General features: G+C 38.7%; 2 protein-coding genes, 1 long non-coding RNA gene and 7 other non-coding genes across 13 annotated transcripts; 6 read left to right on the top strand and 4 right to left on the bottom strand.

The window, feature by feature from the left end:
- Positions 1-21,348: 21,348 nt before the first annotated feature.
- On the bottom strand, positions 21,349-21,470 carry TRNAL-CAA (transfer RNA leucine (anticodon CAA)). Its single transcript has 2 exons — positions 21,433-21,470; positions 21,349-21,394 (listed from the first exon to the last, which is right to left on the bottom strand). It is a non-coding gene; the product is annotated as a tRNA-Leu (tRNA).
- Positions 21,471-22,832: 1,362 nt separating this feature from the next.
- LOC149667259 (uncharacterized) lies at positions 22,833-23,937 on the bottom strand. Its single transcript, XM_089841382.1, has 2 exons — positions 23,347-23,937; positions 22,833-23,252 (listed from the first exon to the last, which is right to left on the bottom strand). The coding sequence occupies exons 1-2, from the start codon at positions 23,935-23,937 to the stop codon at positions 22,833-22,835; spliced, it is 1,011 nt and encodes a 336-aa protein (XP_089697508.1).
- A 13,465-nt stretch (positions 23,938-37,402) lies between these two features.
- LOC149667260 (uncharacterized) lies at positions 37,403-38,221 on the bottom strand. The gene has a single exon (XM_089841383.1). The coding sequence runs from the start codon at positions 38,219-38,221 to the stop codon at positions 37,403-37,405; it is 819 nt and encodes a 272-aa protein (XP_089697509.1).
- A 1,004-nt stretch (positions 38,222-39,225) lies between these two features.
- On the top strand, positions 39,226-39,347 carry TRNAL-CAA (transfer RNA leucine (anticodon CAA)). Its single transcript has 2 exons — positions 39,226-39,263; positions 39,302-39,347. It is a non-coding gene; the product is annotated as a tRNA-Leu (tRNA).
- Positions 39,348-39,413: 66 nt separating this feature from the next.
- TRNAL-CAA (transfer RNA leucine (anticodon CAA)) lies at positions 39,414-39,536 on the top strand. Its single transcript has 2 exons — positions 39,414-39,451; positions 39,491-39,536. It is a non-coding gene; the product is annotated as a tRNA-Leu (tRNA).
- Positions 39,537-41,080: 1,544 nt separating this feature from the next.
- LOC149667263 (uncharacterized) lies at positions 41,081-42,639 on the bottom strand. Of its 4 annotated transcripts, none has more exons than XR_016368165.1 (5): positions 42,392-42,639; positions 42,068-42,264; positions 41,948-41,986; positions 41,338-41,429; positions 41,081-41,269 (listed from the first exon to the last, which is right to left on the bottom strand). It is a non-coding gene; the product is annotated as an uncharacterized LOC149667263 (long non-coding RNA). The 4 variants fall into 4 exon arrangements; XR_016368164.1 differs by having other exon boundaries at positions 42,068-42,317; positions 42,392-42,628; XR_016368167.1 differs by having other exon boundaries at positions 41,338-41,456; positions 42,068-42,317; positions 42,392-42,622.
- Positions 42,640-44,260: 1,621 nt separating this feature from the next.
- Positions 44,261-44,383, top strand: TRNAL-CAA (transfer RNA leucine (anticodon CAA)). The gene is made up of 2 exons: positions 44,261-44,298; positions 44,338-44,383. It is a non-coding gene; the product is annotated as a tRNA-Leu (tRNA).
- Positions 44,384-46,890: 2,507 nt separating this feature from the next.
- On the top strand, positions 46,891-47,012 carry TRNAL-CAA (transfer RNA leucine (anticodon CAA)). The gene is made up of 2 exons: positions 46,891-46,928; positions 46,967-47,012. It is a non-coding gene; the product is annotated as a tRNA-Leu (tRNA).
- A 630-nt stretch (positions 47,013-47,642) lies between these two features.
- On the top strand, positions 47,643-47,764 carry TRNAL-CAA (transfer RNA leucine (anticodon CAA)). Its single transcript has 2 exons — positions 47,643-47,680; positions 47,719-47,764. It is a non-coding gene; the product is annotated as a tRNA-Leu (tRNA).
- Positions 47,765-47,830: 66 nt separating this feature from the next.
- Positions 47,831-47,953, top strand: TRNAL-CAA (transfer RNA leucine (anticodon CAA)). Its single transcript has 2 exons — positions 47,831-47,868; positions 47,908-47,953. It is a non-coding gene; the product is annotated as a tRNA-Leu (tRNA).
- The last annotated feature ends 24,136 nt before the right edge of the window (positions 47,954-72,089 follow it).

Below are 72,089 nucleotides of genomic sequence, written 5' to 3' on the forward strand. Positions count from 1 at the left end.
GGTGGATGGAAATGGTCTATTCGCGTTACTGGAGCTTGGTCTACGGTTAACTTCACCCGTATTAAGTTTGTTAATACCAGGTCCAGTGTGTTACCAGAGACATTTTTGTTCCTATTAAGTTGATACATATTTAAGCTTAACGCAAAGTGCAGAACTGCTTCCGCTTTTGGCTTCACTCCTGAATTGCATTTAGTCGATATAAACATGTCCCAGTCAATTCCAGGGACGTTAAAGTCCCCAACTACTGTAACATCGCTTCCCTCTCCATGTAGTTTATTATGTAATTCATTGAAGTATGCAACATATTCATCTTTATGTACATGGGGAGCAAAATAGTGGTTGCCAACAATTATTTTTTGGCTATTTCCTTTGACCACTTCTATCCAAACACACTCATTTCTGAGTTCTAGGTCCTTTCTACGAGTCGCTGTTATATTCTTTTTGACTAAGATCATGCTTCCACCACCTCTTATATCAGAGTCAGTCGTATTTTGGCGGTCCGCTCTATATACGTTCATATCTAGCGGTGCAAAATCATCGTCAAAGTGTGTATGGTTAAGTAGCGTTTCGGTGAAGCATACCAAGTCTTCATCTGAGTTACAGAGATTGGCTTTAATCTCATCTAGCCTGGTACGTATTCCCCTAACATTTTGGTAGCTAAGTGTCCAGTTTGTGTCCATAGTTTTATTCGAAGCGTTCATGGTATATTCCTTCTGTGCCACTTAGATTGGTTGTCGTTCTTAGTATGTTCTCTGGCTTTGTGCATTAGATTCACTAGACTCTTGATGTTCATTTTCAGTGTCGTCACTCTCCGGCATTGGTACAATTTTTTCTTGTTCAAATTGGTCTTGCGCCAGTTGGTTATTCCATGGTCTAAGATTCTCTCCCTCCGGGTCGATTTGATTATTATACAAATTTCCTCGAAAGGTTTTTACCTTAATATTGCTAGGCCAAGTAGATGGATCTAGGAGTTTGGTAAATTCGCCGTGTGATGATGATACGTAAAAGGAAGCAAACTTGTTGTGTTGGGATTTCAGCCGTAGACATTTGAGCGTTTTTAATTCGTGACGCTCGACCAGCCAGTCTTTAAGATCCGAACTTGATACACCTGTTTCAAAATGCGTTACAAATACAGCTTTCTTGCGTAATATCGTAACCTTCTCCATGTCAACGGCTTGAAAGGGCGCAAGGGTTAAGTTCCCAAAAATCACGCTAGTTTTTTTATGGTTTTTCATCTCAATTTTTCGTTTCGGAGATTGATTTTCCTTGTTGCTCGTCCCTTGTTTAGCCCGATTCTTTAAAAGTGCTTGCCTGTACGTTCTCTGGGATTCCGTCGTAGAGCTTCCGGTTTCATCAGTCCGATTTATAACTTTTTCAATTTTGCTATCAATCGTGCTCATATGTCCTGTAACAATTGAATAGTTGGTTTTTAATTCTTTCAGCTCGTCTTTTATATCAATCACATTCATTGAGATGGCAGGTAGGTGGTTGTTTTCCACTTCCTTGTGCTGCTTGTCTTTAATATGCGAGATGTCTTGCTTCATATCGCTGATAAATTGCACAGGACCATTATCAAGCGTGGATCGCAAGTTTTTGAGTTCTGTTCGTAAACCTACGTTCTGTGTCTTTATATCTTCCAACTCTAAGCACGCTTGGTCGACTTTCTCCTTCAGATCCGTAACATTGTTGTCATACAATCCTCCATTGTGTAAAGTCACTATGTCTTGCTCGATACGGACTACATTGTCCAGGACTTTACCCATCTGGTCAGACAGCGATAAGAGCTCTCTACTCAATAATAATAATAATAATAAACTAAATAAACTAATAATAATAATAATAATAATAAACTAAATAAACTAATAATAATAATAATAATAAACTAAATAAACTAATAATAATAATAATAATAAACTAAATAAACTAATAATAATAATAATAATAAACTAAATAAACTAATAATAAACTAAATACTTTGTTCCACGTATTATTATGATCAATATGATATTGAGTCTTACAGAAACTTTGTGAATTTATGACAAATAACTTAAATTACAACAAAATACACTGAAATACACTAAAACTACAATAAAAACACACCAAAACACAGTAAAACACAATAAAACCAAACCAAAACACAGTAAAACACACTAAAAGTACAATAAAAGTACAATAAAACACTCTAAAACTACACTATACCACGTAAAAATACACTAAGGTACAATAAAACTACAATAAAACACAGTAAAACACAATAAAATACACTAAAAGTACAATAAAAGTACAATAAAATACAGTAAAACACAATAAAATACACTAAAAGTACAATAAAAGTACAATAAAACACTCTAAAACTACACTATACCACGTAAAAATACATTAAGGTACAATAAAACTACAATAAAACACTCTAAAACTACACTAAGGTATAATAAAACTACAATAAAGCACAGTAAAACACAATAAAATACACTAAAAGTACAATAAAACACTCTAAAACTACACTATACCACAATAAAATACACTAAGGTACAATAAAACTACAATAAAAAACAGTAAAACACAATAAAAGTACAATAAAACACTCTAAAACTACACTATACCACAATAAAACTACAATAAAACACACCAAAGCACAGTAAAACATGTTTACACTAGACCGCCAAGAAGAAAAAACACTGAATTTTTGAAAGTTATTTATTTGTCTTAGTTTTCCCAGTTTCCCAGGTTTGTACGAACCCTGAATTCAACCGCGTTTAGATAGGCAGTTCAGCGTTATTATGAAAAATGCAGAAATAATATCCTCATAAAAAGTTCACCACAATGTTTATTGGTAACGTTTATTTTCTGTTTTTCTTTACAATTAATTGACAAGAGATATTTCATTAAGAAATACAATGAAGAGCTATTGTTGTTATTTATTTGTCTTTGATATTTTTTTTTTGTTAGTAAATATATTACCTTTATCTTCTTTAAGGTTGTTTGATAGGTCCAAAGTATGAAAAGGTACATTTGGATTACTTATCAAAACCAATGCAAGTTTATGGGCAAAATCCCTATTTTAAAATACAAATCTTTACATTAAATCACGTAATTAAAAGAATAACTTGTACGAATATACACCATTTAACTCCTATATTATCTAAATAGAGTTCCTCAATGGAGACAGTTTTTTCATAACAGCCAAAATCTGTTCCAAAGCTTCCGGGACGAATTTCATATTAGAAGCTCGGAATTTTGTAAACCAATTTTTTTTCCTTAATGTTTTGTGTTAAAAATATCAATTTTGTGCTAAACACTTTAAATTATTAAGTATGGTTCTAATTAGAAAATATATTACCATTATCTTCTATTAGGTTATTTGATAGGTCCAAAGTATGAAAAGGTACATTTGTATTACTTTTCAAAACCAATGCATGTTTATGAGCAAAATCACTATTTTAAAATACAAATCTTTACATCAATTTAACTCCTATATTACCTAAATAGAGTTCCTCAATGGAGACAGTTTTTTCATAACAACCAAAATCTGTTCCAAAGCTTCCGGGACCATTGTTTTTATACACAATGTAAGGTAGATTTGATTTTCTTTCTACTTACTCTTTAAAACTAACCTGATAAATTACTTCTTTTTTGTAAGTTTTATATTTTTCATGTAAATGGAAGCTTCGAGATCAGTAGCACCTCCTGGAGGAGTCTGGATATTTTTCCTTTAGTTCGGTTTTGAACTGTCGAAATAAGATACGGTTCTTTTCTTGATCGGTATCCTTTTCTTTATGGAATGCGTTGACCGTTTTCAGGCCCTTATGGATGACAAAAGCGTTATTTAAAACTGAAAATTTGTATCCTACAACGTGTAATTCGCAAACCTACAAAGATATCAATCAATGGGTTAGTTATCGATGGTTTCTTCTTTCTACACACGGTGGTATCTTGGTCTTACTTGACTTTTAAATTAAAGTCATATTGTCTAAACCTTACATCATGATAAGGTGCTGAATTTCTGCTGAAGAAGAAAGGTTCCCAAGGATCTCTCCACAAGACTTCAAAAATGACAGCTAACTTATTAGTCATTGGTTCTCTATACCAGGCTTCGTAGTCAATATGTTTCTGACATTTCCAACAAAGCGCGATGTAAAAGAGGTGGGCGTCCATCATTTCCAAACGTTGTCCGTTTTATCCTTGGGTATTTGGGCTATTTCTTTCATTTCGAATGCGGGTACAACGTAAACAGTTTTATCATCTTTTGGAGATTCGAGAAAGAGCCTATTTTCTCAGGTATACTCCAGGAACATTTCGTGGTTTTTATAGTTGGGCATCATATCGACGTCTAAGACTAATACAAATTCTGTGGTGGAATTTCTTCTCGCCACCTTACGTAATAACGTTATAACTTGGAGGTAGGTTAGGTTTAGACACGTTAGGACGATTCCTTGCGTTTGGTGTTGGCCCGTAAACGGGGTAGCCTCTGCCTCTACCGTTGGCTTTAGTACGATACTAATAGAAAAATTAGACGTGAATTGTTTTGAATACGAATGATTTGAAAGGAGAGTATTTACACACGCTTACTTTTCTGTGATTGTATTTTGAAACTAAGTACTGGTATTTGATTCCGTTTGAGCTGTCAAATCTTTGTTCCTTTTGTAAGTATAACTCTACACCCGTATCAGTCCTTTTCCAGTAAGACATTACCGACCCAAACCTCTACTGTATCCGCTACGTTACGAACCTGACACATTTTCATTTAGCAATGATAAAACTTTACCGCCACCCCTTAATATACGTTACGCGATACAACAACTCTTCGAATGACGTCACAATTGTTGGATTATTATAGGCAGAATTTAGCCAAGGCTTACAAATAGACGCTAACACACCAGTAACACTTTGATTTTCAGAGGCTAATTACGCTTTCTACTATTACGTCTAAGATGAATTTCTTAAATATTAATTACGCTTTTACGTGTACCTTTTAATTACCATTAAAACAATACCATAATCAAAATAAACTCCTTGAAAAAAGGTTGAAATTTTGAGTCAAACTAAAAATTACAATGGATTGCGCAACTTCCAGCAGAGACCTATCATTAACCCTTGGCAATGTACTAAAGCTTCCATTCATCTCTTATCAATGACGTCACAGATACAGTTGTAGATTTTCCAGCCAATGGCGTCACAGATACAGTTGTAGAAGAGACAGGACTGCCAGATTCCCGCGCAATGTTTTCCCGCGAGGGGGCGCGCTGCCGCCAGGGGGCGCGCGCGAGTTTTCCAGGGGGCGCGCGCGAGTTTTCCAGGGGGCGCGCGGGAGTTTCCCAAGGGGGCGTGGCAGAGGGCATTGACACTGTGACCTTGACATTCTACACCTACACTCTACACCTACATTCTATACCTACATTCTACACCTACGGAGGTACGAAGTGCGGCTCTATACTACTGTTAACAACGTGTTTTAACATTTTCGGCCAAAAGAAGCGCTGTTTTACTCGCTCCCAGCTACGGCGAAAGCCTAAGTGGCCCGAGGCGGCGTCGTCGTGTAGTGCCTTTAAAATCAGGGAACGGATTTCTTTGGGAGCGACCATTACTAGCTTGAACCCTTCGTCAGTTTTTACTTGGCGATGGAGGAGATCTCCCATCAACTTGTAGGGCTTAGCTGCTTTCGCGACGATCTTCGTATTGTGTCCCCCAGGATTTTCTAAGTATTGGATAATAGGTCCGAAGAAAGGTTCTTCTCTTTGAAGTTTAGCGATATCGAAGGCTCGAAGTTGGTTCATTGTGTTGGCTTGATTGACGGCAGCTATTAGGAGGGGTATCTCTTCTTGGGGGGCCCCACTAAATGGGGCTCGCGATAGAGCATCGGCGTCCTTGTGTATCCTTCCATTTTTATGGGTTATAACGGAGTCAAATTCTTGTAATTGAAGCGCCCACCTGGCCAATCTTCCATTAGGGTTACGAACGGATTTCAACCAGCATAAGGCGTGGTGATCCGTGACAACTTTGAAGGGTCGGCCATAAAGGTACGGTCGGAATTTTTGCGTACCATATACTATTGCCAAGCATTCCCGTTCGGTGGGACTGTAATTTTGCTCTGGTTTATTTAAAAGACGACTAGCGTAGCCGATGACATGCTCCTTCCCCAGACGGCGTTGTTTAAGGATTGCTCCAATCCCATAGGCGGAAGCGTCGGTGTGGAGTTCGAACTGATCTTCAAAAATCGGATGAGCCAAGATAGGTGATGATGTTAGTTTTTCCCGAAGTGTGTTGAATGCTGTTTCCACCTCGGAGGTCCATTCAAATGGCGCATTTTTAATGGTGAGGTCCGACAGGGGCTTGGCTATGGACGAAAAGCCTTTTATAAACCTTCGGTAATAGCCGGCGAGGCCCAAAAAGCGTTGGACTGCCTTGACGTTTTCTGGACGTGGGTAATGAGCCACGGCATCTATCAAATGAGGGTCGGGGTAGACCCCGTCGCCGTCAATAACATGGCCAAGGTATTTAATGCGAGTTTGGGCAAAAGAGCATTTTTCCGGCTTTATTTTCAAGCCAGTTTCTTCGAGGCGCTTTAAGACTGCCTCTAGATGTATGAGGTGTTCGTCGAAGGAGCGGGAAAAAATTATGATGTCGTCGAGATATGCAAGCGCGACTTGCCACATCAGGGGCCGAAGAACCTTGTGCATTAGGCGCTGGAAGGTGCCAGGGGAATTACATAGGCCCATGCCTAGGACATTAAACTCGTACTGGCCGTCGGGTGTAACAAAGGCTGTTTTTTCCTTATCTTCCTCGTGGAGTTCGACTTGGAAATATCCTTGTGCTAAGTCTAGGGTAGTAAAAAGAGATGAACCCGATAGGCGGTCCAAGGTGTCGTCTATTCTGGGAATCGGATGCACGTCCTTTTTTGTGACGGCGTTTAGTTTGCGCCAGTCTACGCAGAAACGTAGGGTTCCGTCTTTTTTCTTGACCATGATTACCGGCGCGGCCCAAGGCGAGCAGGGTTCTCGGATGATATTGCCCTCGAGCATTTTGTCGACGTCTTTCTTAATGGTCTCCCTTTCGGCGTATGATTTGCGATAAGGTTGACACCTAACCGGTGCTGCTGTTCCTGTGTTAATGCGATGCGGTACGAGTGATGTGCGACCAAGGTCAGTGCTGTGTCTTGAAAATATCTTTGGATATTTGCGTAGCATAGTTTTTAATGCGTTTGTTTCTTGATGGGTTAGTTGGGTTCCGATATGGAGGTCATCGAGTAGGGTCTCGCTTGATGAGATATCCTTTTCCAGATAGTTGAGGTCAGTGACACGGTATCCATTTCCCACCAGGGTATCGGCTTTTAAACTTTTCGTCTGCTTGGTGGGGTTTGCTACCCGTAAGAATCCTTGGCCTTTGTGAAATTCTGTGAGAGTTTTGCAAGGAAGCAGACCGTGTTGCTGAACTACTCTATCGGCCCCCTCGATGAGAAGGGTGGCTTCGTTTTCGGAACACGTGACTCTCAAGATGGCCTCTGATGTAGGTGGAATGGAGAGATCATTTAGAACACGAATTTTAATTGGTTCGTCAGAGTCCGATGGGTGATCAAAGGTGAGGGTCTCGTTTTCAATGGATACTAGTGATGACCCAAAGTCAATCACGGCCCGGTTCGTGGAACAGAAGTCCAATCCAAGTAGTAAGTCGTACGAAAAATCATTAATAACAAAAGCATCGATGATGTGCTTCTTTTTCCCGAGTTGAATGCAGGTATTGACTTTTCCGACAGGTTTTATGCCGTCACCGTTAGCAACTCTGAAGACTATGTTTTCGGCTGGCGTTATTCTTAAGTCTAGCCCCCTGGCGGTTTGTTGACTGATAATGTTTTTGATGCTCCCGGTATCTAAAACAACGTTTAGTTGGTTATCGGATCCATCTATACAGCCTTTGATCTGTACTAATTTTTGTTCGGACTGGAGAAGAAGGGGTTGCTCTAAAGGTGTGGCCGGAGGGGTCCGGTTTTGTTTGCGTTGGAAGGGAGGGGGGTGCTCTATAGGCGATGACGGTGAGGTATGGTTTTGTTTGCGTTGGAAGAGAAGGGGGTGCTCTATGGGGCGATGACGGTGGGGTATCCCCTATCTCCACCGTCGGTTGTCGTTTCCCGAATTTCGTGAATTGCTGTTAAATTGGTCTCGATTGTTATTGAATCTTTGCTCGGCCGGTCTATGTGGAGAATCAGATCGTCGCGTAGTCGGGTAGGGGGAGGTAGGTCGTCCCTGGGGGAAGTAAGGAGAAGGACTGCGACCTCTAGATGGTGTTGAATCCCTCCTTGAGGGCTCTCTGTTATTGTTCAGGTAGGGTGATGGACTTCGTCGTCTAAAGTTTGAGGGACCGTCCCTAAAACCACGTTGTGAGTTCCTAGAGGCATCTGGAGTGTTTTGTTCATGTACTGGGCGAGAAGGAAGATGGGTACGGCAGTAGGAGGTTAGATTGTTGGTACGAGTGCATAGGGAACATCGATTGCTATGATGTATGTGACCTAAGTCGGACCGGAGGTGGCGATTTTCTTCCCTCATTCGGCGGTTATCCTCTCGTATTTCGCTGTTTTCCTCTTTGAGGAGACGATTTTCGTCTTTTAAGCTCCGTAGTTCCTTTTTTAGTTTGGAGAGTTCCTCGTCCTCGGGGCCTTGATAGAGGCAGGGTGTAGTAGCTGCGGGTGTAGCTGGGACGGAGTTACCGGCCAAAGCCGTTGCCAAAACATCCATGATGCGGCTTTCGGAGAAAGTGAAGGTTGACTCCGTGGTAGAAAGGAGTTGGATGTTCGATAGGAAATCTTTTGTAGTGCTAGGGTTCATAAGAACGATTTTTTGCTTTGGTCCCATTGAACCGAATTTCCATTCGACAGAAGGGGGTTTTTTTTGGGGTCCCATTCGACCGAACGTAGCCAAAGGTGCGGTTTTATTATAGTCCCATTGGACCGAAATTCTATTGAACTGGAAGAAGACATACTGTGTGGTTTTGCATTAAATATATTTTTAATTTCACAACTTATTATTGTTAAAAAAATGTGAGTTGAAAATGTATTACTGTACTTATTTTAACTACGTTTTAATTACGGCGAACCTCACCTACCCTAGCCTAACCTAACCTAACCTAACCTAACCAAACCTAACCTAACCTAACCTAACCAAACGTAACCTAACCTAATCTAACCTAACCTAACCTAACCAAACCTAACCTAACCTAACCTAACCTAACCTAACCAAACGTAACCTAACCTAACCAAACGTAACCTAACCTAACCTAACCTAACCTAACCTAACCTAACCTAACCTAACCTAACCAACCTAACCTAACCTAACCTAACCTAACCAAACGTAACCTAACCTAACCCAACCCAACCTTGTTTGGAGGTAAAAAGATTATTTATATGAGTATTAAAAGCCCGCCTCTTACCACGAACAATTTATTAGCAATAATAGAAATATTTTGGAAAAGATGTCAGATAATTAATTGGAGAATATTTTGGAAAAGGTGGCAGCTAATTAATAGGAGAATATTTTGGAAAAGGTGGCAGCTATTTAATAGGAAAATCTTTTGGAAAAGGTGGCAGCTAATTAATAAGAGAATATTTTTGAAAAGGTGGTAGCTAATTAAAAGGAGAATATTTTGGAAAATGTGGCAGCTAATTAGTAGGAGAATGTTTTGGAAAAGGTTGCAGCTAATTAATAGGAGAATATTTTGGAAAAGGTGGCAGCTAATTAATAGGAGAATGTTTTGGAAAAGGTGGTAGCTAATTAAAAGGAGAATATTTTGGAGAAGGTGGTAGCTATTTAAAGGAGAATATTTTGGAAAATGTGGTAGCTAATTAGTAAGAGAATGTTTTGGAAAAGGTTGCAGCTAATTAATAGGAGAATATTTTGAAAAAGGTGGCAGCTAATTAATAGGAAAATCTTTTGGAAAAGGTGGCAGCTAATTAATAGGAGAATGTTTTGGAAAAGGTGGTAGCTATTTAAAGGGATAATATTTTGGAAAAGGTGGCAGCTAATTAAAAGGAGCATATTTTGGAAAAGGTGTCAACGAATTATTGGAACCAAACCAAACCAAACCTAAACTAACCTAACTTAACCTAACCTAACCTAACCTAACCTAACCTAACCTAACCTAACCTAACCTAACCCTAACCTAACCTAACCTAACCTAACCCAACCCACCCGAAACCAAAATATTAAAATTTTAATTTAAAATTTAAAGACATTGATGGAACTACCATTAAGACTGTACTTCATTTTAAGCACAATTTGTTTATTAATTCTATATATCTCTTGCCTTGAAAGGAATGAAAGTGAGCGTTTAAATTATTATCACGAAACATTTACTTTTAACATTATTAACATACCTTTCGAAGACTCGAACCAACAACCTATCGCTTTGCAGTCCAACATCGTATCCACTACACCACCGAATCGCTGACGGCTACAGTGTTTCAAGTTATATTCATGTATTTTTTAGGGGCATATTCGGACGATTGGGATTTCGGTCCATCGGGAATATAGCCATTGGGCTGGAAATCTAAAATCATTGCGGGATATTCGGTCGAATGGGATTTCGGTCCGTTGGGAATTCGGTTGAAAGGAACGATACCGATTTTTTCCCGTAGCTGCGGTAGTAGGCCCCTGAATAAATGATGAACTTTTTCTACTTCAGGCATTGAGGGGTTGACGCGGGAGCATAAGTCCGTGACGTTTCGGAAATAAGTTACCGGTGATTCACCGGGTTGTTGCTTGCGGGATAGTAATTCATTGAAAGTGGCTATTGAATTTCGGCCAAATTCTGATATCAGTTAGCCAGTCGCACACGTCCTGGGAGTCTGGGTTGAATCGAGGAGCGTCTCGCGCTATATTAACGGTTTGAATCGCAGCGGCTACTGCAGCGGCGATTTGGTCGGGAGTAGCGGCCATATTTGTTTGGAAGCAAGTGGTTCGGTTTCTCGGTGCAGAAATACCTCGTCGGGTGACAGGAAGAAGACTCGAAAACTCGGGTTCTAGATTTTTATTTCGGCGGGAAAATCTTTTTTCCGACGTCTCGGCAGTTCTGGCGGAGCTTGGCCCGTATGGTTCGTCGACGGGATCGGCTAAATCAGCTGCGTTATAGTCGAACGGAAATCGAGGGGGAGAAATACTTTCTTCGTTTGAGCCGTAGATTTCGGTATCGGAAGACTCTGGGTCACTCATACGCAGTAGATCTATTGGATGTACGGACAAATCGTGCCCCGCGCCTCGACCACTTTGTCGCGTCAGTATTTGCACGGATAAGTCGGAATAGGCTTATTCTTAAGTGAGACGACAGTTGTATGGTACGTTTAAATATTCTTTATTCGGAATATGAACAAGGGGTCGCCGGAACCTAAGTCAGGGTTGCGGGGACGTTCTCTCGGATAGGGGCTGGACAACAAGGGTCTTATCCCTCTATCTGAGAGCGGAGAACTTAGACGAACTAGTAGGGGCTGGACACCAATGGTCTTATCCCTCTACTGTCGCCGAAGCGAATCTCTCGAATGCCCGAGCGAGGGGTCCTTTTATACTAGAGTGGCATGGGTGGCCCATAAACCAGGAGAGCTGGCCGGTTCGCACGGGCTTTCATGATCTTATCTTGGCTCCGTGGCCAATCTATACCTGACAATATTACACTGTCATTATGATCTAAACTAAAAAACAACACTAACATTCGTCTGGTAAGCAATAAGAGTGACATTTTATCTCATTAGAGTTATAGGCCTTCTAAATGCAGGTTCAAGTATTTATCGGGCCTGTTGGTTTAATACTCGAAACAATTTCAGGAAATCTATTATCTAGTTTCGAGCCTAGTACTAGTCTCGATACTCGATTATGTACTCGAATCTTCTCGAGTACTCGCATAGCACTATATAATAATGATCTTACGACCATCTTGTGACCAACGAAGCTCAAAATTAAATCACTACTTTATAACTTTGGCTCATAGAGGGCCAGACAACGTGCACTGAAGTTAAAGCTAAAAAAGGAGTACTTTTCTCTTGCCCTATCAGGGAAAACTATATATTAGTCCTAGCCCTTAGATCGTTAACATATTGCTCTGCAATTGAATGCACGTCATTTTTCGAGCGGTTTTGAAGTTGTTCTTTTGTCGAGCACTAGCTGATGTAAATCGACAAATGAAACATGCAACATTTTTTCAGAGAGCTACGACAGCGCCCTAGAGCAGTAAATGCAATTTGCTACAAGTTTTATGAACAAGTAGAAGAATAGGCAATAGGCTGACAATGCCAAATAGCTTAATAAATTGTATACGATCGTGCTCATTTTTAATTTAAAAATTGTAAAAGCCATCAGTTTAAGACAAAACATTATTTAGTTTGTCCATTTATGAGCCCATAGAGAATAATGAAAGAACAGTTGCTTATTGGCGTACAATGTATTTTACCAAAACAACACACTACGAAATTGGCAATTTGGCATAAAAAATCAAGTCCCTTTAAAATATATTTTTGTTGCTGCAACGTAAAAACGTACCTCTAGGGTGAATGCCCCAAATATGTCAGAACTAACATCTGATATATATGGATATGCTATTAACGTTGTAAAATAGTCGTATTGCATGGGTAGCGATGTAACGTTCAAATCCTCTTCTACGAGGTGTGTAACGTAAGTCCGATCCTAAAGGAAAAACTTTATATGCTTGGATTTAGGTTTATTTCTAATCAAACTTTTCTTACACCGTAAAATAGATGATGTTTAAATTCGTCAAACCTACAAAAACACTTTTAATTAGCTAATGAGAACAACTTCTTATTAGTAAAATTTTAAATCGAAATACGAGTGCGATGTAATAGATTAGGCTATTCTCACGGGGTAGGGGGTATAAAAATTAGCTCAAAATATTTTTGGAGACAGTAACAGAAAATTCACAACTTAAGGAAACCTCGCTCGGTAAGCCCTTTTAGACACTTTTAACCGAAAAACTTCACTATGGGAACAACCACATTTGAATTGTGTTTATTTTATATACATCTTTACTTCTTCGAGTGAAATATATCACGGAGAGGTTTTGATACGGCTGTACCTGTCGGGCTATATGTATGTGTGTTGTGGTGTGGCTGTTGGTACACTCAGGGGACCGCGTTTGCAGTTTGCAAGTCGAAGCAACCGTGTTTGCCATCTTTAGACTCGCATCTCAGTTCACAGAAATTTATAAAAATGTACTTCACTACGTTTGCCATTCCAATTAGTCCAATCCAGTTTTAATGGTCACTATTCCTTCAACTACCTTGCCGTTTTCTCATTCCACATAGACATTAGTCTGTAATTAATGGTTTCTAACACTTCCATCGTCTAGTTTTTGTCTCTGTCTATTCCACACATACTTCAGTCTGTACTTATTATCTTGTAACACCACCATGACCTGGGCGTATTCTTCATATACCCTACTTTGACGGAAATAAGTCACATTGACATCTACTCCATTAATATAGTTAGAGTTAAGATGACGTGACGATGAGCGAGGGTTACGAGAAACCTCTAGCCTCAAAAAGAAGGGGTTTCCAATAAAAGGTTCTCGCAATTGCTCTGTTTTTGCCTTCAGCTATGATTCGAAACCATTATATACTACCTAATTGTGTATAACGAAATAACACTGATACTTTGCACAAAAGTAGAGATCAGCTTCGGAGTGGTTCCAAAATTTTAAGTGTTCTCATTGATTCACTAAAAATAGCATGTCTATACTCACATCGAATGTGTTTTCAGATGATCAAAAATCATACGGTCATCCATTTCTCTTGACTTTAGAAAATACAAAACACCAAAAATAAATCAAAATTGACACTTGATATGCAATAATCTTGCTATATCCCCCAATTGAACCGAATTTCCTTGAGTTAATTTCCAATAGCTTCTCGCTTTAAGGGCGTTACGTATCACCAATAGCACGCATTAGTAATAGATTTCAATTGTTTTCACATAGAGTGTTTTTTTAGTTTATCTTTCAGCCCTGCCTACATGCAATCAATTCTTGAATTACCTCTGTTTATTTTGTCCCCTTGATAAAACGATAACATTTGGCGAATGGTTAATTATGTAGTGTTATATCACAGAAAATGAGACTGTCGGTAAATTATTCCACAACACTCGTGTTAACGCCCTAGAATTCAAAGAGTCAATGAAATGTTTGACAAATATGCCAAAAAAATACCATAAATATTTTACTTTTTCGTTCAGCTTCGTATGCTTTCGGGAATGAAAAATATTGTATATGGATAGATGACAGACCGAGAATGAGCTTCATCTACCCGTGATATGTTTCAGTGCGCTATGGTGAAAGCCGAGGGTCAGAAAAATAGCAGCATTCAGTTAATATTTTTATTCAATTATGTCGCGTGACGGAAAACGTTCCTTTGTCCGTTTTTATGCCTTTCAATTAAGACCAAAAATCTAGAAATAAGCTTTTCTGGTTGAACGTTGTTCAATTAAGAACTCTGAGTCCAGCTTTATTCAAGGCAATCGCGTGAGTCATTCCAGGGAACCTTTCCCAAAAGTTTTTATTTCAATTATAACGCCATAAAGAGAAATTTCGAAAGAAGTTTACTTAGTCAAGCGAGTATCGAGCCGGTTTTTATAAGCGAGAAAAGCGCGTGTGCCAAAATAGCTTATCGAGTCCTAAATCAATGCTTCAAGACGTCGAATTATCTGGCGTTGTTCTTGGGCTAAATTAATTTTTAATGTCAATATTAAAAGTAATTTACCATCATATTGGGTCTGGGCATTTTCTAGGTCCATATAATATGTAGACATCCCAAGAAATCATCTAATCTGACACCAGAAATGAGTAATCCAGACGTAAATCGAAATTTCAAATAAAATAGAAATAAGGCAAAACATCATATGAAAGAAGGGGTACGCAGCCCGTACTAAAATTTTAAGCTGTAATTCATCTGCATACGCGCTTTTTTATCACTACCACGCTCTAATATGTATACATTAAGGCTACATTTTCTGCAGCTCGAAAAACGCGAAAATTTCACAGCAATTCCAGAACTGCAAATTGTCTGCCGTTTCTACATTTTCTGTTTATTAACTGTTAATTGTCTGTACTGCCAGAAATATGCGGCGCGATTCTGCAAACGCGATGCAAAAGTAGAAATAAGAGCTGCTAGTTTAAAACTGCAACTTGACCACATTTAAAGACATGTTACAGGCCTGCAAATGTGATGGAAAAGTAGAAATCCAGCTGCCAATTTAAAACTGTAATTTGACCATATTTATAGACATGTTACAGGTCTGAAAAAGTGATGGAAAAGTAGAAATCCAGCTGCCAATTTAAAACTGTAATTTGACCATATTAATAGACATGTTACAGGTCTGCAAAGCTTATGGAAAAGTTGAAATCTATCTTAAAATTTAAAACTGTAACTCTTCCACATTTATAGATATATTGCAGGTATTCAATTCAATGTGGTCAAATTGCAGTTTTAAATTAGTAGCTCGATTTCTACTGTTTCATCACTCTTTCAGACCTGTAACTTGTCTATAAATGTGGTCAAATTGCAGTTTTAAATTAGCAGCTGGATTTCTACTTTTCTATCACTTTTGCAGACCTGTAACATGTCAATAAATATGGTCAAATTTGAGTTCTAAATTAGCAGTTGCATTTCTACTTTTCCATCACTTTTGCAGACCTGTAACATGTCTATAAATGTAAACGAATATGTTCTTTAGTGTTAGGTTATTAAGGTTGGTGGGCAAGTGCGGAGAGTCACGTAACGTTTACAATGTGGAAAGATTTGGATCTGACTGCGTGTTTCACGACGGCTCTGATGGCCCATACAATGCAAGCACGGATGACTGAAAAATTTTATATCATAACTCGTTTAGAATGAAGTGATTTATGTATTAATTCCGCAGAAAAGAATATAAAATGTTATTGTACAGTACTGAGAAATTTTTCTTTTTAAGGAATCTTTACCCTAACCCATGGTTATGGTTATGTCTATATAATATTTTTCCAGTCCATGAAGGGACTACCTACTAAAAGCAAACACATGGTACAAAAGTTGTTCCTTTTTCTTATAGACCAAGAGCCAGTAGCCTGGATCTTACCTCATAATGTACAAAAGGTCTGACCATTGGAATGAGTTCAGTTTTCATGCTCATTAATAGGTTTGGCCGTCTTACGCGTCACAGCTGGGGCATTTGAGGGGCGCGGGGTCATGTTTGACCCTAATGAGGTATGATTTCTTACCTCATGAGGTACATGAATAAAGAAGGTGGCAAATGATAGAACTGGAAATGGCGATTCCAAATATATGAAATCTGACGTCATCAAAGGGGGCCATCAATAAATCAGACGGGGTTAAAATGGTCGAATGAGTCATGAATTGTTACCTCATGAGGTACATGTATGAATCCGGTGTTGTTTGATAGATGTGGTCGTGCTAAATAACAGAATATAAAATCTGACTGGAAAATACGCGGCTTAGGTTTAATCTGACGGCCTGATTCTTGCGTCAGACTATGACAACTTCGTGCCTCATAAAGCTAGATTCCCACTCGACCGAAAACATCCGGCGCAAATCACGCAGCATACGGTAGAAATTTTACCTTACGCCGTCGTCCGGCTGTAGACTGTTCACACTACGACTAAATTTTGAGTTTGGCGGTAGATACTTTTGGGTCACGTGACAGATTAGAGTGGTTTCCATAACATTTAATTCGCACTCTGAATTGGTATCTCTGTCCCATTGCCGCTTAGATCTTACAAGAAAGTATATTTTCTAACCACCTCAATAAAGACATCCTTACCTCTATATACTTCCATTAGGTACATTTTTCTTTATTCGTGGCATGTTTCCGACCAAAAAGAAATACATTGCGGCTATCAATCTATCTAGCGTATGCGTGCACTCTTGAAATTTATGACGTAGTCAGTGGTATAACTTCATTGGTTCAGACACCGGCGTAACGCCGATCACGACCGAAAAATAGAACACAACTTGCGCCCGGCCGAGCGGAGATTCCGACGGGCTCGGCGTAAAGATTTTCCGGTCGAACCCCTTTCTGCTGGGTCTCCGTCGTGCTTTCCGTCGAGTGCGAGTCTAGCTTAAATGTAGCTGGTGATATATTGTAAAACCAGCCCCACTGATGTCAAGTAAATTAGACTTAACTTGTTTGGGCGAGTTGCCTCTGTTTCTATCGAGGTAATGTGGTGAAATATTTTTGACTGTGATAAATGAGATGAACTTAAATCGGCATCATTTAATAATAGAGCTATTTCAATTCGGGGGTAAGGATAGTTTTTGAGGCGGGGTTTCACCAGTCCCCGCCTAGGTGCCTTATTGTGCGCGATATTTAGCTTAGAGTTCTACAGTGGCCCGCACGGAGGGAGGGTGAAAACTGGCTCCCTTTATTTGCAGGCCCAACTGTGACGTTTCCCCCTTCAACTAATATAACTCTATGCTGGCACATTTTATTTCAAACTCATTCATTGAAACCTTCTAATGTTAAATTATTATCTAATGCAAATAAAGACACAAAAATGTCACATTTTAAACGTCATCTGGTTCATCATCCGGATCAGTCTGATAATCAATGTATACAGTTTCATCGTCATAGTCACCCTCCCTCCGTGTCGGCCACTGAAAAACTCTATGCTAAATTTCGCGCACAAAATGACACCTAGGCGGGGACTGGCGAAACCCCGCCTCAAAAACTCTCCTTACCCCGAATTGAAATAGCTCTATTATTAAATGATGCAAATTTAAGTTCATCTCATTTATCAGAGTCAAAAATATTTCACCACATTACCTCGATAGAAACAGAGGCAACTCGCTCAAACAAGTTAAGTTTAATTCACTTGACATCAGTGGGGCTGGTTTTACATAATATCACCTGCTACATATAAGCTAGACTCGCACTCGACGGAAAACACGACGGAGACTCAGCAGAAAGGGGTTCGACCAAAAAATCTTAACGCCGAGCCCGTCGGAATCTCCGCTCGGCCGGGCGCAAGTTGTGTTCTATTTTTCGGTCGTGTTCGGTGTTACGCCGGTGTCTCAACCAATGAAATTATCCCACTGACTACGTCATAAATTTGAAGAGTGCACGCATACGCTAGATAGATTGATAGAGGTCATGTATTTTTTTGGTCGGAAACATGCCACGAAGAAAGAAAATTGTATCTAATGGAAGTATATAGAGGTAAGATGTTAATAAGGAAGTCTTTATTGAGGAGGTTAGAAAATATACTTTCTTGTACGATCTAAGCGACAATGGGACAGAGATACCAATTCAGAGTGCGAAATAAATGTTATGGAAACCACTCTAATCTGTCACGTGACCCAAAAATATCTACCGCCAAACTTAAAATTCAGTCGTAGTGTGAACAGTCTACAGCCGGACGACGGCGTAAGGTAAAATTTCTACCGTATGCTGCGTGATTTGTGCCGGTTTTTTTTCGGTCGAGTGGGAATCTAGCAATATGAGGCACGAAGCTTTCATGGCCCGACGCAAGAATCAGGCCGTCAGATTAAACCTAAGCCGCGTATTTTCCAGTCAGATTTTATATTCTATTACTTACCAGATCTAGCAAACAATACCGGATTCATACATGTACCTCATGAGGTAAGAATTCATACCTCATTCGACCATTTTATCCCCCGTCTGATTTATTGATGATCCCCTTTGATGACGTCAGATTTCATATATTTGTAATCCCAATTTCCAGCTCTATCATTTGCCACCTTTTTCATTCATGTACCTCATGAGGTAAGAAATCATACCTCATTAGGGTCTAACATGGCCACGCCCCCCTCAAATGACCCAGCTGTGATGCGTATGACGGCCAGATCTTTTAATGAGCATCAAAACTAAACTCATTCCAATAGTCAGACCTTTTGTACTTTATGAGGTAAGATCCAGGCCACTGGCTCATGGTCTACTCGGGACAATTCTCGGTTCCCCGGTAAAGATTCTTGACGCCGATGGAAAATCTCTTGATGTCATCGGGAAAGGCTCTTTGTCGAGATCATGACCTGGTCAGGGTATCCAGGGAGCACGGCCAAAGGTAACAACGAAGCCGGGTATTTAGAGAGGATTCACCCTTTTGTAAATCAAAATTTCACCCAACTAGCTCCGAGAACCTCGCCCTTTTTTAATCCTGCGTACCCAAACCAAAGGGACGCAAAAATCCAGATAAATAGTTAGATTTTGTACTTCTTAGTAACTTGGAATACCAATCCAAGAGTGTAAATAAAGTTTTCGTTATTAATTTCTTTTAAGTGAGGTTTCTCCTGAAGTTTTCATTTCGTACACGGAAGTTTTGTTACAGTTTTAGACTTGTTTCAGTCCGAGTCTAAAGACTTAATCGCTCTCCCCAAAGAACCATAGAGGAAGATTAAAAGCAAATCAGCAGCTGAGTAATCGCAAATTTGAAATACGGGCAGCTCTTTCTTCATGGTGACCGTCAACCCGGGAATTAACGCTATAGATAAGTAAATTAAACTTTAAACTTTCGTGTGCTTAATTACATAAATAAATACAATGCCTAACGAGAGTGCATCTAATAACGCGTCGGCGTCCAACACCAATAACGCACAGGTGCCGGTAACGCAAACGAGTGCACTTACCGGGGGAGCAACGAGTACCCAGACGACCGCGCATAATAAAAACGCGTTAAAACTAGCTAAAGCAAACAGAAAAAGTGCTAGAAATGCCGTGACGAGAAAACAAACCCAAATAAAAACTTTAATTAGCGATCTCAACACTTGTGTGGATGATTTAGAGGACGCCCTGTCCAGTTTAGCCAAAAAAGGAGAGGATCTCATCAAAATTGACACGCGCGTCGAAGCGCTGATTGAGGACGACATAGAGATGGAAAATGAAATTGACGAGGCAATTCTACGAAGGGAGGAAATATCCGAACTGAGAAGAAAAACACAGAGGATAATCCAGAGGATACAAAAGGCCGGCCAAGGCACCACGACGTCCAACTGTTCGTCGTCAACAATTTACAACGTTTCGGCCTTAAACCCTCTCGCTCCCGCGCCGGTCACGCCATCACCTTTAACCGCAGGGCTACCTTCGACGCAAAACCCGGCGCCAAATCAGCCGCTACCCTCCACGCAAAACCCGGCGCCAAATCAGCCGCTACCCTCCACGCAAAACCCGGCGCCAAATCAGCCGCTACCCTCCACGCAAAACCCGGCGCCAAATCAGCCGCTACCCTCGACGCATAACGCGGCTTCCAACAATCAACAATCACCTTCAGGAACTTTAATAAATCACCAAGTTCCCGGCAACCCGCCCAGTCAACAAATCATGGCACCGCAACCGCAAAAAATCACCGCGGGAAGCTTATCAAGCAAATTCGCAATACGGGCAGCTCTTTCTTCAAAGCGTGTTTCGTGCTTTTCATGCTTCTCATTTCGACTTTGTTGACAGCGGATTACCAAATGAGCAATTGATTGGTTTAGCGGTGTCAAAATTAAGCGGTGCTATGAAAATGGTCTATGGGGTCAATCGGCAGTTGGAAGTGGACCTGCTATAAATTTCCATTAAACTACGCATCGGTTCCACGAGCAATACAGTTATTTTCATAAAACTTATCGTGTCAGAAGTGGGATTAAACACACGCCCTCAAACGAGGAAAGAATACACAGATTCACATCGTGAACAAATGAAACTAAGAAACCTTGTGTCTGTCGCCTTAGACCGCTCGGCCATCCCGACGTGGTTTTGTGTAATTTGGACGTTTTAAAATTACATCTCATCCAGTTATATTCATAAAACTTATCGTGTCAGAAGTAGGATTCAAACACACGCTCTCAAACAAGGACAAGAATACACAGACTCACATCGTGAACGAAGGAAGCTAAGCCCTTTGAGTCTGGAGCCTTAGACCGCTCGGCCATCCCGACGTGGTTTTATGTAATTTGGACGTTTTAAAATTACATCTCATCCAGTTATTTTCATAAAACATATCGTGTCAGAAGTGGGATTCGAACCCACGCCCTCATACGAGGACCAGAATACACAGATTCACATCGTGAACGAAGGAAGCTAAGCCCCTTGAGTCTGGCGCCTTAGACCGCTCGGCCATCGTGACGTGGTTTTGTATAATTTGGACGTTTTAAAATTACATCTCATCCAGTTATTTTCATAAAACTTATCGTGTCAGAAGTGGGATTAAACACACGCCTTCAAACGAGGAAAGAATACACAGATTCACATCATGAACAAATGAACTAAGAAACCTTGTGTCTGTCGCCTTAGACCGCTCGGCCATCCTGACGTGGTTTTGTGTAATTTGGACGTTTTAAAATTACATCTCATCCAGTTATTTTCATAAAACATATCGTGTCAGAAGTGGGATTCGAACCCACGCCCTCATACGAGGACCAGAATACACAGATTCACATCGTGAACGAAGGAAGCTAAGCCCCTTGAGTCTGTCGCCTTAGACCGCTCGGCCATCCTGACGTGGTTCTTTGTAATTTGGACGTTTTAAAATTACATCTCATCCAGTTATTTTCATAAAACTTATCGTGTCAGAAGTGGGATTCGAACACACGCTCTCAAACGAGGACAAGAATACACAGATTCACATCGTGAACGAAGGAAGCTAAGCCCCTTGAGTCTGTCGCCTTAGACCGCTCGGCCATCCTGACGTGGTTCTTTGTAATTTGGACGTTTTAAAATTACATCTCATCCAGTTATTTTCATAAAACTTATCGTGTCAGAAGTGGGATTCGAACACACGCCTTCAATCGAGGAAAGAATACACTCTAAGAAAAAAGCGTTCAATGGGTATTCAAACTTGAACGCAATTGTTCATTCTTGAACAGTTTGGAAATATTAGACGTTCAATCGTGAAAGGTGTGCTGGATTATCCACGATGACATTGAAGGTGTTCAATCTTGTCAGTTTGCCTAATACGTTATGAGGTTTATTTAAAAAAGCTTCATTAAAAATAAAATAATATCCGATAATATCTCAACAATTTACTGTAACATGCTTATTTATCCTAAATTATATATAAATTGGTCTTTACAAACATCATTTTACAATAATATCAAATTAAATATCCCGGATTATTGCCTATTTCACCTTTCCCTTATATATACATAAAACTTGAAATCGTTTGAGAGTTTAATTCTTTGCTTCGCCATTACTATCGGAGAAAAATGGCCATGTTCACATTCGTTAAGTGCAGTCCTCGGAGGCTATTTATCACTTTTCGTAAACCGCCAAAGGTGCGGGAGTTCCATCTAATCGAATTTCAACATTTTGATGCCAGTCAAATTCGAATTCGGTCCATTAGAAAGGAAACAAATATCGGAGGTTCGCTAAACTATTCAAAACTGCCACCATAATTATGCCTATTTGTCACTAAAGCCATTCAAAACTGCCATTGTAAGCTTTCCAAATTGTCATTTCTACCATTGAAAATTGACACATTATGTGTGCCAAATTGTCAACTATACTGTTCAATTTTGCATCTTTAAGAAGAAATCTACCACACACAGTGTTCAACAATGAGCATGAAAGTGCTCAACCTAGCACACTTTTTTGGTGTTCAATTTTGGTACCTGTAATTACTGTTCAAAATGGAACGCAAAAGTGTGCTCCCAGTGTGTTGAGGCTTTGCACAATTATTTGTTCAGATTGGAACAAATATTTCTTAGAGTGTACACAGATTCACATCATGAACAAATGAAACTAAGAAACCTTGTGTCTGTCGCCTTAGACCGCTCGGCCATCCTGACGTGGTTTTGTGTAATTTGCACTTTTTTTTGGGAAAGTATTTTGTCGATGAATCGGATGGTAAAGTGATATAGAAACTCATTGTAAGTCAATTTCCTGCACCCAACTGTCAAATTGAGGTCCGTATCCACTCCAACGCACCAGCAATTCTACGGTATTATCAGCTTTCTTTCTCTTTTTTAACACTTTTTCAATTTTTAACGCGCAAGTCTCGAGACCTTTTCCCACCTTTTGTACTTCCTCTTTGTAAAAAACTCCCAAAATGGGTTCCGAATTTAACGCCTCCAGTTTATATACCGGTGGCTGTCTCGGTATTTGCTTCATTACTCGAAATAATTCTTCCGAAAAATTAGGGACGTATCTTTTCTCAAAAAGCCCTTTGTTTTTGCTTATTCTGACAATGTCTCCGATTTCAAAATCGTACTTCACAGGAGGACTAAAGTCAATATCTCCGTATAAATTCTTCCAAATGATTTTGGAATTTTGAGGTGTTTTTTTCTATAGGTTTACATTTAATTGAACGATCGTAACTGTTATTATAAGAACTAACTAATTTGGGAAGTACATCGACGTACGTATAAGTATTTTATGCAATAAAGTATCGATACATCCTTGATTTAAACGATCTGATAAATCGCTCGACAATGCTGGCTTTCACTTCCGAGTTTGTCGCGAAAAACTCAATTCCTCGTGATTTTAACTCAGCTTGAACGGCTTTACACACAAACTCATTCCCATGGTCACTCTGTATTCGTCTTGGTTTCCTTTCACCATCCAGTATCTTTTTCAACGCCTTTACTATAGTATCTCCTTTCCTATCTTTCACCGGTTCAACGAAAGCGTATTTACTAAAAATATCTATACAAGCAAGTATATATCGATGCCCTTTGTTTTGTTTGGAAAGTTTCTGGAGGTCAATGAGGTCGGCTTGCCATTGATCGTCTATACCGTACGCTATCGTCTTATTTCGATTATATCGCCACCTGGTATTTTTATGTAGAGTATAGGTATCTTTCTTCTGTAAAAATCCCTTGACGTTTTTTGTCGTCACTTTGAGACCCTTCTCTTTAGCCGAACGATACAATCCGCGAATACCAACGTACCCACCAGAGTCAGATACGTCGTAATAAATATTTTCTAGCTTATCCATAAATGGTACTATTTCCGGATGTGCGTGTCGCATAGTACAATATTAAGAAATTGAAAACTTCGATTATTACGAAACATAATATTATTAAGACGCCGGTTAATATTTTTGGATTTTTTGAAAAGGATTCAAATAATCTGGACACGATACCTTCCGCTACAACTTCTGTACAACCATCCAATTTTGAGATTTGAAACGGAAATAAACGCTCATAACTCGTCATAAACGTTTTATTTGTAATTACAATCAAATTGTCACCCATTGATTAAGTTTGGGTGGTGTCACGTTAAACAATAATGATTTCAATACACGCGCTCTAGTAGGGTTTTTGATAAATTTTTTCGGTCCATTGTTATTTTGCAATATTTCGTAGAAGCTTTTGTAACCCGTTGGGTCGGTATTTGATATGGGTTTTCTAACCGCATCGTAAATTAAATCGACTACGTTAGATCCGGGCACGACCCTTCCCCCAATTTCCATTTCTCCAAGTTCGTTCCACGAGATATACCGCAATGTCCAAGTATACAACGATATCGCGTCAGTAAGCATGCTCGGCGGGATAGACGTTGCAATTTCTTCGTACCAGGTTTTTTTAACCGATGTCTGTTGGTTTTCAACTGGTTTCCTATTAGATGCAATGTGTCGCTGCAAAGTTTGATTATATAAAGTTAATTTCTCCGATTCGCAAATACGAGGGTTGTCGAAAATAGTTTTCATTTCTTTATCCAAGGATGGTATGTCCGATTCAAGAGCGACGTCTTCGGTGGTAGTATTCTTCATTCGACGTTAAGCGTCCTCGGACACCAAAATCATTTTCCGAGCCATATATTTATTTATGGCACGAATTATGGCAGAGCCTGCAACTGAACTAACGATTGAGAGTAACGGTGCTACAAAGTTTATGCAACACATTACGGTGTTTCTTCTATTGTATCTTTTGCCCGTCTGTTAGTTGAATGTTACCGCGTAGTACATTTACACAACATTCGACTAAGGCTAATATAGCGTCACGATTCGATAGTTTGATGATAGCCTTCCTCTGTTTCGCGTTACAAGTGCTCAAAAATTTTAAAAAATTCAAGTTTTTACACACCCGTTTTGATGTTGATATAGTCATTTTATTTCGGTACAAAAATAGCGGCTTCTTCCCCTGGTATTATTCCCGTTCGCAGTCGATATTCATCTGCAGTGTTTGGCTTCAGATCGATGAATAAATAACCGTATGGTTTCGCCACGGCTTGACGAAATGCATCGACAACAAACTTGTTATTAGAAGGGAAATTTGTTTAGCGATATTTAAGACACTGGAGACGTCTCTAGCCGAACGAAAAATTACGAGGTATTGGGAATTTAAATTGAGGGTCCTAATTTCTTTCCCGTGATAAAACAAATTTTGCATTAAAATGAGTACCGAAGTGTTACGGTGATGGGAACCTCGAATAAATAAGTTAGTGACGTCTTTGTTATTAGCTATTTCGCATAATAGATCGTCGAGGATTATAAAATTTCTAACCTCGGGATTCAAATTGCTCGGGTCTAATAAACCCTCGTGAAACTCAACGTTAGGATTATTTTCCAACACGGAATTAAATAATTTCTCTTGGTGCTCAGTATAACACCAAACTATTCTTTGGGGAGGTGGATAAATGCAGGACGCATTATGCTTAATTATTTTCGCAATGAAATGTGACTTGCCACACTGCGTGGGATCTGAGACAAGCACAGTGAATGGATGCTTCATAATTATAAATGCTTCATGATTATAAATGAGCTACGATATAGAGAATTGAGACTTTAATACCAATTATTTATTGTTAAATTTAAAAATCTTCAGTTTTATTCAACATCTTTTTAGCGTTACATACAATGAAAGACATAAACGCATCGCGAATATCCTCATTTAAAAGGGTGTCAATTTTATAGGTAATATCGGAATAACTTATAGTATCCATCGCGTCTACAAAATACGTGTCTAAACGGGTGTTCCAATCAATCATCAGACAATCGTGTTGTTTTTGTGAGGGATGATCAATTTTACAACCATTGCATTGCTTATCCACGTATTCAGTAATATGGTCCAGTACGTCTCGTTTGATATTTTTGAAGACCCGTTTCACTTCGTTGTGATACGCTATGACTTCGTCGTATTTGTCCATCAAGGTCTTCCAAGGGTATTGCGATATGGTAAAACCCCTTTTGGTTAGGTACTGCTTTCCATAATTCGTCCCAGTTCCGAGGATGATTTCTCTCACGTCCACTATTCTCCGATTTTGGAAAATGCTCAGCTGGACTCTTCTTGTTTCCGATCCTTCGAAGAAAAACGAAGAATTTTCAATGGAATCGCTTTCCAAGAAGGAAGATATTTGATCGTTCTTGTCCCGAAGTTGTTTGAAATGACTTTCTGTTAAAGCGATGCCCACACTTCCATCCAAAGTTCCGATAAAAATGTTACAATCTGGAGTAACCGTTACCCCTTTGGTGGTAGAAATAGGGAAAGTCTTGAGAGGATTCCTATAAGTTTCGAAAATATCTTGTAAATACTGTAAAATATCAAGGTATAGACTACCATACTTACATCATATTATTATGTAAATTCTGAGGTGTAAGAGACTCGCAGAAGGTAATTCAGAATGATGTTTAAAATGTAAAAATTCAGCTTTATATAGTAAATTTTCCTCGAAAATTTTGTTGAACTTTGTACCTTTCTCTCTGAAAGATATTCCTCTTTTGCTTCATTATATAGACGTACTCTACTGTACCCTATATCTTCTTTGAAAACTGTACCTTAATAATACTATAATCCATATACCTATGGTAATATTCCATAGGGTATATCCATCATCCATGGCTCATGTTTCTTCTATCACCCTGTACCCAACTTTCCCCATCTCTTATATCCAACCGCACGCGATTTGTTCAAAGACCGTCAAAATTTAGCTTAATTTTCTTCTCTCCTATACTCCAATTTATCTAATTAAAAAAAACACCACCGCCGCAGACAACTGTCTCGTATGGGTGAAAGGCACGCGTAATTCCAAACCTCGAGTTCTCTCATCGTAACGAAACTAGAGCTCGCTCTCCCCTTGCCTTCCAAGAGAGACGATTCAGACAAATCGAGTCGAAATTATACACTCAATGTTATTACTAACCCGTCTCGCTCTTTTCTCATTTTACCGTGAAACTTACGTACTCTCCGCGCCGTCCAAGGTGCACAAAACAGCCGCTTCGGAAACATTCGAGACCGTCCAAATTTCATACCCAATACCGTGAAACTTACGTACTCTCCGTGCCGCCCAAGGTGCACTAAAAAGCCGCATCGGAAAAATTCGAGACCGTCGAATTTTCATACCCAATGTTAATTTTCCCATAGGGTATCATACCCCATGTTATCTCTATGGCAATCCCGTTCTCTCATTTATATACTACTATTGCGTATTTCAAAAATTACCTTAGACTTGAAGACTTACAGCCTCACTGTCATTACATCGAACCAATATCCTGCGCGAAATTTCTAAGCCTTCTATCTCAACCGTTACAAACGGCTGGAGGAAGGCTAAAACCCTTTCAATACTTTGAGGAGTATTGTCATGAATGATCGGCGAATGGATCGCATGAATTACTATGTGAATTTTAGGTATACTTTTTGCACTTGTGAAAAGGGACAATTTTAATTTTTATATTGTTCTCATACTCAAAAGGCACAGAGGATTCCTTGAAAACTAACATAGTTTAATTTTATCCTATGCCAGCAAGAGAATTGCTCTTACGTTATATCTCATTGTTTTAATGTTTAAATATTTTAATTCGGGTAAAATTTAACAAAAGACCCAAGCGATTATCCCTGTCCCTTTGCCGGACGCGTACACGATTTGGAGAGAGACAGGCTCGGATAGAAACCAGAGTCCTGCACGGGCCGGGCTTTCCACATTTGAAAATTGTATCAGGCCGGGCCGGGCCGGGTCGGGATTATCAAATTTTGGAAAGGAAGGGGCCGAATCGGGTCGAACTTGATTCTCGTTTAATCCAAAATTCAAATGAAAGATAATTATGCCAGATCCATCTTGCATCAAAAGGTGGGGTGTAAGGGCTCCATTCAGTCCAACCAATAGGGTTGAAAGCAGGATGGCTATTGAACCTATCTCTTATCTCCTGCCTTTCCCTCTGTACTTACTGTAAAATAAGTACAGAGGGATTTACAAGAAAGGCTGGCGCCAGGGATGGAGAATTTTAAGTCACTTTCAATGCACTAACAAAGCTGAACACTCTGCCCTTTTTTTATTTTGCTAATGGAATAGTGGAAAATTTCAAAATTTTCAGTATTCACTTTCAGCAAAGAGCTTGAGTTGTAAAGTGGTTGGTAAATAGGTTTTCTTAAAATTTACTGCTTTAATTTTTTATCTTCTATGATGAATTTAAATGAAGTTAATTCGTGGGATGCCACTAATGTATGTAACTGTAAGTCGTTATGCCTATCCAAAAAATGTACATGCAAAAAGGTTAGTAAGATTTGTTCAGAACTCTGTGGCTGCGGCGTCGCTGGGGGAAACAGCTAAGTTGTTTAAATAAGTCCAGATCTAAGGAACCTCGGTGATCCCGCTGTACTGAACCTGAGATGGCTGACATTGTCTTGGAGGATGAAGATGAACCCCAATACTGTCCATCCGAATTAGAAATTTCTTCAGAAGATGATGGCATTGACGACGTTAGTTTAAATTGGGTTATTATGCATAGCAAATGTGTAAGTAAAAACTTAGTAATATCTTGTGTTTTTAGGTTGATTAAAATGATGAGCTTCCTAGGCAAAAATTTAAAATTACAGTAGTTGTATGAATTTTATGTATTGGATAATGGTAGTGGAGTTTTTCTTCCTTATTTATATACATCCTTGTTACTAGAAAAATGCCTTGGATAGTCAAAAGCCCAGCATCGCTAAACGTGGGCGAAGGCTTTTCATAAAATGGCTCAAAACGAAGAGGGTATGGCACAAACAGTGGCCCAAGTTGATGAAAAGCTGAAGGTACTGAATATATCTAACATGATTTTCTTTCACTTTTACTCAAAATGAAGCCCATTATTTGAATTTAATGATGGCGTAATCTCGCGTATAGAGGGGATATAAAGGGAAAGGAAATGCTACTAGCTGTATAAATGAAAGTTTAGCGCCATTGGCGACGCCTGTGAGAAAACACTAGCTTTATGGAGAGAGGTTTGCTTCAGAGAAATGTTTCAAGGGGGCAGATGAGCTTGTCAAAAATGACCTACTTTAGTAACCAAAATATTCTGTGAAGAGTAGGTTATAATATTACACAATTCTTTTGGGAAATTATCAACGGTCTGTATAGACGCACACTGGAGGAGTTTGCCCTTCAATTATCAAAGATTGTGCCAGAATCCACTTCAATTTTAAATAAGAGTAATGCAATGTTATTATTTCTAAAAGACAATCAACTAAAGCCCAATTTTTAAGTTTTTACGTGAATTTTTTATAGTCCTTAATCCAGAAGAATCTGAAGATTTATATGGAAATACCAAAGACTCTGGCGAATCGATGGCCTGCCAAGTAGCTTGTGCACCCAAGCCAATTAATGGCCTTGCTGTTCGAGATGGCGGCAAAAGAAGGAGGTCGGAGAGAACATCTGTCCGAGTGAAGGCCCCAACTAAATCGGATAAACCAACTGAAGACAGGAGGTGTGTTTGTGGGAATTTCCGCAATATGCCGCTGGCGGAAGAAAATGTTCGTTGGGGCCATGTAGCAAATTGTATTTCATACAGTTTTCAGTTCCAAATGCTGTGTTTGGAACCGATTGTTATAATTTTAATGATGCGCCTAAGCTACCAGTATTATCGCCATCGTAATGGGGAATGACAATTAACGGTTTGAGGCGTATTTCAACTTCGCTTTAGTATGGCTATTTGGGAGTTGGCAATAGGCGCGTGCTACCATATTGCTGCGTTACACGTATACGGACAGAATTCCTTTCTGTAGATGGCCTCTGCCAAGGGTTTTTGAATGGAGTACTATTTGACGTGGGATTCTTAGTCAAACTCGTTCATTAAACTTTAGACATTGCTTTGAATCCTTGTTTTATTTGTGGCACCTCTAGTAGGGGTTAACCTTCTTGACTTTTCTTGACCAGCAGCCGTATTTTGCTGAAAAAGTATGCTCCTCCCCCAGACTTAAGCTTGCTGATTGGTCGGTCAGGATCGAACTTAGGGCTGTTGGTTGGATATTCTGCTGATGACGCCATTTTGACCTAGGGGTGGGGATTGGATGTCCATATGGGCAGGACCTGAACATTCTGCTTTAGTTCAGTTCTTTAAGTAATCGAAACTATATTTTGGTGGAAGGCCAGTTAACACAACTTGAAAGCGTATTGAACTATTAAAGGTCAGTACAAGACACCTTTGACCTTTCAGTGTACCGTGTCATCTAGCGCCGAAACCCCTAATCAAACTTGAACAAATTCACGAATTTTCATTTCGATCGTTTTTACTGCACGAAATAAGGTAGTGTAATAATGATGATTGTAATCGTTTTGTTTTCCCTTGTCATGTTTGTAATTTGTCAAATACAAAAATAAATGAAATTGTTAAATAGGAAATTAATGAAACTGTTAATTTATCAAGGTTGATACATTTTACTCCATCTTACACGATGGCAGTTACATGTTCATTCATTCTAGTTTTGCTAATATTCGTTTCTAATTAGTAAGCCATATAGCTTAAGAAATGCCACCGAAACTGAGGAAGGGTCCATATTCTGATGACGAGATGGAATGTCTTGTCTCCCAACTTGAGGCAGTGCCCTCGTTACTAAATAATCAGTACGGGAAATCCCAAGAGGAGAGGCGCAAAATGTGGCAAACGATTGCTGATCGTGTGAACCACATCAGTGGTCAACAGCGCACTGGCGAAGAAATTGGAAAGAAGTGGGCTGCTTAAAAGAGTTACTTAAAAAATAAAGTGGCTACAATAGCCTCGGAAACGAAAAAGACTGGGGGAGGAAGCAATCGTGCCAGCGAGCTCAAACCCATTGAGTCTCGTTTGGCTGCATTGATTCCTAGGGCCTCCATTTCTGGGATAGCCGGAGGCTACGAACTTTCAGATGTACCCTCTCTTCCAGGACCTTCGTCAGCGCCACAATTTTGAACCTCCGGTAGTGACAAAATTGCGTACACTAATGCAGAATATGCAGGTATGCATCTTATGTATGGACTTGCGCGGGGTAATTCTATGGAGGCACGGAGACAATATCAGTAACAACTTTCGCAACGTGGCGTACCGGATAGACAAATATTCGAGGCTGTTGATCGGCGCTTGAGGGACACGGGTCAACTACAACTACGAAATGATCGGGAACGAGATCTTCAAGAAGGCATCGAGGACATCGAAGAAGACGTTCTTACCTTGTTCGAGGATGACCCATCAACTAGTACCAGACATGTTGGACGACGGTTAGGCGTCAATCACGTCTTAGTATGGAGAATTCTAAAAGGGCATCAGTTTCACCCTATCACATTCAGAAGGTGCAAGCTCTTAACCCTGAAGATTATCCTAGACGCCTAGACTTTTGCCGGTGGTTTGTGGCTAGAGTTGAAGATCATCTGATCCCACGCGCTCTTTTGAGGCATCTTTCTACAGTGATGGTATTATGAACTATCTTAACGACCATGAATGGCGTCAGATAAACCGACATGCAACAACTGTTAGGAGTCACCAAGTTCAGTTTAGTTTATATGTGTGGTGCGGAATTGTCGGCTCACATTTATTAGGGCCTCATTTTCTAACACCCAGACTAAATGGCGAGGCATATCTTGAGACTTTACTGCAACTACTTGAGGACATACTGTTAGCATTGCTACGTGACATGTGGTTTATGCACGACGGGGCACCCCCAAACTTCAGCCGTATGGTTCGAGAACATCTAGACGCTACATTTCCTTTGAGGTGGATTAGACGACGAGGACCAGTTGCGTGGCCGGCAAGATCTCCCGAGTTGAATACATGTGATTTATACCTTTGGGGTCATCTCAAGGACTTGGTGTACAAGAGTGAAGTCCGTGATGTGGACGACTTGCGACAACGAATACTTGAAGGGTGTGAAACAATCCGAAACACACCAGGCATCTTTCAACATGTCCAAGAATCGTTCGTTAGACGGGCACATGTTTGCATTAATGCAAATGGTAGGAATTTTTAACAATACCTCTAAAACTGCTGCTAACTTTGTACATGTACGAATAAATGATACATTAACTGGAAACTCTGCTTTGTTTGTCGTTCTGAACCTACTTTTATTGCCCAGTCCTTGCACACTCCAACCTTTAATAATACGCTTCTACTGGAAAATGGCGCATTAGTATTCTAAGATGGGAGGGTATTGGAATTGTCTAAACAAGATGAGCAAGCTGATATTTCTTACTCCAAATTTGTGACATTTTTCACGTTTTGGGGTCCATGTTTGGGGCCCCGTACCTCCGAAACTAATCGTTGTAGACCCTATGTTCTTTGACACTTTTCACTCAGTTTGACCCAAAGAACACACCTTCTAATTTATGACATGCTTATAAGAAACACCCTGTATAGCCACAATTTGATTTTGATAAATAATGCATTATTTACAAATTTTCGGATGAAGCATTAAAAATTCCAAGCTCTATCCGCAATTTGTTAAACTTTAAACAAATACAGGTTGTCCCAAAAAGGGTCTTAATTGTAATAAAAAATAAGGTAGTTCTGATTTTAAATGGTGCATATAGCAGTTGCATAAAAAGTGCTTCTCGCGATGAAAGTAATTCTAGTCTAATCACATAATCAGTATTAATTTATGTAAAAATTTAATAATCTTTACAAGTTTGTACCGTTAATAATGAAAGCACTTTCCTAGATTATTCAGGCTGCGTAACCATTTCACCAATAAGCCCTATCACATTAAAATACCAAGTTTACTTCACTGTCTTTTAACAATGTCTTACAGCAACACAACACAACATTACTAAAATTTTTAATAAATATGCAAGATAGTTAACAATTTTATAATGACACATGTATATTAAACATTACTACAACAATTATTGATCATTATGCAAGAATACTTAACCATTTATTCTTTAACACAAGAATATTTATCACAAGTTAAATTTGTAATTATTAATTTTGGATACCTAAGTATTTTTCCTGTAAAGCATCGATCATTTTTATTGTAGACGCAAAATGTGCGCTTAGGTTACGTCACTTTGTTTGAAATTCTGTCCAAATTTCGGCGTATTTTGAGCATGCGGGCAGATCCCAGCAAAACAAGATATAATTCGAAAATCTATTATTCATATTTAAACTTCATTGTTATCAAAGAAACATAGAAAGGCTCCAATTTGAACGATTCTTTACCATAAAAACTTGCTTTAAAACCTAAAAGACGTATATTTATCTAGTTACGTTGGCCAGAATTGTCCTCTTATTGAAAACTAGCTGTTACCCGCGGCGTCGCTCGCTTGTAATAAGAACTCTCTTCGAAATGATATAAAGCATGGGTAGATTTTAATAACAATAATAATAATAATAATAATAATAATAATAATAATAATAATAATAAAAAGCTTTTATTAGGATATACCTTTAAGTCTGAACTTCTTTACAAAGCTGTCCTGTAGTTTAAATTATTTTACACTTCAATATTTATATTCATTTAAAATCATTTTACACTTCAATATTTATAGTCATTTAAAATTATTTTTCACTTTAAAAATTTTTAAATTAATTATCTTTAAATCATATCTTGTTTTATGTATTGGTTAAGCCTGTTTTTAAAAACATTTATAGACGTTTCTATTTTGATGTCCATCGGTAAATCATTCCACAGTTTGATTCCCATATGTTTGGCACTCTAGTTGCGTAGTCTCGTCGGAAAAGCTTCTATATAAAAGTTTGTATTGTTTATCCCTTTGTTCAGCGGAAACCATTGTTGTACAAATCCCGGGTAGTCATTAGTTTTAATTTTGTACATAAATGTCAATAAATCATGTAGGTAATTTGGTGCACAGTGCCTATATCTGCTACTAATTTGGCGTCAGTAAGAGACGCATATTTTTGAGTCTTGGCAACAAATTTTATACATAGTTTATATAGGCTTTCTAGCTTTGCTAGATTTGTTTTTGAACTGCTTTGATAAAATATACCTCCATATTGCAGCACTGATTTTATGCATGCTTGAAATATTATTCGTATGGTGTCAACTTCTAAGAAGTTTTGAATGGGTTTAATCATCCATATTCGAGTTTGCACTTTCTTAATGACATAGTTAACGTTTTCTGACCACGTCAGTAAGTCGTTAATCCAGAGGCCCAAGTACTTGTAGCTGGAGACTCGTTTTATTGTATCATTGTGCAAGGTTAAGACATTTGTTGCCATCTGTCTTATTTTTCGATCCGGTGAGATGAGCATAAATTTGGTTTTCTCCACATTTAAGATTAAACCTTTAGATTTCAGTTTATCCTTAATTCTTTGTAAATCTCCCTCTATGTCTGTAATCAATTGTTCCAAGTTTTTTCCACCAGTAATAATTGCAGTATCGTCCACGTATTCATTTGCGACAGACTTTAAAAGTGCTTCATGCATTCTAGAGGTGTAGATGTTAAACATCAACGGCCCCAAGACACTCCCTTGGGGTACTCCATGTTTGATGCTTTGACTCTCTGAATAGCACCCATTGTTATATACCATTTGCTTTCTACTACTCAAATAGGATTCAAGCCATTTGTATACGTTTACAAAGATTCCTCCATTTTTAAGATCTTTAAGAGGGAAATCATACTGGACGGTGTCAAAAGCTTTTGACAGATCAAGAAAGATTGTGATGACATAGTTTCCATTATTTAGTTGTTGAAGTATTGTTTCATATACATTGAATATACACGTTGTAGTTGAGTGATGCTTGCGGAACCCAGATTGTAGGGTATGCAGCATATTTTGTTCCTCAACATGCCTGTATATGTCGTTGTACGCAAGTCTTTCACATATAATAGATAAGGTTGGCAGCACTGATATTGGTCTGTAGTTCTTTGGCTCATGATCATTTCCAATTTTAAAAACTGGGATAATTTTTGCTGTTTTCCATTGTTTTGGAAAGATCCCTGTAGTGAAGGATAGGTTAATTATTTTTGCCAGAGTTTTAGATATTATGGCTGCAAGTCCCTTTAGGATGGCAGGTGCAAGATCGTCTATGCCGGTGGCTTAATTTATTTTTAACTTCTTAAGCATGTTAAACATTTTGTCTTCCGTAACTGGAGTAAATTCGTCTAATGTTATACTGGGGATGTCAATCTGATACTGTTGTTGTATGTATGGGGTGGCGTAGCGGTTAGCGCTTTCGCCTCGCAGCAAGAGGATCCCGGGTTCGATCCCGGACTGTGGCACCGGGTGAAAATCTGGGAACAAATCCTTCTGCGTAGAGTTTGCAAGTTCTCTCCCCGCTTGTCAAAGGAGTTTTCCTCCGCGGTCTAACCCGGTTTCTCCTTTCCATCAAAACTTGCAGAGGTTAACGGTAATAGTTAGTATAGGGCGCTGTCGGTTAGCTGTGGCATAGGGGCTAGCCACCATCCCTCTATGCATTGTAAAGGGACCCACCTGTAAACAAGCCAAAGGCTTAGTGTGGAAATCCCTTCATAGGCAGAGCTTAGATTATTATTATTATTATTATTATTCCTCTGTTGTTCTTTAAGTAGTTGGTCCACTTTGTTTATGAAATAATTGTTTAGAATGTTTGCGAATCCTCACTTATTTCAGATCTATACTCCATTTTTGTTATTGTTTTGCTATTCTTAGATTTAAGCTAAGGCTTTATTGTTTTCCAGACATTGGCTGTATTATTTCCTTTGCCTATCTTGTTTTTAAAATAATTCCTTTTTTCTGTACATCTTAATTTATTTACAGCATTTCTTTGAATTCTATACAGGTTTTGATACATTTCTTTATTCTGCGAGATTCTTATCTTCGTTTTGTATTTGTCGCGAAGATGCATTTGGTGTTTGATAGTTGAATTTAGCCAAGGGGCATTTATTTAACGATAAAGTTTTACCATAATTTGTAATTAGATTTTAATCAGTTGTATCGAATAAACATTAAGTGTATCAACCGGCAGTTAATTACATTATTCGAGAACACAACAGAATGGCGACGGAGGCGAGATTCGAACTCGCGCGGGCAGAGCCCAATGGATTAGCATTCTCAAAAAGATCAAAAAGGCAATCGACTGTCAGCAAAGAAGACCGATAACAAGAAGCGGTGGGACACCAGACCATCTCCTGATCTCAGCAAGTGTATAAGATGTGCGAGTCCTGACCACTACACCCGGAACTGTCCTTACGCCAATGCAAAATGCTCGAAATGTGATCGGATCGGACACCTGGCCCTGGCGTGTTTACGTCCACCGGATAAACCGGTAACGAGGGACAATCCAAGGAAATCGCATCAAGCTAACTTTGTTCAGACGGGAAACCATGATGAGTCAGTTCAGATTCACCATTTCGCCGAATACGACGTAGACGTTTGCCAGATCCGGGAGCGACCGGGAAATTCAGGTCAAGTGGCACACATTAGAGAGGCCAAATCCCGGGATCATGGAACAGACCTGCAAAAATCATCATGGACTGTCAACGTCGTACAAAACAGGATCGGAAACAGAGAGGAAGTACCACCACCCGACACCATAATCCTGGGTGTAAATGGGACGGACGTCACATTTCAAGTCGATAATGGCTCGGGACACACCATGATAACCCAGGCAGAGTTTCAGCGACTTGTCCCTACCACTCAAGTCACACAATTTTCCCGAAAACTGGAGTCGTACACGGGGAACGAAGTGAAAGTCGTTGGAATAACAGAAGTCCGAGTCAAGTTTGGCGTGGAAGAGGAGACGCTCCTGATGCTGATTGTGGACACGAATGGACCGAATCTGTGTGGCCGAAAATGGCCCCCTTCGAAGCTAAACATACTGCCATCCATCCGATCACCTCGCAGAATGCCAATTCACGCAATCCAGGACGAGCCAAACATAGAGAGGATACTCGAGAAACATTCCGAGCTCTTCACACCTGGGCTGGGGAAAGTCAAGAATATCGAAGCCCATCTGCACGTAAAACCAGAAGCCAAGCCGAAGTTTTGTAAAGCACGCACAATCCCATACGCTCGCAAAGACGCCGTCGAAAAAGAACTTCGTCGGATGGAAGCAGAAGGAATCATCGAGAAGATAGACTACTCAGCATATGCATCTCCGATTGTAACCGTTCAAAAACCAAACGGCGGGATAAGAATCTGCGCGGACTTCAAATCCACTCTCAACCCGATGGTGAATATTGACACGTACCCGCTCCCAAGGGCCGAAGAAATATTCGCTACGCTGGCCGGTTGCCAATTCTTTTCCAAGCTACATCTGAAGGAAGCGTATAATCAGATACAGTTAGACGAGGAATCCAGAAAATACGCCGTAATAAACACCACACTGGGATTATTCCGCTTCAACCGCCGCCCCTTTGGCGTAGCAGTTTCGACAAATCTTCCCATATGCCGGACACTTAGTTCGCTCATGGGCCTTATGACAGAACCGGCAGTCTTGTACGAGGATAGAACGACTGTGTCTGTCCTGGTCGTAGCGACTGCTCTTGGTCGTAGACGGTTGATGTCGGGACCCTTTCGTCGGTGGTCGCTCTTTGTGACTAAGCTTACGACCGTGTCGTGTGATTGCATCGACGTTCTCCTCCTTGGGTACTACAGTTCCATCGGACCAGCTTCGCATCTGCTGCGCCATTGTTTCTGTCGCCTGACATACTTGAACCGCCCGAGTGAGTGTGAGGTTTACCTCTGCCAGCAATGTACGTCTCACTTTCTGATCAGTGATGCCGTTTACTACTTGATCCCGGATGAGAGATTCTTCTAAATCTCCGAAATTACAGGATTTGACCTTGAGTCTCAAGTCGCCGACGAACTGGGTGATGCCTTCGCCCGGCTTTTGCATCCGACTGCGAAAGATGAACCGCTCGTAGGTTTCATTTTTCCTTGGAGTGCAGTACGTTTCGAACTTCGCTAGCGTGTTCGTATAAGTCTTCCGATCGTTACCATCCTCCCCTGAGAATGTGAATGTGTTAAAAACGTCGATGGCTTCCTGACCGGCGATGTGCAGGAACAGGGAGAGTTTCTGTGTGTCGCGACGGCCGTTCCCGGAGGCTATTGCAGCTTCGAACAACTCAAACCGTTGTCGAAAGTCCCGCCACAACTTGTCGGCGTTCCCAGTGAACGAGAGTTCCGGTGAAGCTTTCAGTCCGTCCATAGGTGAGCGAATAGGTGTCTATTCTGACACCATGTACTGTTTCCCTAAGCTACTGTGAAGCTAGTCCTAACATAGCAAAGACTCAGGTTGTTGTTAGATAAAACTCATGTTTATTAGTCCGCAACCCAGACAACTCTGCTAGATGTGTATTACATACGTCGTAAAGAAATCTCGCATAGATTATACGATAGGTCAAAGTGTACAAAGATAAGATTAATATTAATTGTGTTTTTAACATGATTGGCTTAAAAATAATGAAGATGATTTTTAACTATCAATACAGAGAGAGAGAGACTCCCTTCTCTAGGAATCTTCCCTCTAACCATAGTAGGTTTCCTTCTAAAGAAGGTAAATTCTTCTTCAGAGCAAGCGCCTTCTTTTCCAAAGAAGAAAAAAATTTCTTCTACGGAGGGTAACCTACAGTTGAGAAGGGTGCACACCACTTCCTACCTTAGACCGTCAGCCTCTCTGAGTTACTCACCCCCTTCTCCTCTCCTGCACCTCTACTCTTGGACGGGGAAGAGGACAGAGAAAATTTTTCAAACAGGTTCTGAGAAGGTGAAGCGGGATTTGCCGGTGTCGCCTCTGTGTCGTAGAAGGGAAAGATTGGAAGCGAGAAGAAATCGCGAAAGGCCCACCACTGGTCTGAGGTGACAGACTCAAGGGTTGTTAGTTTCATTGGTTCACGATGTATATCTGTGTATTCTGGTCCTCGTTTGAGGGCGTGGGTTCGAATCCCACTTCTGACACGATATGTTTTATGAAAATAACTGGATGAGATGTAATTTTAAAACGTCCAAATTACACAAAACCGCGTCAGGATGGCGAAGTGGTCTAAGGCACCAGACTGAACGGGCTTAGCTTCCTTCGTTCACGATGTGAATCTGTGTATTCTGGTCCTCGTATGAGGGCGTGGGTTCGAATCCCACTTCTGACACGATATTTTTTTATGAAAATAACTGGATGAGATGTAATTTTATAACGTCCAAATTACAGAAAACCATGTCAGGATGGCCGAGCGGTCTAAGGCGCCAGACTCAAGGGGCTTAGCTTCCTTCGTGCACGATGTGAATCTGTGTATTCTGGTACTCGTATGAGGGCGTGGGTTCGAATCCCACTTCTGACACGATATTTTTTATGAAAATAAATGGATGAGATGTTATTTTAAAACGTCCAAATTACACAAAAGCACGTCAGGATGGCCGAGCGGTCTAAGGCGACAGACTCAAGGGTTGTTAGTTTCATTGGTTCACGATGTATATCTGTGTATTCTGGTCCTCGTTTGAGGGCGTGGGTTCGAATCCCACTTCTGACACGATATGTTTTATGAAAATAACTGGATGAGATGTAATTTTAAAACGTCCAAATTGGATAACACCACGTCAGGATGGCCGAGCGGTCTTAGGCGCTAGACTCAATAGGCTTCCCTAGTGGAAAAAATGATTGGAAACCAATTGGGAAAACGCAGTTCAGAAACCAATTGGGAACCAATAGGAAACCAATAGTGTTTTCGTCACATTTCCGATAGGATATACCAATTACTGACCGATAAGATTGACCAATTACCGACCGATAAGATTGACCAATTACCGACCGATAAGATTGACCAATTACCGACCGATAAGATTGACCAATTACCGACCGATAAGATCGACCAATTACCGACCGATAAGATTTACCAATTACCGACCCATTAGAATGACCAATTACCGACCCATAAGACTGACCAATTACCGACCCATAAGACTGACCAATTACCGACCCATTAGAATGACCAATTACCGACCCATTAGAATGACCAATTACCGACCCATAAGACTGACCAATTACCGACCCATAAGACTGACCAATTACCGACCCATAAGACTGACCAATTACCGACCCATAAGACTGACCAATTACCGACCCATAAGACTGACCAATTACCGACCCATAGGCTCACACAGAACATATGAAAATTAATTAATAATATGGCGAACAAACTAATTACTAGGCATGTGCGAGTACTCGAAAAGGTTCGAGTACTCGATCGAGCTTCGAGCCGAGTACTCGGCTCGAAGCTCGATAAGCGATTTTTGAAAAGCTCGATACGTTTTCGAGCCTTGACCCAAAGCTCGATTAAAGCTCGATAGCCAAAATTGAGTTCCCAACCATCTCTCAAAAACCCTGGATGCGCGAAATACTACTTTTTCGATCTGCGCAGGGGTTTATGTAAGCTTAATTCTTATTGGCTTTTGAAATGGTGTGACACAGAACCAGGTCCGATAAATAAGACGACTTTTGATTGGCTCTTATAGTTTGAGTTTGAGTTATTCGTAGCATGAACCATCAATATAGAAAGTTCATGCTCTGTTCGTAGCATGCATGATAAACATGATGCCAGACAAAGAAATTATTTCATCATCCTACGTTAGCCGCGTTGTTGGAGGAAATTGGCGCCATTTTTCCCGCCGAAAACAAGTATCAAATAATCAAACAGTCTTTAGTTTTTTAAAAACTTAAGGCTGTTTGATACTTGTTTTTATTTACTTTCGTGATACTGTCTTAGCAAACTTAGCTTAAGGTTAATGCCAATTAGTTCCTTCTGAAACAAGCTAGAATAATCAAAAGTCGTCTTATCTAAAAAGAAGAACATTCTTAAGGCTCGAAATCCGATTTTTCACTAACTTGAAAGCTCGATAAGGCTCGAAACCCAATTTTTGACTAAACCTTAAAGCTCGAGAGCTCGATAAGAAAATCAAAGCTCGGCTCGAAGCTCGATAAGAAAAATTTTCAAGGCTCAAGCTCGGCTCGAAACTGAAAATTCAGGGCTCGCACACCCCTACTAATTACCACAGGCTCCACAATACTAATAAAACCTTCACAATTGAAATATTTTATTTTAAAAAGGAATTTTTTTTTTTTTTTGGTTTTTTCAATTTGGCGCGGCAATAATTTTTTTTCGCAAATCGGAAATTTTTTGGGTCAGGGCGTGGTTCACTGCCTTAGCCGCCATCTCCTGGGCAGACTGATCTTTCCCCTTTTTCTTGGCGTAGTAGCGAACACTACCTGCAATAATAACAGTTACTATTGTATGATTGATACAAATTTTTAAGCTTTCATTTTTTTAAACTTACTCTTAATAGCCGAAACCTTTTGTGGAGTAAGAGATGGCCTCGCTTCTAACGCCTTAGTTGCCTCGCTTCTAACGCCTTAGTTTTTTTTGAACCTATTTGACGATGTTCCTGTCAAGCTTCTATAATGAAACTCCCCGTTAGATTTATTTGGAACACTTAGGATTGTGCAAAAGAGTTCAATTCATTTACACCTTATAACACTTTGTACATTCTGACATTTCAATATGAATTTGTGAGAAACTGAGAATGACACAAAAGCCTCCCAAAAAAAGCACACACACACCCACACCCACACTTGAAACATTAACATTAAAAATATGGCACAAGCAAAATGGTTTCAATCCACTTTTTTAATCTACAGAGTTTTTGAAAAACTATATGTTAAAGGGAGGGTAAGCGCGTTATGTAGGGGTGGAGCCTTTAATAAGCTTCTCTCTTGCATTTTGATGGAAGATAAAATTCAGAGAGAAGCTTACTATTTTTGACTTGTATATGGATTTAAAAAACAAGTAATTTGATCTAAACAGATCCATGATAATTATGATGTGGAACTCATAATTTTTCCAAAGACCTATTCGCTTTTAAGAATTTAAGAGAAAAAATATCATACTTTTACTGCGCATCTCCTCGTCATCACTAGACATATCATCTGGTAACAATTTAAGAGTTAATTTATTAGAAATTGAGACTATATAGGGAAGTCTACTCTTGTGTGTTAGAAGAAACTTACCGTAATTTACTCTCACTAACCCACCATCTCTCATCATCCCTTGGGGCTCATGATCTCTTATGCCTTTGACTATCTCTTGAGGTTCATTATCACTAATCATCGTTTTACGTTCATCACTAATCATCGTCAATATAACTTATCAAAAATGTCTCGTTCATTTATAATGAATACGTTTCTAAAGGATATCCACCACTTTTCTAAAGGTAAAAACTACTTTTATGTCGTTTTAGAGATTCTACAAATTCAAACTCTGAAAACAAGGGCCAAGGCTTAGCGAGTAGCAGTACTTTAGAAGCTTCAAAAACGTGATAAAGTTGTTCTTACCATTAGAAAATTGCTGAATATCCTTTAGAAACCTATTTGGAGCAAGATTTAATCGGATTTCATGAATTAGTTCCAATAATAACGCTGAAATTGAGTCGAGTTGAGTTTATCGAGCGTTGTAGCGGGCTAAACCTTGACCAGAGAAACGAGCATGGCCATGGAGGAAGGATACGAGCTATGGGCTCTATAGGAGAGCCTGGAGGGGCCAACTAATAGGCGCGCGAGAAGCCAAAAAGGGTCACGGTGGCGCCGCCAGACGGCGAGTAAAGTAACTAAAGTTTTAATAAAAATTCAAAACCATGTCAAGAACAACAAATCGAAACATGTGGTTAATAATTGATTGCATCGCTCCTAACTCCAAAAATAATAAAGGAAATGCTAGAGATTTGTCTTTTTTCCGATTTCCCAAAAATACCTGTTTTTTCACACGTTATAGAGCCATAATTTGTTTGAACTTTAGTTACTTTACTCGCCGTCTGGCGGCGCCACCGTGACCCTTTTTGGCTTCTCGCGCGCCTACTAGTTGGCCTCTCCTATAGAGTCCAATAGAGTTCCCTGTTGGAAACCAATTGGAAATGAAAAGAGTTCCCTGTTGGAAACCAATTGGAAATGAAAAGGACTTTAATTTGAAAACATGACCAATACATGTCCAATAGAGTTCCCTATTGGAAACCTATTGGGAATTAAAAGGAACTTAATTTGAAAACATGACCAATACATGTCCAATAGAGTTCCCTATTGGAAACCTATTGGGAATTAAAAGGAACTTAATTTGAAAACATGCCCAATACATGTCCAATAGAGTTCCCTATTGGAAACCTATTGGGAATTAAAAGGAACTTAATTTGAAAACATGACCAATACATGTCCAATAGAGTTCCCTATTGGAAACCTATTGGGAATTAAAAGGACCTTAATTTGCAAAAATGACCAATACATGTCCAATAGAGTTCCCTATTGGAAACCTATTGGATATGTAATGGTCTTGAAATGGCAAGAAACCCCAATTCATTCCCAATAGAATTTCCAATCGGATGGTTATCGGAATGAAATGGACTTCTATTGGCAGATCATTTCCTATAGGTCGCCAATAGAAATCTTCAAACACCAATAGGATCGAATTTGTCACCGATTGGTTTCCAATCATTTTTTCCACTAGGGTTTGCTTCATCGTTCACGACGTGGATCTGTGTATTCTGGTCCTCGTATGAGGGCGTGGGTTCGAATCCCACTTCTGATACGATATTCTTTATGAAAATAACTGGATGAGATGTAATTTTAAAACGTCCAAATTGCACAAAACCACGTCAGGATGGCCGAGCGTTCTAAGGCGCCAGACTCAAGGGGCTTAGCTTCCTTCGTTCACGAAGTGAATCTGTGTATTCTGGTCCTCGTATGAGGGCGTGGGTTCGAAACCCACTTCTGACACGATATTTTTTAGGAAAATAAATGGATGAGATGTAATTTTAAAACGCCCAAATTACACAATACCACGTCAGGATGGCCGAGCGTTCTAAGGCGCCAGACTCAAGGGGTGTAACTTCCTTCGTTCACGATGTGAACCTGTGAATTCTAGTCCTCCTTTGAGGGCGCGGGATCGAATATCACTTCGAACACGATATGTTTTATGAAAATAACTGGAGGAGATGTAATTTTAAACGTCTAAATTACTTAAAACCACGTCAGGATGGCCGAGCGGTCTAAGGCGCCAGACTCAAGGGGCTTAGCTTCCTTCGTGCACGATGTGAATCTGTGTATTCTGGTCCTCGTATGAGGGCGTGGGTTCGAATCCAACTTCTGACACGATATTTTTTATGAAAATAAATGGAAGAGATATTATTTTAAAACGTCCAAATTACACAAAAGCACGTCAGGATGGCCGAGCGGTCTAAGGCGACAGACTCAAGGGTTGTTAGTTTCATTGGTTCACGATGTATATCTGTGTATTCTGGTCCTCGTTTGAGGGCGTGGGTTCGAATCCCACTTCTGACACGATATGTTTTATGAAAATAGATGGAGGAGATGTAATTTTAAACGTCCAAGTTACATAAAATCACGTCAGGATGGCCGAGCGGTCTAAGGCGAGAGACGCAAGGGTTCTAAGTTTCATTGGTCCACGATGTGAATCTGTGTATTCTGGTCCTCAATTGAGGGCTTGGGTTCGAATCCCACTTCTGACACGATATTTTGTATGAAAATAAATGGATGAAATGTAATTTTAAAACGTCCAAATTACACAAAACCACGTCAGGATGGCCGAGCGGTCTAAAGCGACAGACTCAAGGGGCTTAGCTTCCTTCGTTCACGATGTGAATCTGTGTATTCTGGTCCTTGTATGAGGGCGTGGGTTCGAATCCCACTTCTAACACGAAATTTTTTATGAAAATAACTGGATGAGATGTAATTTTAAAACGTCCAAATTGCATAACACCACGTCAGGATGGCCGAGCGGTCTTAGGCGCTAGACTCAAGGGTCTTTGCTTCATCGTTCACGATGTGGATCTGTGTATTCTGGTCCTCGTAGGAGGGCGTGGGTTCGAATCCCATTTCTGATACGATATTGTTTATGAAAATAACTGGATGAGATGTAATTTTAAAACGTCCATATTACACAAAACCACGTCAGGATGGGCGAGAGGTTTAAGGCGCCAGACTCAAGGGGCTTAGCTTCCTTCGTTCACGAAGTGAATCTGTGTATTCTGGTCCTCGTATGAGGGCGTGGGTTCGAATCCCACTTCTGACACGATATTTTTTATGAAAATAACTGGATGAGATGTAATTTTATAACGTCCAAATTACAGAAAACCATGTCAGGACGGCCGAGCGGTCTAAGGCGCCAGACTCAAGGGGCTTAGCTTCCTTCGTGCACGATGTGAATCTGTGTATTCTGGTCCTCGTATGAGGGCGTGGGTTCGAATCACACTTCTGACACGATATTTTTTATGAAAATAAATGGAAGAGATGTTACTTTAAAACGTCCAAATTACACAAAAGCACGTCAGGATGGCCGAGCGGTCTAAGGCGACAGACTCAAGGGGCTTAGCTTCCTTCGTTCACGATGTGAATCTGTGAATTCTGGTCCTCGTTTGAGGGCGTGGGTTCGAATTCCGCTTCTGACACGAAATTTTGATGAAAATAACTGGATGAGATGTTATTTTAAAACGTCCAAATTACACAAAAGCACGTCAGGATGGCCGAGCGGTCTAAGGCGACAGACCCCATTGTTGTTAGTTTCATTGGTTCACGATGTATATCTGTGTATTCTGGTCCTCGTTTGAGGGCGTGGGTTCGAATCCCACTTCTGACACGATATGTTTTATGAAAATAGGTGGAGGAGATGTCATTTTAAACGTCCAAATTACATAAAACCACGTCAGGATGGCCGAGCGGTCTAAGGCGAGAGACGCAAGGGTTCTAAGTTTCATTGGTCCACGATGTGAATCTGTGTATTCTGGTCCTCAATTGAGGGCTTGGTTCGAATCCCACTTCTGATACGATATTTTGTATGAAAATAAATGGATGAAATGTAATTTTAAAACGTCCAAATTACACAAAACCACGTCAGGATGGCCGAGCGGTCTAAAGCGACAGACTCAAGGGACTTAGCTTCCTTCGTTCACGATGTGAATCTGTGTATTCTGGTCCTTGTATGAGGGCGTGGGTTCGAATCCCACTTCTGATACGATATTCTTTATGAAAATAACTGGATGAGATGTAATTTTAAAACGTCCAAATTGCACAAAACCACGTCAGGATGGCCGAGCAGTCTAAGGCGCCAGACTCAAGGGGCTTAGCTTCCTTCGTTCACGAAGTGAATCTGTGTATTCTGGTCCTCGTATGAGGGCGTGGTTTCGAAACCCACTTCTGACACGATATTTTTTAGGAAAATAAATGGATGAGATGTAATTTTAAAACGCCCAAATTACACAATACCACGTCAGGATGGCCGAGCGTTCTAAGGCGCCAGACTCAAGGGGTGTAACTTCCTTCGTTCACGATGTGAACCTGTGAATTCTAGTCCTCCTTTGAGGGCGCGGGATCGAATATCACTTCGAACACGATATGTTTTATGAAAATAACTGGATAAGATGTAATTTTAAACGTCTAAATTACTTAAAACCACGTCAGGATGGCCGAGCGGTCTAAGGCGCCAGACTCAAGGGGCTTAGATTCCTTCGTTCACGATGTGAATCTGTGTATTCTGGTCCTCGTTTGAGGGCCTGGGTTCGAATTCCACTTCTGACACGAAATTTTGTATGAAAATAAATGGATGAGATGTTATTTTATAACGTCCAAATTGCACAAAACCGCGTCAGGATGGTCGAGCGGTCTAAGGCACCAGACTGAACGGGCTTAGCTTCCTTCGTTCACGATGTGAATCTGTGTATTCTGGTCCTCGTATGAGGGCGTGGGTTCAAATCCCACTTCTAACACGATATTTTTTATGAAAATAACTGGATGAGATGTAATTTTATAACGTCCAAATTACAGAAAACCATGTCAGGATGGCCAAGCGGTCTAAGGCGCCAGACTCAAGGGGCTTAGCTTCCTTCTTGCACGATGTGAATCTGTGTATTCTGGTCCTCGTATGAGGGCGTGGGTTCGAATCCCACTTCTGACACGATATTTTTTATGAAAATAAATGGATGAGATGTTATTTTAAAACGTCCAAATTACACAAAAGTACGTCAGGATGGCCGAGCGGTCTAAGGCGAGAGACGCAAGGGTTCTAAGTTTCATTGGTCCACGATGTGAATCTGTGTATTCTGGTCCTCAATTGAGGGCTTGGGTTCGAATCCCACTTCTGACACGATATTTTGTATGAAAATAAATGGATGAAATGTAATTTTAAAACATCCAAATTACACAAAACCACGTCAGGATGGCCGAGCGGACTAAAGCGACAGACTCAAGGGGCTTAGCTTCCTTCGTTCACGATGTGAATCTGTGTATTCTGGTCCTTGTATAAGGGCGTGGGTTCGAATCCCACTTCTAACACGATATTTTTTATGAAAATAACTGGATGAGATGTAATTTTAAAACGTCCAAATTGCATAACACTACGTCAGGATGGCCGAGCGGTCTTAGGCGCTAGACTCAAGGGGCTTTGCTTCATCGTTCACGATGTGGATCTGTGTATTCTGGTCCTCGTATGAGGGCGTGGGTTTGAATCCCACTTCTGACACGATATTTTTTATGAAAATAACTGGATGAGATGTAATTTTATAACGTCCAAATTACAGAAAACCATGTCAGGATGGCCGAGCGGTCTAAGGCGCCAGACTCAAGGGGCTTAGCTTCCTTCGTGCACGATGTGAATCTGTGTATTCTGGTCCTCGTATGAGGGCGTGGGTTCGAATCCCACTTCTGACACGATATTTTTTATGAAAATAAATGGAAGAGATGTTATTTTAAAACGTCCAAATTACACAAAAGCACGTCAGGATGGCCGAGCGGTCTAAGGCGACAGACTCAAGGGTTGTTAGTTTCATTGGTTCACGATGTATATCTGTGTATTCTGGTCCTCGTTTGAGGGCGTGGGTTCGAATCCCACTTCTGACACGATATGTTTTATGAAAATAGGTGGAGGAGATGTAATTTTAAACGTCCAAATTACATAAAATCACGTCAGGATGGCCGAGCGGTCTAAGGCGAGAGACGCAAGGGTTCTAAGTTTCATTGGTCCACGATGTGAATCTGTGTATTCTGGTCCTCAATTGAGGGCTTGGGTTCGAATCCCACTTCTGCCACGATATTTTGTATGAAAATAAATGGATGAAATGTAATTTTAAAACGTCCAAATTACACAAAACCACGTCAGGATGGCCGAGCGGTCTAAAGCGACACACTCAAGGGGCTTAGCTTCCTTCGTTCACGATGTGAATCTGTGTATTCTGGTCCTTGTATGAGGGCGTGGGTTCGAATCCCACTTCTAACACGATATTTTTTATGAAAATAACGGGATGAGATGTAATTTTAAAACGTCCAAATTGCATAACACCACGTCAGGATGGCCGAGCGGTCTTAGGCGCTAGACTCAAGGGGCTTTGCTTCATCGTTCACGATGTGGATCTGTGTATTCTGGTCCTTGTATGAGGGCGTGGGTTCGAATCCCACTTCTAACACGATATTTTTTATGAAAATAACTGGATGAGATGTAATTTTAAAACGTCCAAATTACACAAAACCACGTCAGGATGGGTGAGAGGTTTAAGGCGCCAGACTCAAGGGGCTTAGCTTCCTTCGTTCACGAAGTGAATCTGTGTATTCTGGTCCTCGTATGAGGGCGTGGGTTCGAATCCCACTTCTGACACGATATTTTTTATGAAAATAACTGGATGAGATGTAATTTTATAACGTCCAAATTACAGAAAACCATTGAGTCAAATTAGTACAATATTTCATTGAAAGCGAAATTTTTCATTACCCAGCGTACAATTGTTGTATAGGTGAGAGGAAGTCAGTTTTTTGAAGTGATTAAGAAATTACAGGTCTATATCATTGACATGTTTGTATCCTTGCCTAGTTATTTGGTGTCATGCACGCGAATAGGTAGTGCGATTCCATAGATATTGCAATTGTAAAGGGGACTGGTAGAAGTGACACCTTTGATGGTTCAAAAACCGGCGCGCGAGGACGGTTTTGAAGTGAAGCTCAGGTTGTAAAACGAATTATGAAACGCATGTTAAGGGAGTGTAGAATCATTTTTAAACTCTTCCTGGAAATGAAGAATTTCTCATTGTGTGATAGTCGTGTATGTGAATATATCGTCCCTGACTTCCACCAGTTGTCCTTTCAATATACATCTATAGACAATGCTATGGCAACCACGGTTTTCGGTACAGTATACAGTGTAGCATTTCTTTCACATATAACCGTGGCTAATAGTAAAGCTGATTGAGAGAAAGTGTGTTGCAGCTAGCGCTTCAAACTATTGTAGCTATCAACTTTGAGAAAGAAGAGGTAGGCTAAAGACATATTTACTATTTTCTACGATTTACGAAAAGAGAAAAAATATATGCTAAACTAGAAATGACACCTTATAATATCATGGCTACTGTATCCCACGAGTATTGAATTGATCAGGCATCAACTCTCAAGCTTATGCGGCCCTCTTCGTATTTTTATAGTGTATGCGAGACCCTGTACAGTCTTAGATTATTGTTGGGTGCTGAACAACCTTAGCACATTGGTGTATGTATTTCAAAATGATTTTTGATCTAGTATGCTTTTGGAAGGAGGTTAAGGTAGTTTGAAGTTGTATACAATAGTGCAAAATATTTTACACAACTTTCTCTACCAGTGTGGGATTTTGCACACGCTCCTGTAGAAAGGTTTGCACGCCCTTGGGAGTCGAAAATACGGTAATGCATTATGTTTTACACCCATTGAAGACATGCACTCAGAAGTAATGACCAACTTTAACTTGAACCTTTAAATCACCTCGCCTAATTGAGCACTACTATATCTAGCTCAAAATTAGAAAAATAACTATTTATTCATGTACAAACAATTATCTTCTAAGGCTCCTTCGAGTAAGCGCACGTAAGTTTTTTGCTCATGAAAACCTCACGTAATCCTAGGGTTAGCACTAAAGTTACAATAAGAGTGAAGTAATTATATCATAGTCCAAATTAGACCTTGTACTGACTGAATATTGGTTGAATATTCTACTCAAATGGACAATTACTGCCTCAAAAACTGTACTTTTGGCCTGAAAGATGAAAATGCTGGAGTAATGGCTATCTGCGATATAATCCTTGGGTGCTACCACATAGCTTGTGTTTGTATCAAGGCATCTGAAGCAAAACGCTTCTAATGCTGCCCGATATGTAGAAACCGAATGAAAGAAGTGTAACGGCCGCCGCCAGATGGCGCCGTTAGACGTTCGTGACCTGACCTTTAACCTCACACGTACCCGCTTATATGGTATATAAGCCCGGGTCTTACCTTGAGTAGGGGCGGCATGGTTTAGGGCTTGGTTAGCGGTGTACCGGTCACGGGAAGGACAACACATTCCCATGCGATAAGGAACTTTTATGATGTAAATAAATAGTAACTAGAGAAAGTAACGTATTCTTCCTTTATTAATTATCGGACCCCAGTAATAGTACGATGTATGCTCTGACCCGCGAAATAGCGTTAAATTACGGATCGTAGGATTTGGTTCGTTACATATGGTGGTCCATGGGGGGAACGTCACGAAGCCTCGGCGAACGAATTAAGTCTCTCAATCGTAGCCGTCCTACGTTTTAACGTACTTTGCCGTCAACGCCGTCGAACATCGCTAAGCCTAGTTTGGGCCTAACTCGCCTACTCCCCCTTACTTTCGACAAGTTAGGGCCGATAAACTCGTGGCCCGTGGTCGTCCGGACTTGTATCAACGCAGATCACAGGACCTTGGCCTTGTGACAAGCCCTCATACTGGGGGAAGGACGATTTTCAGGATGGAACCTGCATTACTGAACATAATCGATATGGGAATATGTATTCTAATAATGTCCTTCATTGGATCTAAGATGCGTCAACTCTTTACGCTTCACCCTCTCGATGTACTGAAAAAGCTGAGGACACGCTGGGGGAACTCTGCTGCCCCTCTCCCTATGCCAACGATGCCAACTGAAGCGCTTGGATCGATCTCACACTGTAAAAAAAAAAAGTGACTATTCCGTACCAAATAAGGTATTTTTGCTTGCGTCCCCAGGCGACCCTTTTTAAGTACTAAAAAAAAACCTTTATATGAAGGTACGGAAAAGTACCTTTAAGAAGAGGTAGTATTTGCGACCTTAAGGAACTCAAAAAAACCATTAAAGGTTTTAAAATGGTAACATTAAGGGTACTAGAAAAACCTGTTTCGGAAGCAAGGTATTATTTTAAACCTGAAAGGGTTTCAAAACGTACTTATTATGGTGTTAAAGCAAACTCAAAAGGTTTTATTTAAAACCTGTTTTGAAGAAAGGTGTTATTCAAACCCTTTGTAGGTAGCAAAATGTACCAATTTTGGTATGAAAAAGACCTATACAGGTTCTGGAAAAACCTCTCTTATTAACAAGGTATTATTTGAGACCTTTAAGAGTTTTAATATCTACTTAATATGGTATTAACCCAAACCAATAAAGGTTCTGAAGAAACCATATTTTACAATGTATTATTTGAAACCTTTGATGGATTCAAAACGTTCTTCTACAAGGTGCTATTTGAAACCTTTGATGGATTCAAATTGTTCTTTTACAAGGTGTTATTTGAAACCTTTGATGGATTCAAAACGTTCTTCTACAAGGTGTTATTAGAAACCTTTGATGGATTCAAAACGTTCTTATAATGGTGTTATGTAAAAATATTTTAAGGTTGTTTTTAAACCCGAATTGCGCTCAAAAATGAAGCAGTTGTGGTATGAAAACAACACATAATAATAAAAAAACATAGTCAGTATTATAGCTAACTCAAATGTCATTTATAACCATCAATTTACAAGGTAAGGTTCACAAGTACAACAAATTGCAATGAAAATTTTTCAATTTAAGAGGTTTAGAATTTTATGCATATAATTTGTTAACCGCATTTTTAATTGCTACTGGTAATTTTTTTAGTCCTGGTTCAATTTCGAGAACTACTTTCTGTATAAACTGTAATGTCTTCATCAACTTTGGAGAGTAATCAATACCAAACGCATAATAGGTCATAAAGAGCGTTACAAACCCTTTAATAACACTGCTCGATGAAATTTCTACAGTCTCCAAAACTACTTTCACGGGTTTTCTGAAATAGTCTGCGTCTTGAATATATACCACAGCATGCTCGTGGTTTGGAACCTAGAATAGCATTTAATTAAATATCTATGATCAATATTCATGTGTATATGAACAACCAATAGATGATGAAAAATTTACTTACATCTAAAGTAAAAAGCATTTTAGGGTTTTCCTTAAAAATCAACGGCAATAAAAGTAAACTTGCGCCAACTTCCATTTCTAATGATAACAATTATTTTATGTTATGAAATTTATATTTCAATGAAAATAAAAAATCTCTACCTGTATATATTTCAGTCGTAACAAAATCTTTCTTTGATAAAAGTTGATTATTCAACTTCTCAAAAAGATCCGACTTTTTAGTCAATTCAAAAATCTTTCCCGTAATAGGACGAATGTAATCGACGATTTTTTTCTCAGGGTTAAAGTCAAAATTAATGGTCCTCTGGAACTCCTTCAATATCTAATTATATAGGGACATCAACTTATTATTTTATGGGAAATTCTAATGTATTAAATATCCTAGCTTAATAATTATAATTAATATTACTTCTTGTTCGTCAGTCAAATTTGGATAATTTTCTATGATTTCCGGCACCGACTTTTCAACGCAAACTTTTCGCCTAACTTGAAAAGTTTTTTTCATTTTTTCATCCACTATGACTTGGTTTGGCTTGGTTTTCTTCCATTCCTCCTGAAGACATTTTATGTGAGCAGCTATGCTAATTTCATCTTCAAAGCAATCCTCTTAAAATAATTAAAACATTTTCATAAAAGTTCTAAAACCTACATGAAATGTTTGCTATGTACCAATATTTGAAATCTTTTTATTTTCTTCATTGGCACTGGTTGATCTGGGTCGTTTATTTTCCGTCTGTTGTTCGAATGCCCGTGTTTCTTTTGAGCATCTTTTACAATCTGCAAGTGAGTGGAATGCCGCCTTTCCCGCTTAAATTTGGACTTCAAACTTTCTAACCAAGTGCCCTAAAAAATGGGAGATTACTTTCACAAACACACATCATATATTTATATGTATATTGTAAATACCACCGTACTTACATATTCGGTTCCAATTTTAAGACGATCAACTAAAAAGCGGTGTTGAGATACCAAAGCCTGACAAACTCTATTATACTCATCATGGGTTGGATATCTAGTAAAATTAAATATATGGGTAAAGTTATAAATGACGCTGTAATTATTTTTATCAGACTTACATAGTGTAGCGACTTAAATCCTCATAAAGAAGAGCAACTATTTTATTCGAAAATCTCTCTTCAGTTAAAACAATTGGGTTTTTCTGATCAATTAATTCTTGAATTTGATTAGGTAAGGTTGGAACCTTATATCCTAGAGGAAGTGTTAATCTTCCGCTCGTAGTAGTAATTGGTTCCTCCTCTGGATTCGCAACTGTGGCTCTAAGATTCGGTATCTCTTGGTTACTACAGGATGAAAGGAGAAATAATGTTACGAAACTCACGTCTGATATAAGTATTTTGTAAATGGGTTTATTATAGCCTACCTTGAAGATACTGAAGCTGCGACTTCGATATTTTCAGATCCTAATATATTTAGTTCTACACCATCAGGTGGGCTTTCTTCTTCGTCACTATCAATGTCAATGAATGTCTTCCACTTTTCAGAATAAATCTGTATCCCAGATATATCTTTTCTGAAAGTTCTCTTAATATTTTCCGATAGGTTTTTCATTGTGAATGGTTCATTCAGCTTAATTTCCTTCCTTCGCTTTTCAAACGACACGCAATAGCTTCTTGACTCCTGCTCTCATTATAGAACGATTTAATTTGTAAACAAGTTCGTGAAGTGTCTACGTGTCTCACGTGATAATTAACGACAGGGTCTATATCTCAGAGTAATAAATGTTTTTAACGGGAGATTTTTTGCAGAAGGAATTCTGTATTCATTCATTGAAGCGTAATCTATTTCAGCCCCAGGTCGAATAACTTTCCAATGTTTAGAATCCTTCACCTCATAGGCATGAAGGTGTGAGTTATAGTTTTCAACATAAAAAACTTTCCCACATAAAAGCCAACATTCGCCAATTCTCAGAATATGAGATATTTTTAGAAATAATGGTATATCTTCACCATGAATAAGGTCAACCGTTATAAATGTACATAGCTTATATGAAACTAAATTGATATTAATTTCTTTAGCTTTTAAAATTGATAGGTTTTCCCATTCAACATTTAGATACTTGCACTCTCTTATTTTAAGTTTAAGATCGTAGGGCAAGGTTGAAAACAATATGCATTTTAACCTTTTTTGTAAATCGTCATTTTGAAGGCCGTTTTTCCCACTCCAGTCATTGCACTGGGCGTACTGATTTCTTTCAGCTATTGTTTTTGCAATGTTAGTAAAGTTTCTACATCTACTGGCTATTTGTTTGATTTTTTGAGGCTTCGCTTCAAAGCGAAAGCACGCTAGTCTCTTTAATGGCCCATATTCTAAGATAAGTCTTGGGTAGTGAACCATGTAATGAATTTTTGGAGTGAATTTAGTTGGAGCCAACAACTTTAGGTTCTGATAAAAACGTTCAATCATGTCGGCAGCAAAAGCTAGCCAATTTATGTTTATAACAGGGGCAGATACAATATCAACTATTTCTCTCAGATTTAAATATAGTTTCCAGTGGATATTATCTTCACGAACAAAAGGACCAAATAAAAAAGGAAACATGTAGAACAAACAGCTCTTCTGGGCGGCTGAACCAATTAAATGGTTGTCTTTAAAAATCATCCCCTTTGAGAAGGTGCCAGATTTATTTGTAGAATCTTCACTACCATACTCAAAAAGAGTTAAAATTTCGTTCATTTTTTCAAAAGAAAAAACTTCAGCACTTATGAGGCCAGAAAGAACAACTTTCAAAACAAGTGGTATAACTCCTTCGTATAGATCATGCATAATGTCGGGGGGGAAGCTATCCGTTACTTTAAATCCAGGAATTGAAAGGAAAGGTGATTTTTTTTACCCCGTAAATAGCCTCGTTAGCAATATTTTCAGAAACTGCTTCAACTTGGTACAAGTAGGCTTTTTCTGTTCTTATCGAGTAATCAGATTCTAAAAACTTTTCAGGTAATTCTGTTTTAACAGCCATGCAGTGTCGACAAATTCTTCCGCGACTGAAACCTTGTTTAAAGCCAGCTAACAGATGCGAAGAAAGATTATCACCCGAAATAGTTGCCAAAGCGCCCCTAACTACTACACCTCGTTCTTTAATAAATATTCCTTCACATTGTAAAGTAATTAGATCTTGAATAAGTGGATCAAGTACAGGCTCGTATCCATATTTCTCTACGTGCTTATACCTCACTACTATTGTTAGGAAAATGTTGCTTAATTTACTTCTAAATCTAGGTGGCAAATTCCCGAGAAAAAATAAAATAAGCTAATTTTATGCTTTCCTCGTTTAGACCCAAGCGGATTTACTAACTCTAGCTCATCAGTATATAAATGGATTCTCAATAACGACTTTTCATTTTTAAATATTTCGTGGTTCATAAATATTTGGCCTTGATCATAATCACTAACTGTACTATGCTCTCCTTCCCGCTTTCCTTCCAATGCATATTTTTGGATTTCTTCCCATACATCATCGAAAGACAACATTCTCTCAAGTAGCTTTAAAATATTTACATACTGAAAGGTATCCTTAAAAGTTTTGCCATTACGGTAGTTTTCCCCCAAATTGTACTCGATCGGGGACAAAAGCTCAAGCTGTTGCTTACAGAAACTATTTAGCTTGTAGTCACTTCTTATAACATCAGTTAGAGTTTCTACTTCTGGAATCTCACCAGGTTCAGAGTTTGTACACAACTCTTTAACATTTTCAACTATAACGCTGACATCATTAGCTATGCTCATAGCAACTGAGCGCGGAAGCAAATGTTTTTCCCTCAATTTCAGAATCATCAAAGCCATGTTTTTGCGTAGATTCACTAAAGAATCTTCATGATTTTGGATTTCATTTTCGTTCACATTATTGGTCTGTTCGTTAATATGGGGCTCATTGTGTTGGTTTTCAATAACTAAAGAGTCAGGCAGAATCCCATCCTCAATTTCAAGGTACTCTAGGCTGTGTTTTCGCTTAACATGGCTTGTAAAAGATTTATAGACATTGTATGGTTTTGAACAAATTCCTACATTGCAAGTGATTTTAAAATTTGGGTCATGAATATGTAAATCTCTATAATGAGTTAGAAGCTTCTTGAATGATGGTCTGTTGACACCACACATAGAGCAACGATACATTTTGATATCTATAAACATCAATGAATACTCCTATAGTTATGATGTTCCTATTGCCATGAATTTATTCAAGTTAACATTGAATATACAGTTTCAATATACAGTAGAGTTAGCAGGCCCAAGGCCCACTGAAGAAAAATCAATTTAGGTTTCAATTACATGTGTATATTCAAGAATAACCATAGTAAATTCATGTAGATATTCAGTTTCAGTCAGAATCAAATAAGGCGAATTATTACATAATGTCAATGAAAAATCTCATAGGAAAGGGAGTATGTCCCTAAATTCCGACAGAAACCGAGTATAAAGAGATTTTAAGCCTCCTTGTACGGGGTAGAACCATGGATAAAGAACGCGCGTGAGGAAATTTGTTTTCACTCTACAGGATAGGCAACTCCCTATCTCGAACGACAGTTTATTCTGTATATACTCTGTTACAACATCGGTTGTCAGCACGCGCAAATCTAGGTCTCTATGTAACGTAGCTTTTTACGTGCTGTCAAGAGACAAAAAACTTCAGGATCTTCAGGATTTAAAATATCCGCGAGGTTTTTTAGCTCGAGTGCACGGACCTCTAGGCCTTAGTTTAAAATACGTTTGAAATTGCCTACAGCGTACACCTATTTGAAACTAAGGCCTAGAGGTCCGTGCACTCGAGCTAAAAAAACTCGCGGATATTTTAAATCCTGAAGATCCTAAAGTTTTATGTCTCTTGACAGCACGCACGAAGCTAAGTTACATAGAGAAATAGCTTTGCGCGTGCTGACAACCGATGTTGTAACAGAGTATATACAGAATAAGCTGTCGTTCGAGATAGGGAGTTGCCTATCCTATAGCGTGAAAACAAATTTCCGCACGCGCATTCTTTATCCATGGTAGAACTTTGCTACATCGCTTTGTTAGAAACGTCCACTAAAGAAATCAAACTGAACGGTACGGGTTGCAGTGCAGCGTTCCATTGTCAAATTCATCATGAAATATCAGTACATACAAAGCTAGGCGCCGTCCTATCTCTAGCCATTGCTCTGAGAGAGATAAGAGGTTGCCCAGTTTTGTACTCACTAACATTTCAAGCTGTATCTGACTGTCGTCAATATGCACCCTGGGGTTTTTCAGCCCACCTGCCTGCCTGCGTGAGTGCGTTCAGGGACAAATACTTGTCTTATATTTATTTAGTGGAAATTTGGGTCTTAATTTTTTTTTAAATATTGGTATTATTATAAAAATTGCACATTACCATTGAATTTTTGGTCTTCAAACTGAGAAAGCCAGCTGCAGTTGCTAACGCTTTAAGATTCTTCAAAGACTGCAATAATTAAAAAATAGCCTTATGGATCGCAATTTACCACAACTGCTCTCCACGCTTTTAATGAGCGTTGATAATCCTATAAAATGTAACACTATAGATACATCTAGTACTGATATTAAAATTAAGTAGAATCATAAATACCTTTTCTATCGTCAACCGCTTGTTTCCAAAATTTACAACGGGACACCCAATCAATATGGTGGGACCAAAAATGACGGACGAAGGCGACGAGCCGACGACGCGATACCGAATTTTCCGACCACAAAAATGATTATTTTTTCCGAATGGGCGAAATTTAAAACGAAAGATTACCGCAAAAAATTTAATTTTTTACCGTATGGCCGAAATCCAGAAACACTGATTTAATAAAAAAGATTCTCGCTTAAATATGGTATAATATATAAGATTGCTATGTTCATTGCAAACGCTTTGTAGGCACACGCTGTGGAAAAAAACTTAAGAAATGGCGGAATTCAATTCTATATTTCTTTCTTTTCATTTTCAGTCAACGCGTCTTTACCCTTAACCATTAGTTGGGGGATGGAAGTTTCAGGTGTCCAAATTGCAAACCCCCTCCCAAACACGAGCTAATGGAAAAAAACCAAGCCACGAGGTTCATAAAGATCACGAGGTTCGGACCACGGACGTCCGCCGTATTTCTTACACATTTTGTGTAATCACACTTCGCCGTAGGTGGCGCTAAGAGATTTACCGTTTACGGTTTAAAATAATTATATATAATTCCAATTATAGTAATTATATTAATTGTGATATAAATTAATTGGTATCCAAGCACAAAGACTAGATAAAAACGTAAAAACATTTAACAAATAATTAATTTAAATGGTAATACGCGGTGATGCCTACCCGTCGGTTTGCATTTACATTACGAATCTGTTGAAACTGAAAGAACTGATATTTTGAAAGGTGTTTCGAAAAACCTTGAGGTGTTTATGAGTACTATCAAAATTTTGGAAAGGTTAGATTTTGTACCATCCGAGAAGAATTAAACCATAAATGGTATCTTTGAATACCACTTGCGTCAAAATACCTTTTCGGAGACTTTCTGAAACCATCGTTAAGAGAAAAGACCTACAATACCTTAAAAGGTACTTAAAAATACCATGAGGTATTTTTGAGTACCAACAAAATACCTTTATTTTTTACAGTGTAAGTTTATCCCTTTAGTTCGAAACCCGCCATTCCGATAGCTTCGTATCTTATTTGACGCATTTCGGTCGAATGGGAATTCGGTTCATTGAGAAGATACTGCTTCGTGGTTCCGAGGTCAAATTTATAAAACAGGCGAATATAACTCTGCGTTAAATTTAGGATTGAAATCTTAGATTTTAGAAAAATGTATTATTAAATTGCCCCTAAAGATAATAATTTGAAACATCTATTAGAAATCGAATGTTTTATTACGCCCCCTGTTTCTATAATTATAACAAAGCAAGCAGTAAATAGAAAACTAACTTCCGAGCTACTTAGATCTCAACCAAAATTTTTTGAAGTATTTTTCGCTGTAAAAGGCGTACTTTATTTTCCGTTTGAAAAATATTTTCGTCTTTGATTTTCACCTAGAGTGAGCAGCATTTGAAATTCTTGTTACATATGTAATAATTTTAACTAAAAGCTATGGGTTGTACTCCATCTATATTTGCTTTTGATAAATGTTACATAAAGAACATTACCTAAGACGTTTTGTGTTTTCGAAAATGTAAGTAAACATTCTTGGAAAGGCATACTTGGGCATCTCCAAGTAGGACTAGGAAAATCAATTAATTAAAAATCTCAAAATGAAAAATATGCAAGTCAGTGACATCTTTACGAAAGATATGTCGCTATTATTTTGCGATAGAATAAAATTATTAGTACCAATTATATATATCTGATTAAGGCTAGACACTTGAACTGATATTTTTGTCATTACAAGCCCTTTACCCAACAACCCGTCCCCGATTCTCTTATTACTTAGTTTTCTATTATAAGTGTGTGATCGTATTAATGAAGTAAAAAGTGCCGTTTTCTGACTTGGAATCCTACTCCACGAACTTGGGTAATAGAAATTTGATTTAGTTAGTGAGTGAATTGTCTAGGGTATTTTTCTAAACAAATTCTGAGTTTGTAGAAGTATAATTCAGCACATTAAATAAGTCTTAAACTAAGTGGGGTAGGTTTTGGTCAGTCGTAGACCTAGCGATGCCGTTTATCCAAAGGGCCGCACTTGAAGGTTTTCTATTCGGCGCTTAGGTTAATTCAGGGTGAAACCTTAACGCTTTTAGAAAAATAATGTTTGATCTTTGTATGATTTTTACCAGGAATACATGAACAGGTGATACTAATATCTGATTGAATGCAAGGGGAAAGGCTTTAAACTTTTTTAAACTGCGCGCTCCTCCTTCCTTCATGTTTCATTGGCAGTTCACATATATAGGAACAAAGTTGAATTAATAAAACCACAGAAATATATACTAAACCCTATCAAACAACAAACTAAATCCACCTTACGATTCTAAATAACTCATATTCATACAAAAATACTTCTCCCGTTATCATTAAATATATAGCCGTTACAACAAAAAATAATGAAAAAGTAGCTCAAACAAAACATCTCGACGTTTACTTTAGGGAACCAAAGCTTTAATTCCAAAAAAAAACCAAAGCTTTAATTCCAAAAAAAAAATTTAAAATATATATACAACCCTTAGTCTACTCGTTTAGCACATGCAAAAAGAACTTGTTTACATTAGGGGTTGGCGCTCAAAAGTCGCGAGAATCGCGGCGCAGGTCGCTATGTCAATATGACCTGATTGCTTAGTGCAGAGAAATTATGCATGACGTCAGGGGTGACGATTTTTATACCTTTTCTCCTTTAACTCAAGCAGAAAGACCCAACTATTTCCTATTTAAGATTCCAAGTAGAAAAATATCTATGTATTGCTGTTGTTACTGAACTCTGTTTTAACAGCTAAACTGATCTGGATGATACGACCGGGATAAACATATAACATACATTTTATCTCGCTAATATATTTGCGCCAGTTAATCTCGCTAATATATTTGCGCCAGTTAATGTCGATGTTTTTGTCATTGTACGTCGAATATTCGTATTCCAATGATTAAGAGATATAATACTTTTTATCGTACTTTTTACATGCAGCAATCGTTTCGAGGGATGATTTCTTCGTTTTAAAACTTTCCTAATTGATTTTTTTTAACATTTCATATTGTTTTCTTAAAATTCTTTCTTTTCTGATAGAACGTGTAGTTCGTTTCGATAACAGCTAGTTGCCAATAAATGCATGTTCTCCTTTAGTGTCGTAATAAACAAGATAGAGCTTATTATAGCAGAAATTGAGTTTTTGGATATATCTCTTTGGAAGGGAATAGAAAAATCAACCATCTTTTAGAAAAAAAACCAGAGTCCATCAATTCTTTACGTTGATATGTTTTAATTAGGAATCGGTTAGTATTGTTTGATATCTAATTTTACATGTATTTACTCGTAGCAAGTAATTTTTATCGACTGTTTCACTCCTGAATCCAGATAAACATTTTCCTCATTAACCCCCTGGTTACCTTAATCATCTGGCTAACAATAACTTACCACTTTAAATTGTCTTAGTACGCTTATATTATAGACGTCTTTGTTCATGATTAACGAGACAAGGATATTACAATTTATTTCTAATTTCTACAGTGACTTGGAGATATTAAGAACTGAGTCCAACTCCAAAGTCTCTCTAAACTTTAGTGAAGGGGCTGAGCTGCAGTCGTATCTATGGAAACGTTTAATAACGTATAACTACGCTATTATTGACCATATTTAGCGTCCAGCCTTTAAACGCTCATTATCATTTCAAATGGTGTTTACGAAGTAAATTGAATATAATTATCATTATTCCTCCTCCATGATGCAGTTGATTAACTTGCATCAAGTCAATTTTTATTGTGACAAATATATGTAAAATTATGCTTACATTTAGCTAGAACACGAATAAATTAAAGCTGAAATATTCCATCACCATGGTAACACTTCAAACATAACACACCTCTTAGTTAGTATGCAATTTGTCATTTTATTTTCCATCCCAGGCTGCTCGGTAATATTTATTTCAATACTAGGCCATTTACATAAATTGTTAATTTTATTTTTCAGAAACAGAGGTTTAATAGCAAGAAGTGTTATTATTGTAGGGCTGCATATTTTCTAATACTGTTAATTAGCCTTTTTATATAGAGCGTCCAATAGTTTGTCGCACCCAAATTTTACATGTCGTTCCTGTTGCTGTCATAGCTTTATTCTCTTAATCCGTTACCTTTATTTTTGGGAGAGCTTAAATTTTTGTAAGTGTTCCGACCGACTGAAAATTCGAAACCATAAGTCCCCGTTCGTCGGGTCAATAACAAAGTCACTCAGTTTTTTAATTTAGATGAATTCAACGCTCTCTTAAATGCCAATCAACTCAGTATCTTTTATTTCAGACTGTTCCTCTACTTTAACTATCTTTTGCATTATTCTTTCCTTGGTATCTAAACCTTTTCTATTTCTGTTCTTTCCGTGGTATCTAAACCATTTCCATTTCTAATCTTTCCGTGGTATCTAAACCTTTTCCATTTCTATTCTTTCCGTGGTACCTAAACCTTTTCCATTTCTATTCCTTCCGTGATATCTAAATCTTTTCCTTTTCTATTTTTTCATTACTTTGTCCGAAGACTACCCTTTCAATTTATGTCCGAAGACAATCGTTTCAAATTATGTCCGAAGACTACCTTTCCAAATTTCAAATTTCCATTCTTTAATTATTATGTCCGAAGACTACAGTTTCAAATTATGTCTGAAGATTATAGCTCCTTGCGTAGGTCTGAGCTCCATGTCCAACTAGGGGCTTCTAGCCTCTTTGCTAGCCCATAACCAACTATTTTCATATTTCCTTCTAAGGACTTCTATCTTCTTTGCTAGCCCTGTTTCAACTGATTTTTCTCTTAAATCCAAAGAGGACTCCTAGCTTTTTGCTAGGTCGCGAAGTTAAATTTTCTATTTTCCACCCCCATGCTCAAAGTTCAGTTTTGTTTATACCAAAGCATCGGCCTTTACTTTACCCATATGATTCTATTCGCTCGTTTTCTTTTATTTTACTTAACACACTGCACGTGCATGGCATATAATGCCCTGAATCTTGGAACTGTTCTATCCAAGCTAACAAATTTTACTACTTCGTTTTTCAAGCAAACCGATCCCTTCCTTCGGTAAAGATTCTATTTCAAGGAGTTAAAATTATTTTTGTTACACAAAATATCCGGCTCAAGATATCTTTACTGTTTTTTCTAGGAATAAAAATAATCCAAAGTTTTCAAAAATATGTAAATAAAAATGAATACAAAAACAAAAAACATGATTTTTTGGGCGCGCGTTAATTAGCCCTAAGTCTTAAAAACATTCAAACACAAGTTCACACCTCATAAACTTATTTTAAACTGTTCCAGTGTTCCAGTTGATTTGTCGTAAGAAACATTTTCGTATAAATTTTTATGGTGAATTTATTTATCTGTTTAATTTTGATATTTGTCAGTACTTCGCCTTATGATTTAATATAAATCTTCCGAAACAATTATCGAATATTCTTTAGTTTTCCCTTATTCTGACAACATCTTAAAATCAAAATAGTAATTTACAAATCTTATCTTAACGGAGGTTCAATTTTAATATCTCCGTTTAAATTTTCCAAAGCATTTGGCAATTAGGGGAGCTGCCTTGATGGGTTTAGTTTTTAACTGTTATTATAAGCACCAACTAATTTAGAGAGCAATATTTTTCGAAATGAAGAATCGATACACCCTTGATTGCTCAATTCTTGTCTTCAGAGTCGATGTTCCAAAACCGAAGACAATGCTGTTGCCATGTTCAAGACCTAATGCATCCACAAAAAGGAAACCTCTGAAAGGCTGGTATTTCGAGAGAGAAGGCATAAGAAGGACAAGAGCCCCGAAAAGTACGTAGTCGGTTTTCGCTCCAAAGCAAAGCAACCTTGACCAACAGGAAGACTCGTTCATCTGTGATCAAATCGTATTCGGGGAAAAAGATGTAAAAATCCGACGGACGATCTTAGCAGAAGAAAACCTCACTTTGAAGCATGCCATAAGACTATGCAAGGACAGGACACCGTCCTGGAAGAGACGCAAACTTGGTCTGACGGGCATAAGACAGAAAACCATGACGCCTTCCCAAGAATCCATAGTCAGTGTTCACCACCATTTTAATTGATTCACGTCCACTTAATTCATTCTCCCTTTTCAATATTTTCAACATCATAGGCCTCGTGAACATCTTCACTTACTTTTTAGACTTATTACACAGAAAAGAGTTAAGCTCATAATAAGTTAAAAAGCAGCCTGCAGTTTGAAGATGTGGCTTCTCTCTCGTCTTTAGGACCTTAACACCTAATGAAAGGGATAGAATCAATTTTTTAACTACTAATGAAAAGCTTTCATTTTTGAAATCAGATAGGACCTAAAAATACGGTTTCAAATATATAAATAAATTGATAGTTAACTATTTTTAATTAATTTTTAAAACTGTTAGTTTTTGGCGTCGCTCTGATCACTGCCCCCATTACAGTCGTTTGGCAAAAAAACAAGTGAAACATCTACATTTCTCCGGCTACCCTCCTCTCACTTGCAGTAAAAGTAGTTTTCATACTATTTTGCATTTTTGCCAAATTAATATTATTCATTTCGATGTAGATGCTTTGAAAGTTATAAACGAAGGTAAATAGTTCCACTGTAATGTTAATGTTCAAAGTAATAGCTTTTCTATGTTTAATTAAAAAAATATGTTAAAGGAAAAGTTTATCTTTGTTAAAAACCTTATGAAATCGGTAGAGCTACACATACATAATACATGAAAAGATTCAAAACAACAAAAAAGAAATAATTAATAAATAAATTGAAATTAAATCTATCCCGAAACCCGCCACTGCGCGCCATTTTTATGAAAATTTTAAATTGTTGAACGTCATTCTTTTTTCGGGTTTTCGTCCGCCAAACTTTCCGTCCAATGACGGTCTTTTTTCGAAAACAACTGATACGCTTCGTCTGCTAGTGACGATTGACGTGATAGTTGTGTGTCCTAAACTAGTTTTCAAAATATTTATTTAAAATGTCGTTTTGTATCATTAAAGGGTAGGATTTTACTTTATCTAACTCAGCGCTTCTCAAACTGTGGTCCGTGGACCGGCACCAGTCCGCGGACATGCGGCTGCCGGTCCGCAGGCAAGCGCCGGCAGAATCTGCCTTTCCCAAGTATAAACAGCCGTTTCTCTGTTTCTACTCCCTCCTTACATTAGTAAAGATAAAAAAGACCAAGGTCGTATTTACCTTCTAGAATTTTCATCTTAACGGATCACGTGCGCCGAGTTAGGTGCGCGAGAGTTAGAGATCGAGCTGTTCCATTATAGTTACCTTCCCTCTACCCTTTTAGACCTAACCCCTTTATTTAAACAGGGTTGCCACGGAATTTTCAGAACCAAATTCCCTTACTTTTCCAGGTTTTCCCTGACCTTTTAGGCCGAAAGTGTGAATGTTTACAGCAGGTTTTAAGTGCTTATAATTAAATAAACTCTACATTAAGTTTACCCATGTATTTGTTGCACCAAAACAAATAAGAAACATTTTAACTATAAATAACAGTCTAAGAGAGCATTTACTTTACAAAAACAATTCTAGACATTTTTAAGGATTAATCTAGAGTTTTCTGTGTTCAGAGAGCATGAGGAGAAACTTTCATTACTCTTTCAATAAAGACTTATTCCCAGACATTTTACCCACTAAAATAAAATTCCCTGACTTTGCTGAAATTTTTTAAATTCCCTGACTTTTCCCTGACCTTTTCGGTCCATTTTTAAATTCCCTGACTTTTCCAGATTTTCCAGGATTTCCAGGTACTGAGGCAACCCTGTTAAAGTTGAATTGGCCGCTGTTTTTTTGGAAGAACCCCGCTAGGTGTCACCAAGTGCAGACTAATGAGATGCGTGCCCGAGAAATATCTTTTTCATAAGTTCTCTGCGAATCAACGTTCATTATTTTAGAATATTTAGATTATTCAATAGTTGAAATTTAAGCGTTTTCCGTTATATCTGTACTAATTTTTATACCGTAAGTACCCATTCTGTTAATATCATAATAAAGAAAAACTTCATTAGTTATAACAAAATAGCAAAGAATATTATATTGATTGCACGTTAAGTAATTTAAAAATTAGACATCTTATCTTTCTGTAATAATAAGGTTCTCATAACAAAGCTAGCATTGGAAGCGCTTTCTCACTGTTCAGGGATGAAGGCCTTAAGTTGAACATCAGAAATGAGTCTCACGCTTTTATTATCCAGCGTTACACCTGCCAATGAAGACAAACGTGTCTATTGAAACACAAACAGATTAATGTAATACGCTTGATGCGTCTACTATGACTGATACAAACGAAATAAAATTCCCAAAAGTGAGTAATCGGAACTATTCAAGGAACTTAGCCTTAGTTACCTTAGCCTAAAAGTTTTTCGAAAAAGTTTCAACCTAATATGGTTGTTCAGGTTGTCTTATCTCATTCTAGTCTAGTAATCGTATTTTCGATTTTATTCATAGAGTTACCACCACATTTAAAATATTGTTTAGCTTAACATTATATTGAGAAACCCCTGAATATTTCATGATGAAGCAAAGCCATATTCTTCGCCTAGTTACATTAGAAAAAGTATATAAAGGGCCACAATTGACTTGAATTTGTCACCAATGTGTGTTTTCCGCAACTCTAGCTCTTTTTATAAATAAACCTTAAAATTAAAACTATTATTCCCTTCTGTTAAAACTTAGATGTGTCAATCATGGTGATGATGTTGCAGACGATACTGACGTGGAGGAGGATAATTTCGAAGTTAAAAATAAGAATCGAATGGCAACTGTGGAAGAACATCAACTAATGGGCAAGGGTTTAGAAAACAAAGATTAAGCTATTTATATAAATAGAAATAATTCTTGTTTTGTGGACAGTTGAATTTAACACATATGCCTTTCTCATTCTAATTTAGTGAGGAGCAAGAAAATACACAAAATTTTCTAACATCTTTACGGATTTTGGATAGGTTGAGGAAGTAAAGGAAAATTTATGTTTCTCTAAGATTAACAGGTGAATAAATACTAAAGGGCCGGTATGCTTTTGTATTTGTAGATATGACTTGACAACCGTTTGTAATGTTAAACGAATAAAACCACCCTTTTTTTGGGGATAGCTTCTCATTGAAAAAGCATTACATTTTTCCGGTTTTTTAAGGGATATGAGACAAGCTCTATTTAAAAACTACCGCGAAGTTAGTTTTAAGAATACTTTCAAACTAACAACCATTTTTTAAACCAGTGGAAGAAATCAATGCAAGTAAGTTCTGAACTTGGTCGCTGGTCACGATATTATTGCTTATCTCATTATTTGCATGTATCAGTGTTTTATAAGACGAAAGACGCTTCCTCCCGTAAGTTAGTTGCTCGCACCAACCGCAAACTACCACAGCCAAAGAAATTGGCGAGACAAAGCCACAAAAAGAAAATTGAAAGAGCTAAAGCCTCTAAGAAACCGCTGAAGAGTCGGAACTTTGCGCTGGTTCAGCAAATGTTAAAATCAGATAAGACAAGGAGCGCCAATCTATTCTCTCAAGTCTCCGCGGAAGAAACCCCCAGTTGAGGATTTTTCCAAATACTGGGGAACAGTGTTTTCGACCGCATCTCCTTCGAGTCTGGCGGAAGTGGACTTCTGGCCTGCCATTTTCCACCTATGCGACCCGTTCACTGCCAAGGAACTTTCGGATTCCAGGCCGTTGGTCCGGATGGAGTTTCAGTTCGCTAAATGCTGGCTTGGCCAGCTGTTTAGTCTATCACGGTAGTAATAGCATGGATAAAGAATTAGCGTGAGGAAATTTGTTTTCACCCTATAGGATAGGCAACACTATCTCGGACGGCAGCTTATTCTGTATATACTCTGTTACAACATCGGTTGTCAGCACGCGCAAACCTAGGTCTCTATGCAACCTAGGTTTATGCGTGCTGACAAGAGACGAAAATCTTCAGGCTATTCAGGATTTAAAATATCCGCGAGTTTTTTTAGCTCGGGTGCACGGACCTCTAGGCCTTAGTTTCAAATACGTGTAATAGGCTGTAGGCAATTTCACACGTATTTGAAACTAAGGTCTAGAGCTCCTGCACTGGAGGTAAAAAAAAACTTGCGGATATTTTAAATCCTGAAGATCCTGAAGTTTTTGTCTCTTGACAGCACGTACAAAGCTACGTCACATAGAGACGTGGGTTTGCGCGTGCTGAGAACCCATGTTGTAACAGAGTATATACAGAATAAGCTGTCGTCAGAGATAGGGAGTTGCCTATCCTATAGAGTGAAAAGAATTTCCTCACGCGCATTCTTTATCCACGGTAATAGTTTCAAAAAGAGGGCTAAAAAAATTGGGAATTGAATTTTTGTCAAAAGGAGCCTTTTTATGAACTCCTTCGGTGTAAGGGTAAGAACACCCTTCATCTCTACTCCCCCCCCCCCTGCAAAATATTATTTTCGCGGGAGGGATGAACACCCTTCGGCCCTGCTTTCCTCCCCCAGCAACATAGGGATTTTATGTAAAGGCCAATTTCAAAAAAGGACCGGCAGACTAAGCCCCCCCGCCCCCCATCATTTTTTGACGGCCACGCTTTTGATGGAATCTGATGGGGTAGAACTTCAATATTTTTGGTCTCAGGCTCTAAACCCAGTGACACACTGAGACATTTCGTGAATTTCAAGGTCGTCCGCCAAACACCAATGTATCTCTTGTGTGTAAAATTTATATGCTATTTGGCTTGAAAGGCCAAATTTTCAGTCTGCAAGTGGCTTTACGAATTTATAGCGTATATTTATTTAGACTCTATTAATTTATATGATTAAAAAAGCCTAATTTAAATGAAATAGCATAATTTTAATTGCAACTCGCCTTTTTTAATCATATAAATATTATAAAAAAACCGTTTCTACAAACGGAAAAAACCTGATATATACTAAATCGTTGATTTGTCAGCCGAAATAAAAGGTAAAGAAAATGTGTTAAGATAATGAAGTTGACGCCCCTGATAAGAATCGACAGTTTTTAGCTGTGACATGTGAAATTAATTGTCATGACGTAATGTTACCGCTTTAATAAATGGTGGTGTTATATGAAAACGGTTAGAATAAATAATATCTGTCCATTAGAGGCCGTCACAAGAACAGTGAGTGGCGACCCAAAATCAACGATGTAGTATATATCAGGTTTTTTCCGTTTGTAGAAACGGTTTTTTTATAATATTTATATGATTAAAAAAGGCTACATCGGTATGATATGTTGTACCTGTGGAAAGGTTTGAAACATTTTCACTTGGGACAATGTGGGTGGGTCTCTAGCATAGTGTATGGGAACCCCGGTACCTAAGATCTAAAATGTATTAGAAATTTTCGGGGTACCAGGAAATTAATTTTTCACCTGTTCCGAAAACAATCGTCTGATTCGTCTCAAATATGAAGTTCTACTTAATAAAGAGCTGAGGGTAACAACTAAAAAGACTTCAGTACACTGTTAAAAAATATTGTCCAAAATTGGATGTAAATGGATCCAAACGGCTGACTCTGAGACAGCACAGTTTTTCGTCTATTTTTGGATAACGTAATTTGTGTTCATAAAGGAACGGTAAAATGATAAGCCAGAATTGGAGTCTCATCTAAAATTGGATCCAGAATCATCTATTAAGGGATCAATTATAACCCAGAAATGTTCAGGATGTTATCCAATTTTTACGCAAGTGGGCAAAAATGTACTAGTATCCTCCCAAAATGGGACTGCTATCAAGCCACTATTGGACTAATATCAAGCCAATATTGGACTAGTATCAAGCCACTATTGGACTAATATCAAGCCAATATTGAACTAATACCAAGCCATTATTGGACTAATATCAAGCCATTATTGGACTAATATCAAGCCATTATTGGACTTATATCAAGCCAATATTGGACTAATATCGAGCTCATATTGGACTAATATCGAGCTCATATTGGACTAATATCGAGCTCATATTGGACTAATATCGAGCCCATATTGGACTACTATAGAGCCCATATTGGACTAATATCGAGCCCATATTGGACTAATATCGAGCCCATATTGGACTAATATCGAGCCCATATTGGACTAATATCGAGCCCATATTGGTGTAATACCTAACCTACATTGGACAAATGTCGAACAATATTGGGCTCATTTGAAGCCAATATGGATGCTAGATTCATTACTATGCTATGGAGAGGTTCTGTTCTCGACATATCCATCTTTCTGAGTGTGTGGTGTGTGTGTTTGTGCCTGTCTGTCTGTTGTTACACCCCAAGGGATTGCTTTCGTAGTTTCCTAATCTGAACAAAAGTGTTCTCAATTTCCGGACCGTATTCACAGTTAACGGAATTGTGGAATATTGGAAAACTGTATAACCGCAGATACACTGACCACTATTCTCTTTTCTGTCATCCCCAATCTAACTACACCATTTTCTGATCTTTTAGACACTCGCGAAAGAGTCATATACTAGGAGTCAAACGTTAATAATAGCTAGGTTCAAATGATATTAGGGAAAACCTCTCTTAAAAACGATACAACTAAAAGTATGATAAGTAACTCTCGATAAAAAAAAATAATATCAAATAATTTTAATAAAATATTTGTGAAAAACCTATCTTAACCAAAACATCTATAGTCAAAGTTTATATAGGACGAGTAAGGAAGATTGGGTCACTGGATACATTTCAAAGTTTATATAAAGCGAGTAATTCTAGAGGGCCGGTAGGCCCTTCTAGATAAGATCCCACACCCTCCCGTAATGTTAAATGAAAATTCACAGATTTTCGCCGATTTTCCCATAGGAATAACATGGGGTTTTTGGTGCTCCTGTACATCGAATCATTTAAAAACTAAAGCGAAGTTACGTTTCGGAATACTTTCAAATTAACAAGTAACTATTCAAGTTGTGCCTTTTTCAAGTTTCATCAAAATTAATTAAGTCTAAGTATGTTAATTTAATTAAAAATGTAAGTACCTCAACAGATTATTCTACAGCAGACGACGCTAATTGTTCATTACTCTACAGTAGACGACGCTAATTTGCCATTTCACCGCCTTGAAACTTTAACTTGATATTTTTCAATAAATATAACACTATATTTATTAAAAATTTCTCTGGCGGGTCTATTTTCCGTTTAATTATGTGTGTCGGTTGAAATTCTATACTTAAGATACCTTTTTACCTCTCCAAGTGACGTATGTCACGGAGAGGTATTACACCGGCCGTGTCTGTCTGTCTGTGTGTGTGTCTGTGTGTCTGTGTGTCTGTCTGTCAGACCCCACGTGACCGCGTTCGCAGTTTACAAATCGGAGCAAACAAATACCCGATTTCCGGAACGCGTTCGCGGTTCACGGAAATTTGGCCATTCATCTACCAACACCAGTCTTTACTAACTGGCTTCTAAGGACCACAATCTGCTAGTCTTTGTCCATCCCACATGAACACTAGTCTGTACTTGCTAGCTTTCAAGCACAACCATCTTCTGTTCTTCGTCAATTTCCCCTTGACACCAGCTTCTATGCACCACCATCTTCTGTTCTTCGTCAATTCCACATTGACACCAGCTTCTATGCACCACCATCTTCTGTTCTTCGTCAATTCCACATTGACACCAGCTTCTATGCACCACCATCTTCAGGTCTTTGTCCATTCCACATGGACGCCAGTCAGTCCATTCTGGCTTCTTTTCCTTCGTCATCGTTTGGTTTCAAGATATACGCGGCGATCGGCTAGGGTTACGAGAAACGTCTAGCCTCCCAATGGCAGGGCTTCCGCCATCGGTTCACGCGAATGCGTTTTTATCTAGTATTGGTTTCAAGATATACGCGGCGATCGGCTAGGGTTACGAGAAACGTCTAGCCTCCCAATGGCAGGGCTTCCACCATCGGTTCACGCGAATGCGTTTTTATCTATTATCATAATGGAAACGAATCGTATATATACCCCGAAATTTGAAGAAAGCGGGCAAGAGGGGTACCCTTCACTTTGAACGTCAATATTAGCAAAGTTTCGAAAGATAATAGGAACAACTTTATTTTAAACGATTTAACTATTTTTAAAGTTATTTACTGGCGATTAAAATAATTAATATCATTTATATTTAATTAATTATTTAAGATAAACTTATTTCTTTGAAGTGACACAAGTGAGAGTTTATATAGAACGAGTAATGAAGATTACATCTGAATCGAAACAC

The sequence above is a fragment of the Phalangium opilio genome, unplaced genomic scaffold (assembly GCF_054372755.1).
Source record: "Phalangium opilio isolate 3A_F unplaced genomic scaffold, DU_Popi_V2 ptg000059l_1, whole genome shotgun sequence".
NCBI lineage: Eukaryota > Metazoa > Arthropoda > Arachnida > Opiliones > Phalangiidae > Phalangium > Phalangium opilio.

Excerpts from the sequence above, each read along its gene's own strand:
- LOC149667260 (XM_089841383.1), bottom strand. The coding sequence starts at position 38,221 with ATGGACGGACTGAAAGCTTCACCGGAACTCTCGTTCACTGGGAACGCC.
- LOC149667259 (XM_089841382.1), bottom strand. The coding sequence starts at position 23,937 with ATGCGACACGCACATCCGGAAATAGTACCATTTATGGATAAGCTAGAA. Across the intron at positions 23,253-23,346 it reads GGATGTATCGATACTTTATT|AAAAAAACACCTCAAAATTC; the intron begins GCATAAAATACT and ends GTAAACCTATAG.